This window comes from Erinaceus europaeus, chromosome 8 (assembly GCF_950295315.1).
Source record: "Erinaceus europaeus chromosome 8, mEriEur2.1, whole genome shotgun sequence".
Classification (NCBI taxonomy): domain Eukaryota; kingdom Metazoa; phylum Chordata; class Mammalia; order Eulipotyphla; family Erinaceidae; genus Erinaceus; species Erinaceus europaeus.
Window position 1 is genome coordinate 122627183 of NC_080169.1, and position 68102 is coordinate 122695284.

Here is a 68102-nt window from a genome sequence, read left to right on the forward strand (position 1 = left end):
ACTAATAATTTATAAAAGGATAGGGGAGTGCCAAGTGGTGGTGTACCTGGTTTAGCATACATGTTACAATATACAAGGACCTGGGTTCGAGCCCCCAGTCCCCACCAGCAAGGGGAAAGTTTCACAAGTGGTGAAGCAGGGCTGCAGGTGTCTCTCTGTCTCTCCTCCTCTCTATTCCCCCCTCCCCTCTCGATTTCTGGCTGTCTCTATCCAATAAATAAATAAAGATATTTTTTAATTCTAATTCTTAAAAAAAGGATAAGGTTTTCCCTGAGAGATAGCTCACTGGGTAGTGCAGCCACCCAGCCGTGCACACCACCTAGGCTGCAGCCCAGCACCACATGGCAGGCAGGTACCATGGCTGAGGGGATCTCACTCTCTCCTCCTGTGTCTCGGTCCCTCTGGATGAAGGGCTGGTCCAGGAGCAATTCAGTCCAGCTCCACAAAACAATACAACTGTCTTATTACTCATAAAAAGGAGCAGGGTTCTGGAGTAGGGCACCAAAGTAAAAACCCTGGGGTGAGAGTGAGGGTGGATATTCGGCTTCCTGGGGCGGCGGGGGGTTGGGGGGGTGGGATGGGACACAGTCTTTTGGTGGTGGGAATGGTGTTCATGTACACTCCTATTAATTTTTAGTCATATAAATCACTATTTAATTAATATGAAAAGGGAAAAATTGATTGTATGTCTCAGACTTTTTTTGTTTTTTTTTATAAAATTTTTTATTTACTGATTCCCTTTTGTTGCCCTTGTTGTTTTATTGTTGTAGTTATTATTATTGTTCTCATTGTTGTTGGATAGGACAGAGAGAAATGGGGAGAAGAGGGGAAGACAGAGAGGGGGTGAGAAAGACAGACAGTGAGAAAGACAGACACCTGCAGACCTGTGAAGCAACTCCCCTGCAGGTGGGGAGCCGGGGGCTCGAACCGGGATCCTTACACAGGTCCTTGCGTTTTGTGCCACGTGCACTTAACCCACTGTGCTAACTCCCTGTCTCAAACTTTTTAAAGCACAGACTGAGTCTTTTTAATACATAAGCTGAGTCTTTGATATGCTGACTCTCTCAGAAGCCTAGACCAAGGAGAACAGAAGCAACAAGTGGCACAGCTCTATACAAATAATGTCAAAGGACATAAATTATGGTGATACTGTATGTGATACAGCAAATCCTAACAAAGGGATTTTTCAAAGTTAACCCAGTTACCAAATAATGTGATGATAACAATAACTATCTATTGTCTTCTTGAACCCTAAGACAGCAGGAACCTCACATTTCTACTATAGAGCCTATATTTCCCCCAGTCCTGGAAACTTAGGGTGGGGCGCACTTTCCCGCATGCTTCTCTCAATTCATATCAAATAATATTGCAGAGACTTCAGGTGTGGACAACCCATCTGCACTATTCCAGCCTTTAGGTCCATGATTGTTCAACAATTTGTTTGGCTTTGTATGTTAACCCTCTTTTCAGCCACCAGGTCCCAGATGCCAGCATGATGCCAGCCAGACTTCCCTGGACAGACAACCCCACCAATATGTCCTGGAGCTCTGCTTTCCCAGAGCCCTGCCCCACTAGGGAAAGAGAGAGACAGGCTGGGAGTATGGATCCACCTGCCAATGTCCATGTTCAGTGGGGAAGCAATTACAGAAGCCAGACCTTCCACCTTCTGCATCCCACAATGACCCTGAGTCCATACTCCCGGAGGGATAAAGAATAGGGAAGCGCACCAAAGTCAAAGACTCTGGAGTGGGTGTGGTGGGGAGAATACAGGTCCAAGAAGGATGACAGAGAACCTAGTGGGGGTTGTATTGTTATATGGAAAACTGGGAAATGCTATGCATGTACAAACTGTTGTATTTACTGTTGAATGTAAAACATTAACTCCCCAATAAAGAAATTTAAAAAAAAAAATAAAAGAATAGGAAAGCTGTCAGGGGAGGGGAGGGGATAATGAGTTCTGGTGGTGGGAATTTTGTGGAGTTGTACCCCTCTTATCCTGTGGTTTTGTTAGTCTCCTTTTTTAAAATAAATAAAAAATAAACTAATAAAAGGAGCAGCGTTGAGGAGGAGTGTGCTGAGCTGAGAACAGGACAGGGCACCTCATCTCTGCCCCTCTGGAGGTTAAGGTCCCCAGGGAGCCTCCTCAAAGGAAAATAAAAGGGAGAGCGGGGACCCACTGGGGGGAGAGGGGCAGGGACCCCAGGTGCCCAGAAAGGAGGATTCCCTGTTTCCTGGGGGGAAGGGGCCTTTGAGGGCGCCACCTTCTGGTCACATGGAGCACAGCACTGTCTCCGGCAAGCAGCCTCAGGGTTGGGCTGCGGGTGACCAGGTTCCCCCCAAGAACCCCGGGGGACAGAGGACAGTGCTTCCCAGCCAGTCAGTCGCCCCTGAGCACAGCTGTGGGGTGTCCCTGCTGGAACACTCAGTGCTCAGCACCCTGCTCCCTCCCCCCCCAGGTAACTGGGCCAGCCTGAGGGATTCTGGAGAAGGGGGACCACTGGATAGCCTTGGCCTGCATCCTCCTTTTCCCTCTCCTCCTCCTTCTTTCTTTATATATTGGATAGAAACAGTCAGGAATTGAGAGGGAAGGGGGAGACAGAGAGACACTTGAAGCACTGCTCTGCCACTCCAAAGCTTTCCCCCTGAAGGTGGGGGCCGGGGGCTCAAACCTGGGTCCTTGAGCACTGTAGCAGGCGCGCTTAACCAGCTGTGCCACCACCCAGTCCCTCCACCTTCCTCTCCGTAAGATCTATTCACTCCTTTGTGAGAGAGAGAGAGAGAGAGAGAGAGAGAGAGTGAGAGCATCACTCTAGCACATGTAACGCTGGGGCTAGAACTCACGACCTCCTGCTGAGGCTCCAGCGCTTTCCCGGCTGTGCCCCTCCCTTCCTTCTATGTGGGGGCCCCTGGTGGCTGAGATGGGGCCCCAGGCCCAACATTCAGGAGAGCTCAGCCTGCCCCCTCAAAGCTCCTGGCTTTCGCTCCTGGTCCCAGGAGAGAAGGGGCCTGTCAGCACGCAGCAGAGGAGACACTGACCCGGCCCAGTGCAGAGGCTCCAGAGCTCTGGAGGGTGGGGACAGCCAGAGAGACAGGCCTGGACCGAGGCCCCGGACACTGCCTGCAGACACAGGGGTGGGTGCACTCTCACATGTGTGCAATGACACACGCACTCACACCAGCCTCTACATACACACACACACACACACACACACACACACACGGCACAGAATCTGCCCTGGGCATAGTGTCTAAATCTCACAGGTGGCCTGGGGATGCCCAGTTCCCTTCAGGAAGTAACACACACTCCAGGGCTCCCAGCAGCCATAGTCACTCAGGAAGGGCAGTGTGAGGATCCCCGGGCCTCTCATGTGGGAACTTTTTTTTACATATATACATAATTTTTATTTATGAAAAGGAAATACTGACAAAAACCATAGGATAAGAGGGGTACAACACCACACAATTCCCACCACCAGAACTCCGTATCCCATCCCCTCCCCTGACAGCTTTCCTATTCTCTATCCCTCTGGGAGTATGGACCCAGGGTCATTGTGGGATGCAGAAGGTGGAAGGTCTGGCTGCTGTAACTGCTTCCCCGCTGAACATGGGTGTTGACAGGTGGATCCATACTCCCAGCCTGTCTCTCTCTTTTCCTAGTGGGGCAGGGCTCTGGGGAAGCGGAGCTCCAGGACACATTGGTGGGGTTGTCTGTCCAGGAAAGTCTGGTTGGCATCATGGTAACATCTGGAACCTGGTGGCTGAAAGAAGAGTTAACATATAAGCCCAAACAAGTTGTTGACTAGTCATGAACCTAAAGGCTGGAATAGTGCAGATGAAGAGTTGGGGGGGGGTCTCCGTTTTGTACTGTGTGACCTTCTTATAAGTCTGAGGGTACTGGGCACAGTTCACCACCCGTATCCACATCACAGGCCACCCACACCCAAACCATCACCCTAACCAGTACTCAGACCTCCAACCGCCGACGACACCAACACCCAGCCACACCTGCCCACCCACATCAACTCCCACACCCCCAGTGTCTGGGGGCCTCAGCAAAGGCGCCCCTGTTCCTCTGAGGGTGAGTGGTCACAGTCATCGCAGGAACCCCTCCGGGTCTCAGGGGCCGGGGCCACCAGCACCCCACCCAGCCACCGTGGGTCTCTGGTGTCTGCACACCCACCCCAGCACCCTGGACTAAGGGCCGCCTCCTTAGCTCTCTGCTGTCCCCGTGTGGCTTCCCCGAGAAGGGCGGCGGCTTGGAGAGCCCCATTCGGACCCGGGACAGTCTGGGCCCGAGCCCCCAACCCCGGCCGCCCCAAGCCACCACCCCCAGCCCACTGCCCCACCCCGCCGGCCCGAGTCCCATCCTGGGGACGCCCCCACCCCGCCCTGCCCGGCCCGGCCCGGCCTTGCCCGCCCCAGGAAGGAAGCGGCTCGTAGGGACTGGTGGAGCGCTTGCAGACACACACCCGCCGCCCGCCCCGGGACCAGGCTGGGCAGCTCACCGGCTCCGCTCAGCGCCTGGGGGGGGGGGGGTCGCCGCGGCGGGGTCCCCCATGGGCTCCAATGGCCTGGAAGTGCATTGTAGACTCCTGGGCCAGCGGAATACCCAGGCATTCCTGGGGCGAGCACAGGTCTTGCCAGGTTCATGGCCCAAGTTCAAACCCCCTGGGAGACTCTTAAGTCACCGGGGGAAGCTCTGGTGCTGTGTTGTGTGTGAGTGTGTGTGTGTGTGTGTGTGTGTGTGTGTGTGTGTGTGTGTGTGTGTGTGTGTGTGAGTGTGTGTGTGTGTATGTGTGTGTGTGTGTGTGTGAGTGTGTGTGTGTGAGTGTGTGTATGTGTGTGTGTGAGTGTGTGTGTGTGAGTGTGTGTGTGTGAGTGTGTGTGAGTGTGTGTGAGTGTGTGTGTGTGTGTGTGTGAGTGTGTGTGAGTGTGTGTGTGAGTGTGTGTGTGAGTGTGTGTGTGAGTGTGTGTGAGTGTGTGTGTGAGTGTGTGAGAGTGTGTGTGTGAGTGTGTGTGAGTGTGAGTGTGTGTGTGTGAGTGTGTGTGTGTGAGTGTGTGTGTGTGTGAGTGTGTGTGTGTGAGTGTGTGTGTGTGTGAGTGTGTGTGTGAGTGTGTGTGAGTGTGTGTGTGTGAGTGTGTGTGTGAGTGTGTGTGTGAGTGTGTGTGTGAGTGTGTGTGACTGTGTGTGTGACTGTGTGTGTGAGTGTGTGAGTATGTGTGAGTGTGTGTGTGTGTGAGTGTGTGTGTGAGTGTGTGTGTGTGTGTGTGTGTGAGTGTGTGTGTGTGTGAGTGAGTGTGTGAGTGTGTGAGTGTGTGTGTGAGTGTGTGTGTGTGTGTGTGAGTGTGTGTATGTGAGTGTGTGTGAGTGTGTGTGTGTGTGTGAGTGTGTGTGTGTGAGTGTGTGTGAGTGTGTGTGTGTGTGAGTGTGTGTGTGTGTGAGTGTGTGTGAGTGTGTGTGTATGTGTGTGTGGTGTGTGCATGTGTGTGTGTGTATGGTGTGTGTGTGGTGTATGTGTGTGTGGTGTGTGTATGTGTGTGTGGTGTGTGAGTGTATGTGTGTGTGGTGTGTGTGTGTGGTGTGTGTGTATGTGTGGTGTGTGTGTGGTGTATGTGTGTGTGTGGTGTGTGTGTGTATGTGTGGTGTGTGTGTGTGGTGTGTGTGTGTGTGAGTGTATGTGTGTGGTGTGTGTGTGTGGTGTGTGTGTGGTGTGTGTGTATGTGTGGTGTGTGTGTGGTGTGTGTGTGAGTGTATGTGTGTGTACGTGTGTACGTGTGTGTGTGTGTGTGTGTGTGTGTGTGTGTGTGTGTGGCTGGAAACATCCGTCTGGAGCCAGGACTCCTGTGCAAGAATAAGATGGGATTTTAGTTCCCAGGTCTGAGGAGTGTCTGGGAGTTGAAGGGGGCCTGGGGGAGGGGAGCACATGGCCTGCAAGCTTGACGTCGTGGGTTCGATCCCTGGACAAAAGAAAAAGAGACTAAACAAAAAAAGAGCATCATAAATGGCAGGAAAATGCGTCAGTCTCCCTATCCCTCCATTAAAGAAGACGTCTTAACGACCTGCTGGTCTGATTTAAGTCCTTTCTGTGCTGTGGAATGTCAGGTCTTGAACATTTGGGGTCTTAGGGTTCTCCACCACACACCCCTTGCCTGGGATTACTATTTTTTGCCTCCAGGGTTATTGCTGGGCTCGGTGCCTGCACCATGAATCCGCTGCTCCTGGAGGCCATTTTTCCCCCTTTTGTTGCCCTTGTTGTTGTAGCCTTGTTGTGGTTATTATTGTTGTTGATGTCATTCGTCGTTGGATAGGACAGAGAGAAATGGAGAGAGGAGGGGAAGACAGAGGGGGAGAGAAAGATAGACACCTGCAGACCTGCTTCACCGCCTGTGAAGCGACTCCCCTGCAGGTGGGGAGCCGGGGTTCGAACCGGGATCCTTATGCAGGTCCTTGTGCTTGGCGCCACATGCATTTAACCCGCTGCGCTACTGCCCGACCCCTGAGATTACAATTTAAAACGAAATCTCTGGAACCAAGAGAGATCACCTAGTAGAGGTCATACCTTGCCAAGCTGAAGGCCCTGGGTTCGAACCCCCAGGAAGGCCCCACATAGGAGCACCACGGGTAGGCAGGAGACCTCTGAGGACAGCCTTGGGGGCTGACCCTGGGGATGGGGGAGGGGCACAGCCTGCCGGGGTAATCACAAGCTGGATGGCACTGCCATCGGACCAGCTGTGCCAAGTCCTTGGTGGCAGCCAGGAAGCGGGCAGCTCCCTGCATCAAGGCCACTGGCGGTCAGCCAAGGCCACAGGTCCCTGGGAGCTCCCGGCCTCCCTCACCCAGGGAGAGGCAGGCTTCCTCACTTATGTCCCAAGGCCCCCTCTGTGGGGAGCAGGCTTGCTGGGGACACCTGGGGCTGCAGACACCTCAGACCCCAGGGTGCCCCCAGCCTCCTCCTTCCCTCTCTCTTTCCCTGCCAGCCACACCCACTTCCTTCTCCTGCCTCCCTGCAGCCTCCCTCCTGGGCTTCCAGATCCTTCCTGGAGGGTGGGCTTCCCCACGCACAACCTCACCCCCAGCTCCAGGGACACTGGGAGAAGGGAAGCTCCCACCTCCGGCGTCTTCTGTCCCCCACTCTGGTTTTTCTCTTCTCTTTCTCCACTCTCCTCCCTGCCCAAACCAAATGCAGACTCAAAGATGGGCATTGCTCAGCTGGTAGAGTGCATGCCTCGCCCTGCTTGGGGCCCTGGGTTCAAGGCCCAGGACTACATGGAGTCCCATGGTGGAGTGGTGCTGAGGGCTCTCTCTCTTTCTCCCCCACCATCTCCCTTTCTCCCTCTTTTTAAAAAAAATTCTTTATTGGGGAATTAATGTTTTACATTTGACTGTAAATATAATAGTTTGTACATGCATAACATTTCCCAGTTTTCCATATAACAATACAACCCCCACTAGGTCGTCTGAATCTTTCTTGGACCTATATTCCCCCCCCCCCAGAGACTTTTACTTTGGTACAATACGCCAACTCCAGTTCAGGTTTTACTTGTGTTTCCTCTTCTGATCTTGTTTTTCTACTTCTGCCTGAGAGTGAGATCATCCCATATTCATCCTTCTGTTTCTGACTTATTTCACTCAACATTTTTTCAAGGTCCATCCAAGATCAGCTGAAAATGGTGAAGTCACCATTTTTAATAGCTGAGTAGTATTCCATTGTGTATATAAACCACAGCTTGCTCGGCCACTCATCTGTTGTTGGACACCTGGGTTGCTTCCAGGTTTTGGCTATTACAAATTGTGCTGCCAAGAACACATGTGCACACAGATCTTTTTGGATGGGTGTGTTGGGGTCCTTAGGATCTATACCCAGGAGAGGAATTGCAGGGTCATAGGGTAGGTCCATTTCTAGCCTTCTGAGAGTTCTCCAGACTGTTCTCCACAGAGGTTGGACCCATTGACATTCCCACCAGCAGTGTAGGAGGGTTCCTTTGACCCCACACCCTCTCCAGCATTTGCTGCTGTTACCTTTTCTGATGTGTGACTTTCTCACAGGAGTGAAGTGGTATCTCGTTGTTGTCTTTATTTGCATTTCTCTGACAATCAGAGACTTGGAGCATTTTTCATACTCCCTCTTTTTCTCTCCCTAAATACATAATGAAAAACTTGGGAAGATGTGGACTTGTCCCTCTTGAGAAAATGAACATCATACAACAACATTATAAAACAACATTCTTTTTTAATATTAATTTATTTATTTTGGACAGAGACTGACAGAAATTGAAACAGGAAGGGGAGATACAGAGGGAGAGAGACACTCGCAGTTCCATTCAACATTCATGAAGCTTCTCCACCCTGTAGGTGGGGACACGGGACTTGAACCCCAGGTCCTTTTGCACTGTAATGTGTGCATTCAACCAGCTGGGTCACCCGACCTCTAAACAACATTTTCTCTATTAAAAACATTTCCGGGGCTGGGGAGACAGCATGATGGTGATGCAAACAGACTCTCCTGCCTGAGGCTCTGAGGTCCCAGGTTCAGCCCCCAGCACCACCATCAACCAGAGCTGAGCAGGGCTCTGGGACAAATAAATAAACAAATGCATTTCTGAAACAATAAAGAATGCAGGGGGCCAAGCATAACTCACCCGGAGCCCGCCCGCCCCCAGCTGAGCCCGGGCACCACACGGGCGTGCCAGACTTCTAGATCCTTCCAGCTCTGCTTCCCTGAGCCACGGCCAGCCTGTGGGTGCTCCTCCTGAGACTCCCATTTTAGGCCTCCCAGCCCACTAAGCCTTTGGCCCCCAGGTGCTGGGAGCTGCTGCCCTGGGCAGCTAGCTTTGTGACTGCGACTTCTTTCCACATGAACTTGGCCCACTTCTGTTCTTGGGGTCCTGTGGGGCAGAGTCTCTTCACTTGGCAGAGGAGGGTGGCCCAGGGGTCAGCTGAGGTTGGGCAGAAATAAAGGGTCAAGGTTGGAGGTTCTTGCTGGCCACAAGTACAGTGCTGGCAGGGGCCGTGTGTGTGTGTGTGTGTGTGTGTGTGTGTGTGTATGTGCGTTCTCTGTAGGGGAAAAGCTGGGCCAGTGCAGACCTTGGCCTTGGTTGCCCGTGGCTGCACTGCTGCAGACATCCACTCTTCTTGGTGGCCAACAGCAGGCAGGGAGCTCCAGACGGGGCTGGAGGCAGCGGTCACCCCCATCCTGATGTCACCTGGCCTGGTAACCTGCACACAGCTGCTCTCAAACGGGGGGCGGGGGGAGATTCTGAGCTCCATGATGTGGAGGCTCAGGATGGGGTTGCTGCTGGTGCTGACCAGACCCCACCCTGGGGACAGGCAGGAAACAGGTGTCACTCTACCATCCATATCCACCTGGTCCCCTTCATCTGTATTTTTAATTTATTTTTCCTTTTGTGGTCACTGGGGCTTCATTGCTCCAGGATGAGACAGAGACAGAGAGACAGAGAGAGAGAGAGAGAGACGCCACAGCATTGAAGCTTCCTCTGATGAGGCTGAGACTGAGCTTGAACCTGGCTGGTGCACATGGCAAAGTTTCTCATATCCAAGTGAGCTATTTTGCTGACCCTGTTTTAACTTTTGTATTTTTTTTTAAAGATTAAAAATTTAAAAAATATATTTATTTTCCCTGTTGTTGCTCTTGTTGTTTTTATTATTGTTGTAGTTATTATTGTTGTTGTTATTGATGTCGTCGTTGTTGGATAGGACAGAGAGAAATGGACAGACGAGGGGAAGACAGAGAGGGGGAGAGAAAGACAGACACCTGCAGACCTGCTTCACTGCCTGTGAAGTGACTCCCTTGCAGGTGGGGAGCCGGGGTCTCGAACCAGGATCCTTATGCTGGTCCTTGTGCCATGTGCGCTTAACCTGCTGTGCTAACTTCTGCATTTGTTGCCGGGGAGTGAACTTGGGTCTAGTGCACGCAAGACACTGCTAGATGGTCTCCTGGGCCCAAGTTGATCATTCTCCATCTATTTCAATTGCTTTCTAGAAGGTTGGAGAGACAGCATCATAGTTTTGCAAAACTTTCCTGTCTGAGGCTCTGAGGTCCCAGGTTCAATCCCCAGCACCACTATCAGCCAAAGCTGAGCCGGACTCTGGTCTTTCTCTCTGTAGCTCTCTCATTAAAGTAAAATAAACTATATATATATATATATATGAGACAGAGAGAAGCTGAAAAGGGAGGGGAGACACAGAGACAAAGACAGAGACACTTGCAGTCCTGCTTCACCACTCTTGTGAAGCCTCCCCCCCGCTAATGGGCACTGGGGGCTTGAATCCAGGTCCTTGCGTACTATAATGCACACTGTAATGACTTTTGTAGAGGGAATGATGTCCTTATAAGTCTTATTGTCTCAGGGATATAGTTTCACATCTTCGTGTGTTTTTATTCTTGAGAGAGAGGGAGGGGGAGAGGGGGGAGGGGAAGAGGGAGAGGGAGGGGAGAGAGAGGGACTGGGAGGGAGGGGGAGGGGGGAGAGAGAGGGAGGGGGGAGAGGGGGAGAGAGAGGGAGAGGGAGGAGAAAGACCTCAGCATCACTCCGCCATGCGTGCGCGGAGTTCCTTGTGATGCTGTTCATGGCAGGGCTTGAACCCAGGGCCCCAAGCAGGGCGAGGCATGCACTCTACCAGCTGAGCAATGCCCATCTTTGAGTCTGCATTTGGTTTGGGCAGGGAGGAGAGTGGAGAAAGAGAAGAGAAAAACCAGAGTGGGGGACAGAAGACGCCGGAGGTGGGAGCTTCCCTTCTCCCAGTGTCCCTGGAGCTGGGGGTGAGGTTGTGCGTGGGGAAGCCCACCCTCCAGGAAGGATCTGGAAGCCCAGGAGGGAGGCTGCAGGGAGGCAGGAGAAGGAAGTGGGTGTGGCTGGCAGGGAAAGAGAGAGGGAAGGAGGAGGCTGGGGGCACCCTGGGGTCTGAGGTGTCTGCAGCCCCAGGTGTCCCCAGCAAGCCTGCTCCCCACAGAGGGGGCCCTTGAGGGAGGCCGGGAGCTTCCTTGGCTGACCGTGGGTGGACTCACTGCCCCCGGCTCCGCACCTGCAGCTGGACCTGGGCCTCCAGGATGAGGGGTAAGGGGGGTCCTCAGCAGAGGGCAGAGGTGACTGGAGGCAGGAAAGCTGGGGGAAGGGGGGCAGGGGTTGCTGAGGAAGCTCGTTCCATGGAGTGTGTGAGCCAGGCTTTTGAGAAGTGAGGGCTGAGAGCACTGCTGGAGTGGCCTTGGATGGGCTGGAGGAGCCATAGACTGTGGTAAAAGCTGATTCTGAGATGGGGCTCTGATGGGGGGCAGGAGGGACCTCCACTGCCTGGGGTCCCCTTGTCCTTGGGCTTGGCTCAGGCTGGTGGGACAGCTCACTGGGGAGGCACCACTCATGTTGGAGCCCAGCCCCATGGCCCTGCAGTCAACTTTGGCGCCGTGGTGTCTTTCTCTCTCTGTCTCTCCCTCCCTCCATCTCATTCCCTCTGTATCGCTCTGTCTCTTTCACTCTCCGTGTCTCTCTCTTTCTCTCCCTCTGTCTCTCTTCTTGCATATCTCCCTCTATCTCTCTCTGTCTCTGTATCCATCTGAAAAAGTCATCCCAGAGCAGTGAAGTCCCAACAATGACACCAAAAACAGGCGTCATTCTGGGAGGCAGGAGGCAGGAGATGTGTTCCCCCTGGGATGTGGGGAGGGGGCAGAGTGCAGGACTTTCCAGCCTGTGCTCCTGAGTTCAAGCCCCAGCATCACTGTATGTGCCAGACTGCTGTTCTGGTCCTCTCTCTTTGATAAATCTTTGAGGCTACGGAACTAGCATCATCCTGCCTGGGGCTCAGAGGTCCCACGTTCAATCCCCAGCACCACCATAAGCCAGAACTGAGCAGGTTCTGGTAAAAATAAAAATCTCTAAACAAATAAAAAATATTTGTCTATACTAGTTTTGGTTTTTTGTTTATTTTTTCCTGATCATGAAATCTGATATGCAGGTGGGTCAAAGTTATTATCTGGGGAGATGATGTCATGGCTGGAAAAAGGACCAGAAAGCTGGGTCAAGGAAGAGAGTAGTTCCCAAATATGGGAAAGGTGTACACAGGCCCTTTGGAATCTAACTAAAATAGGCCTACTAGCTCTCTACAAAACAGAGACCCATCCCCCAACTCTTCATCTGCACTATTCCAGCCTTTTGGTTCATGGTTAGTCAACAACTTGTTTGGCTTTGTATGTTAACTCTCTTTTTAGCCACCAGGTTCCAGATGCCAGCATGATGCCAACCAGACTTCCCTGGACAGACAACCCCACCAATGTGTCTGATTCCCCAGAGCCCTGCCCCACTAGAGAAAGAGAGAGACAGGCTGGGAGTATGGATCCACCTGTCAACACCCATGTTCAGCGGGGAAGCAATGACAGAAGCCAGACCTTCCACCTTCTGCCTCCCACAGTGACCCTGGGTCCATACTCCCAGAGGGATAAAGACTAGGAAAGCTATCAGGGGAGGGGATGGGATACAGAGTTCTGGTGGTGGGAATTATGTGGAGTTGTACCCCTCTTATCCTATGGTTTTGACAGTTTCCTTTTTATAATAAAATAAAATAAAAGATTTGTCAGCTCCAGCCATAAAGGGTGAGAGCCTTTGAGGGAAGGAGGGGTTCCCTCGATCCCGCCCCCAGTTGGCTGGAAGGAAGAACCCGGCTGGTTGGGTCTGAAGTCTGCACTTAGCAGGGGCCTGGAGTCTCTTGTCTCTCCCTGTGTCTCTGTCTCTCTCTGTCTCTCTTCCCGATTTGCCAGGCCTCGCCCGCCTCCCTCCCGTCCAGCTGACCCTTCCCTCTTGGTGTGACCCCAGAGCTGGCAACTCAGCCCCTTCCTTCCGGCCGATCTGCCAGCCCACCCCATCTTCTCCTTCTGCAATTTCCTCTTTCTTTCTTTCTTTCTTTCTTTCTTTCTTTCTTTCTTTCTTTCTTTCTTTCTTTCTTTCTTCCTTCTTCTTCCTTCCTTCCTTCCTTCCTTCCTTCCTTCCTTCCTTCCTTCCTTTCTTTCTTTCTTTCTTTCTTTCTTTCTTTTCTGCTTTTCGCTTTTCGAAGATGTCCAGCCAACACAAATCAGCCTGTTTGTTTGTCTGCCTGTCTGCCACTCCCAGTCTCTCTGTCCACCCCTCCGTCAACGTCCGTCTCTTTCTCGGGGTCTCTGCCTTCTCCAGCCCCTGAGGCTGACCTGCACAGAACCTGAATCCAGCTTCCAGCTCCCAGCCTCTCGGAGGCCCCGGCGGGCCCGGACTACAATTCCCAGCATGCATTTCTGCCCGTGGCGCTTGCAGAGTGCCCGCGTGCGCCTCTGGCATTCTGGGGGTTGTAGTTCCCCATCCGCAAGGCCTCCCCCGTGGGTCAGGGCCCGGCGCTGACCGGCTGCCCCCCCATCCCCACCCCACCCCCACACACAGGGAAGTGTGCGTCACTGGAGCACAGGGTGGGGGTGGAGGCCCTGGACGCCAGCTTCCTGAGCTTTTGTGTCCCCCCTTGAGTCACGGGGGGGCGGGGGTTCCAGGAAATTGGTTCTAGGCCCAAGGACAAAGGGTCACCGCATCCCCGCTGGGCCCGTGTCCCCAAGAACTCCAGAAAGGAGATGGGAGAGTGTTGAGGGAAAAGGGGGACAGATGCTAGCCCCCATTCTGAGTCCGTCCTGCCAATCATGATTATTCAGGTAAATTAAACTTTATTGAAAACAAAACATGCTAGAGAGAGAGAGAGAGAGAGAGAGAGAGAAGGGGACTCACTTAACACACGGTCATCCCGGGAAAGAGAGAGTGAGCCCCAAAGGTTCACCCCTTTAAAGCCAAAGGCCACACCTACACCTGCACCCACTCCCATTTCTGGGTGGTCCTTCTCTCTCTCTCAAGAAGAGGACTCCTGGGCAGGGGTAGATAGCATAATGGTTATGCAAAGAGACTTTCATGCCTGAGGCTCTAAAGTCCCAGGTTCAATCCCCTGTACCAGCAGTGCTCTGGTTAAAAAAAATAATAATGTACAAACTATTGTACTTAATGTTGAATGTAAAACATAATTCCCTAATAGAGAAATAAATTTTTTTTTAATTTTAAAAAAAGAGACTCTCCTGGGGTGGCCCCAAAGGCTCTGTGGTCATGGAGACTCCCCTGACCCTGATGTTGTACTCTTCATCTTGGGAGGGGGGTCCCCATCTGATGCCACAGGAGGGACTTTCTGCCCCTCTCGGTCCCCCCACCTGCCACTCCTCCCCAGCTCCAGCCAGACACCTGGGTTCCCACTTATCAGCCCAAGCCCTCAGAGCGGAACCCGGGCGTCCGGCCACCCCCACCCTCTGGGCCTGCGGGCGTGGAGTCCAGGCCTCCCAGCCGCCTGGCCAGCCTGGTTCCTGTCCCATTGTGTGTGGACACGGGGCGGGGCAAGGACGGAGCCCCCTCCCACCACCCTCTCCTCTTCCAAGCAAAAGGCTCTGCGGGCCTCCAGCCACCCAGATCGGCCAGGCCAGCCATGGGTAACCTCAAGAGCGTGGGCCAGGAGCCCGGGCCCCCCTGTGGCCTGGGCCTAGGGCTGTGTGGCAAGAAGGACCCTGCCACCCCCACATCCGAGCCCAGCCAGGCCCCCTTGCCAGCACCGCCGCCTGCGCCCAACCACAGGTGAGGCCCCCAGAGGGGGTGCAGCAGGTAACACAGGGCCGGACCTGGGCCCCGAGGGCACGAAGGCTCCGGCAGAGGGACTGGATGGACATGGTGGCCCTGAGGACAGCTCGGCAGAAACGGGTCCAGGCCAGTAGGTCACAGGTAGAAGTCCAGTCAGGGTGCCCGCTCCCCAGGCCTTGGCCCTTCAGGGCCCCCAAGGCTGAGCTGCTGCTCACCTTTTTTTTTTTTTTTTTAATATTTTTATTTACTTCTTTTTGGACAGAGACTAAGAGAGGAGGGGGAGATAGAGAGGGAAAGAGACAGAGAGACACCTGCAGCCCTGCTTCACCACTCATGAAGCTTTCCCCCTGCAGGTGAGGACCGGGGGCTTGAACCTGAGTCCTTACATACTTGTGGTGTGTGTGGTGGACCAGATGCACCACCACCTGGGCCCTGATCACCTTCTCTCTGAGCCTCCGTGGATATCCAACAGTTCTCTCGGGACCAAACGGGGCTCTTTTCTTTCTTTTAAGATATTTTATTTATTTTTTGTGAGCGAGGTGAGGAGAGAAGGAGGGAGAGACCAGACCCCTGCTCAGCTCTTGCTGATGGCGGTGCTGGGAACTGAACCTGGGGACTTGCAGTTTCAGGCATGAGTCTTTTGCACAACCGTGAGGTTGTCTTCCCCAGCCCCACGAGTCTGGTTCTGGCTCACTGGTACCTTCAGTAGATAGCAGAAAGTTGAGGAGCTACAGAGGGCAGAGAGAGGGTCCCTGGGTGGGAAGCAGAGAAAGCAAGGTGGCTGCCCCTTTCCTTGTGGCATCAACCCCCAAAATAGACCCCTGGGCCCCAGCCCCTAGAAGAGGTCTGGAAGGGGGCCGGGTCCGAAGGGTCCTGGCCGCGTGGTAGCCCCACTGGGCAGGGCTGAGAGCCCACAGAGCCGGCCTGTGTCCCTCCCTTCCTCCATTGAGGCGGCTCTGGGAGGAAGTGATAAGACTCTGAGGCTTCCCTTAGCCCCACAGCCAGACCAGCAGGGGAGGGAAATCTGGGCACAGGACTCCTTGCTGGGGTTCCCTTCCTCAGCCACCCGGGGACCCAGGGACCCCATGTCCAGAGGAAACCAGTTCCCTGGGACTGAGATGGGGCCGGGAAGATTCAGCGTGGGGGAAGCCTGGGGCTGAAGGGTCCATCCTGGGTGGAGGTGGGTTCCCAGCCCTGCTCAGCCTCTCATCTGAAAACGGGATGCACGTCTGCCTCCTCCCAAGGGGGTCACGAGGGAACTTGAGAGATGGAGAGGCAGGCAGGGGCAGGGCTGGGCAGCCCCTGAGTTTGGAGGGGTCTTTGGGGTGCAGGCAGAAAGCAGCACCCCCCAGCCCTGACTCCCCACAGCCCCCCACTCACCCGCTCCCCTGAGGGGCCCAAGTTCCCGCGGGTGAAGAACTGGGAGGTAGGGAGCATCTCGTACGACACCCTAAGCGCCCAGTCCCAGCAGGTAAGGCCTGCCCCTCCTCCCACTTTGTGGCCATGTCCGGGTCCCCACCCAACTAACCCCTCACCTCCAAGGAGTGGTGAGACTGGGCAGAGCAGAAGGGCTGAGGGACACGTGGAGCTTAGGTGACCCAGCTCCAGGTCCTGCCCTCCCCCAGCCTCACCCCCACCCCCACCCCACCCAGTGCAGAACACACACCGCCCTGACCCTTCTTCTCATGACTCCCCATCCCAAACCCTGGCCTGGTCCCCACCTTCCTCTGCCACTGCCCGCGATCCCCTCCTCCTATGCAGGATGGCCCCTGCACCCCAAAACGCTGTCTGGGCTCCCTGGTATTCCCGCGGAAGGTGCAGAGCCGGCCCTCGCAGCCTCCGCCCCCCGAGCAGCTGCTGAGCCAAGCACGGGACTTCATCAACCAATACTACAACTCCATCAAGAGGTCAGCCCCCCCCCCCAAGACCCCCGGGACCTTCCCGGAGCACTGGCTGCCTTCCCGGGAAACTCTCTCACCCTGTCTGCCCCCGGGTCTCCCCAGGAGCGGCTCCCAGGCCCACCAGCAGCGACTGCGGGAGGTGGAAGCAGAAGTGGTGGCCGGGGGCACCTACCAGCTGCGGGAGAGTGAGCTGGTGTTCGGGGCCAAGCAGGCCTGGCGCAACGCCCCCCGCTGTGTGGGCCGAATCCAGTGGGGGAAGCTGCAGGTGGGCCAGCTGGAGAGACCCCCCCCCCCCCGCCGCCCTTGCCCTTGCCCTGATGGAGGCCAGCCAAGGGTGCCCGACGAGGCTCCCTCCCCATCCCCCAGAAGGTGGGGGAGCACCCAGCACCCCAAGCAGATGTGACCTTCTGAACGAGGCTTCTGCCCGTCCCCCCTGCCCAGCCCAGGCCCCTAACCCCATGACTCTGAGCCCATTACTGGAAGGGCCTGGGGTAGAGCACACACACATCACCATGCGCAAGGACCCGGGTTCAAGCCCCTGTCCCACCGGCGCCTACCTACAGGAGGGGTGCTTCATGAGGCGTGTGTCTTTGTCTCCTTCCCTATCTCCCTTTCCCCTTTTGATTTCTTTCTGACTTATCAAATGAAATTTAAAAAGATAGAAAGAGAGAGAACGGAAAGGAAATAATGGTCACCGAGAGTGGTAGATTCATCATGCAGACACTGAGCCCCAGTGATAAAGTTGGTAGCAAAAAGAAAGTGAGGAAGGGAGGGAAGGAGGGAGGGGAAAAAAAAACAAAGGAAAGAATGAAAGGAGAGGGCAGGGTAGACAGCATAATGGTTATGCAAAGAGACTCTCATGCCTGAGACTCCGAAGTCCCAGGTTCAATCCTCTACACCACCATAAGCCAGAGCTGAGCAGTGCTTTGGTGTCCTAAAAAAAAAAAAGAAAGAAAGAAAGAAAGAGAGAGAGAGAGAAAGGAAAGAAACAGAAAGCAAAGAGAGGAGGCCAAGTGGTAGCGCAGTGGGTTAAGCGCAGGTGGCGCAAAGCACAAGGACCAGTGTAAGGATCCTGGTTCAAGCCCCCGGCTCCCCACCTGCAGGGGAGTCGCTTCACAGGCGGTGAAGCAGGGCTGCAGGTGTCTGTCTTTCTCTCCCCCTCTCTGTCTTCCCCTCCTCTCTGCATTTCTCTCTGTCCTATCCAACAACAGCAGTAACAACAAGGGCAGCAAAAGGGAAAAAATGGCCTCCATTTTTAGTGCAGACACTGAGGCCCAGTGATAACCCTAGAGGCAAAATGAAAAAGAAAGAAAGGAAGGAAGGAAGGAAGGAAGGAAGGAAGGAAGGAAGGAAGCCAGGCCCCTCAGAGTTCCTGACCTCAGCCTCCTTCTCTGTAACTGAGCACCAAAGGGCTGGCATCCCCAAAGGTCCCTGAGTCACCCAGGACCTCTCCCCAGCATGTTCTCCTCCAACTCGGTGCCCCCCCACACACACACTGTCCCTTAGAGCCAACTCCCCCTTCCCACAAGGTCCCTCCCCCACCAGGGTGGCAGTGGCTGGGTCCTTCCTTTGCGCAGATGCAGATGTCTTGTGCCCCTTACTTGACATCTGCCATTCTTGCCAGTGTGCCCCAGCCCACAGGGCAGTGCTTCGGTTCAGAGTGGGGGAGAAGTACCCCACCAACATAGAGGACACCCCCAGTCTCCTGAGACAGCAGACTGGGGCTGCTTCTTGCCCTGCCATCACCTCCCGGGGCTGGTTCTCAAGCCCCCGCCTTCCTTGTCCCCTGGTCCCTTGTCCCCTTGCCCCCTGCCCTCTGACCCCTGGCCCCCTGTGCCCCATCCCTGTTCCCCCTCCCCCGTGGCTGGCTCAGGTGTTTGATGCCCGGGACTGCAGCTCTGCCCAGGAGATGTTCACCTACATCTGCAACCACATCAAATATGCCACCAACCGGGGCAACCTCCGGTGAGTGTCACCCCCACCCTAGCACCTCCTCCGGCTCCCAGCCAGGCCGGGGCACTGACCCTTGCCCCCTGTCCCTGGACCCTGTCACCATACCCCCTCTGTCCCCCAGCTCGGCCATCACCGTGTTCCCCCAGCGCTGCCCTGGCCGTGGGGACTTCCGTATCTGGAACAGCCAGCTGGTGCGCTATGCGGGCTACCGGCAGTCAGACGGCTCAGTGCGAGGGGACCCTGCCAACGTGGAGATCACCGAGGTGGGCCTGGGGAGGACCCCGGGGGTCTGGCGGGGAGGCTGGCTCTGCACCCACTGCACTGGGGCCCTCACCCAGCCCGCCTCACCCAGATTTCCTGGCCTCAGCCCTGCCCCTGCACCCCACCTGATCTCAGGGGTCCCACAAAGAAGGGTCCGGGATGCGGGGAGAGGGACCCTCAATGCGACAGAGGCGGGGAGCCGCCAGGGGAGGGGGGCACCGGCTAGGTCCCCCAGTAGCACCCTGCTACCCTCCCACAGCTATGCATCCAGCACGGCTGGACCCCAGGGAACGGCCGCTTCGACGTGCTGCCCCTACTGCTGCAGGCCCCCGACGAGTCCCCGGAGCTTTTCGCCCTGCCCCCAGAGCTGGTCCTCGAGGTGCCCCTGGAGCACCCCACGTGAGCCTGGAGGAGCAAACCGCGGCGGGCGGGCCGGTGACGGGGGGCCTGCCTGGAGGAGGGGGCCTGACTGCCGCCCGCCCGCCCGCCCGCAGGCTGGAGTGGTTCGCGGAGCTGGGCCTCCGCTGGTACGCGCTCCCCGCCGTGTCCAACATGCTGCTGGAGATCGGGGGCCTGGAGTTCCCCGCTGCCCCCTTCAACGGCTGGTACATGAGCACCGAGATCGGTACCCGCAACCTGTGCGACCCGCACCGCTACAACATCCTGGAGGTGGGCGGGGCCGGGGGCGGGGGCTTCTGGGACTGAGAGAGTGAGACAGAGAGAGAGAGTGAGACAGAGAGGGAGAGAGTGAGACAGAGAGAGAGAGAGTGAGACAGAGAGAGAGGGAGAGAGTGAGACAGAGAGAGAGAGGGAGAGAGTCAGAGAGAGAGAGAGAGTGAGACAGAGAGAGAGAGGGAGAGAGAGAGTGAGTCAGAGAGAGAGAGTGAGACAGAGAGAGAGGGAGAGAGTCAGAGAGAGAGAGAGAGTGAGACAGAGAGAGAGAGTGAGACAGAGAGGGAGAGAGAGACACAGAGAGAGAGTGAGACAGAGAAAGAGACAGAGAGAGAGAGGGAGACAGAGAGAGAGACAGAGAGAGGGAGAGAGAGAGGGAGAGAGAGAGACACAGAGATAGAGTGAGACAGAGAAAGAGACAGAGATAGACAGAGAGAGACAGAGATAGACAGAGAGAGACAGAGAGAGGGAGACAGAGAGAGAGAGTGAGACAGAGAGAGAGAGAGTGAGACAGAGAGAGAGGGAGAGAGTGAGACAGAGAGAGAGGGAGAGAGTGAGACACAGAGAGAGAGTGAGACAGAGAAAGAGACAGAGAGAGAGAGGGAGACAGAGAGAGAGACAGAGAGAGAGAGGGAGACAGAGAGAGAGACAGAGAGAGGGAGAGAGAGAGGGAGAGAGTGAGACACAGAGATAGAGTGAGACAGAGAAAGAGACAGAGATAGACAGAGAGAGACAGAGATAGACAGAGAGAGACAGAGAGAGACAGAGAGAGGGAGACAGAGAGAGAGTGAGACAGAGAGAGAGAGTGAGACAGAGAGAGAGGGAGACAGAGAGAGAGGGAGAGAGGGAGACACAGAGAGAGACAGAGAGAGAGACAGAGTGAGTCAGAGAGAGAGAGGGAGAGAGTGAGACACAGAGAGAAACAGAGAGAGAGGGAGAGAGACCCAGAGAGAGAGAGAGTGAGACAGAGAGGGAGAGAGAGAGGGAGAGAGTGAGACACAGAGAGAGAGTGAGACAGAGAAAGAGACAGAGATAGACAAAGAGAGACAGAGATAGACAGAGAGAGACAGAGATAGACAGAGAGAGACAGAGAGAGAGACAGAGAGAGGGAGACAGAGAGGGAGAGAGGGCACTTCTGCAGGTGCCCGTGTATTGATGACATGTGTATGTGTGTTCCAGCATGTGCTTATCTGTCTCGCCTGTGTTCACAGATGTGTGTGCAGCTGTGGCTATGGCTTCTTCCTGGTGATGGCATCTGTATTTTTCATCCAATTCTTTATCTTTTTATATTTATTTTTTAAAGGCTTCTTTTTATATTTATTTATTGATTTTCCCTTTTGTTGCCCTTGTTTTTCATTGTTGATGTAGTTATTATTGATGTTATTGATGTCATTGTTGTCGGATAGGACAGAGAGAAATGGAGAGAGGAGGGGAAGACAGAGAGGGGGAGAGAAAGATAGACACCTGCAGACCTGCTTCACCACCTGTGAAACGACTCCCCTGCAGGTGGGGAGCCAGGGGCTTGAACCAGGATCCTCACGCTGGTCCTTGTGCTTTGCGCCACCTGCACTTAACCCGTTGTGCTACCGCCTGACTCTCTATTTTTTTTTTGTATGTGATTGATAATAGGCTACCAGGTCGTAAGATGACAGGGTCTAGTTCCACACCATGCCCACCACCACAATTCTCTGTCCCCACCCAACCACCTCCCAAAGATCACTAACTACCAAAGTTCTAACAAGTCTTACAGTGTGCTTGCTTCTTTTTGTTGTTGTTGTTCGTATTTGTTTGTTTGTTTTGTTTTGCAAGCTCACGTGTTTTGGTTCTCTAGATTCCACATCCGAGTGAACCCATCTGGCAGTTGTCTTTCTTCTCTTGACTTTTTTTCACGAAGCATCATCACCTCCAGTTCCATCCATTTTGTCCCAAAGGACATAATCTCATCTTTTTATGGCAGAGTAGTATTCCATAGAGAATATATCCCATAACTTCTTTATCCAGTCATCTGTGGATGGGCATGTAGGCTACATCCACTCTTTGGCTGTTGTGAATAATGCAGCTGTGAACACAGGCCTGCATGTGTCTCTTCTACTTAGTGTTTGCAACTCTCCCTTTTTAAAAAAAAAAAAAAAAAAAGTTTATTCATGTTTTGGATAGAAAAAGAAGCCGAGGGGAGTCGGGCAGTAGCGCAGCAGGTTAAGTGCACATGGAGCAAAGTGCAAGGACTGGTGTAAGGATCCCGGTTCGATCCCGGTTCGAGCCCCCGGCTTCCCATCTGCAGGGAAGTCGCTTCACAGGCGGTGAAGCAGGTCTGCAGGTGTCTGTCTTTCTCTCCCCCTCTCTGTCTTCCCCTCCTCTCTCCATTTCTCTCTGTCCTGTCTAACAACGACAACATCAATATCAATAATAACTACAACAACAATGAAAAACAACAAGGACAACAAAAGAGAAAATAAAAAAAAACTAGGGCAACAAAAGGGAATAAATAAATAAATATTTTTTAAAAAGAAAGAAAAAAAAAAAGCCGAGATTAAAGAGGCAGACACTCGTCTAGCTTCTTTCTACAGGTGGGGGCCAGGGACTTGAACCCTGGTCCTTGCGCGTGGCAATGTGTGTGCCACCACCGGGCCTCTCCCTTTCATCCAACCCTCAAAGCCGACCTCACCCCCAGGAGGCTGGGCAGAGACAGCCCAGAGCATCTGCCGCCTCTGCAGGCCCCCCACCCCCAGGAGCTCCCCCCGCCCCAGATGCAGCCGCTCAGTGCCCTACTCCCCTTTCCAGGACGTGGCCGTGTGCATGGACCTGGACACCAGGACCACCTCGTCCCTCTGGAAGGACAAGGCCGCGGTTGAGATCAACCTGGCGGTGCTGCACAGCTACCAGGTGTGGGTGGGCAGGGGGCTCCCGGGCGCAGGGCGGGGCTCCGGGCGGGGCCACAAGGGCGGGGCTCCGGTAGGAGGCGGGGCGGGGCTGTGAGAGGGGCGTGGCTGTGGGCGTGGCTGCTCTAGGAGGCGGGGCGCGGAGCTGTGAGAGGGGCGGGGCCTGTGTTGTGGGCGGGGCGTTGGGTTTGAGTGGGGAGGGCCGTGGGGTGGCCCCTGTGGGCGCAGGTGGCCTGGATTGACAGGGATGCAGGGGCAGCTCCAGGGTCACTGGCCTCGCTGGCTGGTCCAGGAGCAGCCTCAGGGGCCCCGCGTGTGCGCTCGCTGACGGAATCTGGGAAGCGCTGCTGAGTTCTGTGGTCGTGGGAGCCCCTGGATTCCAGAAACTCATCTCAGGAGAGAAAGCAGATCGGGCTGGGGGGTCTTTCAGCTCAAGAGCTTGCGGAAACCTTTCTCACTCTCTTTCTTTTTTTTGAGGGGACATTATTTTCCTATTTTATTTTATTTTATTTTAATCTTTATTTGCTGGATAGAGACGAGACAGTCAGAAATTGAGAGGGAACGGGGCGTTAGAGAGGGCGAGAGACAGAGAGACGCTTGCAGCCCTGCTTCACCACTTGTGAAGCTTCCCCCCTGCAGGTGGGGGCCGGGGGCTTGAACCTGGGTCCTCCTGCACTGTAACATGTGCGCTCAACCACGTGTGCCACTACCTGACCCCTTCTTTTCCTTTCTTTTTCCCTCATTTTTTTCTCTTTTATTTAGTATTTATCAGTTTACTTTGGATAGAGACAGAGAAATTGGGCAGGGAGGGGGATAGAGAGAGTGAGGGAGAGGCACCCGCAGCGCGATTACATGCTCACAAAGCTGCCCCCGCAGGTGGGGCCTGGGGGCTGGAACCTGGGTCCTTGTGTACAGTGACATGAGCACTCTATGAGGGGCACCCCTCCCGGCCCCCCCCTTTTTAAATATTTATTCCCTTTTGTTGCCCTTGTTGTTTTATTGTTGTAGTTATCATTGTTGTCGTCGTTGTTGGATAGGCCAGAGAGAAATGGAGAGAGGAGGGGAAGACAGAGAGGGGGAGAGAAAGACAGACACCTGCAGACCTGCTTCACTACCTGTGAAGTGACTCCCCTGCAGGTGGGGAGCCGGGGGCTCGAACTGGGATCCTTATGCCCGGTCCTTGCACTTTGCGCTGCGTGCGCCTAACCCTCTGCGCTACCGCCCGACTCCCCCGGCCCCCCTTTCTCTAGGAGCAGTCTGCCACATCTCCCCAACATCTGTGTCAGCACACCCTCCCAGCCAGGGCCCTGGGCCCCCGCCCCCAGGATCCCCCACCCTTGGCCCCCACCTGAGCCAGGCACAGCCTACACACTGTGAGGGGAGCAGAGGTCAGAGTAGGGCAGATAAGGGGGGGCTGCAGGCCGGCAGTGTCTAAGCCACCCCTCTCCAGCTGGCCAAAGTGACCATCGTGGACCACCACGCCGCCACCGCCTCGTTCATGAAGCACCTGGAGAATGAGCAGAAGGCCAGGGGGGGCTGCCCTGCTGACTGGGCCTGGATCGTGCCCCCCATCTCAGGCAGCCTGACCCCCGTCTTCCACCAGGAGATGGTCAACTACTTCCTGTCCCCAGCCTTCCACTACCAGGTGCCACCCCACCCATTCTAAACCCCCCTCCCCACCCACTCTAACTCAGCCCCCACCCCCCACCACAACTTTTCACCCCCCCCCCACATACGCAGTCGGACCCCTGGAAGGGAGGCTCAGCCAAGGGCGCTGGCATCACCAGGAAGAAGACCTTCAAGGAAGTGGCCAAGTAGGTGTCCCGGGAGCCCACCCGCACCCAGGCACCCCTGTGGGCAGGCCCTGACTCTGTGCCCGCCCGCACCCCTCACCACCCACCCCCCGCAGTGCGGTGAAGATCTCCGCCTCGCTCATGGGCACCGTCATGGCCAAGCGTGTGAAGGCCACCATCCTCTACGGCTCGGAGACCGGCCGCGCCCAGAGCTACGCACAGCAGCTCGGGAGGCTCTTCCGCAAGGCCTTCGACCCCCGGGTAGGGCTGAGCCCCGAGGGCAGGGCTGGGGCTGGGGGGGGCAAGGCCCGGGGACACCTGTCCTCACCCCCTACTGCATGCAGGTCCTGTGCATGGATGAGTACGACGTGGTGTCCCTGGAGCATGAGACGCTGGTGCTGGTGGTGACCAGCACTTTTGGCAACGGGGACCCCCCGGAGAATGGCGAGGTGAGGCTGGGGGAGGAAAGGGCCCCGGGCAGACCCGGGGGTCTCTGGTGGTGATAATGGAGAGGCTGTGGGGCCCCAGACCCAGCACTGGCACAGCACTGGCACCAGCCAGGCCGCAGTGCCATGCCCAGAGCTGCCCCCCACACCCGGCAGCCTGACCGTGGCCCCAGGTCAGTCTGGCACTTGTGCTCATGTGCAGGGGGGAGGGCACTTCTTAGGTGCTTGAGGTGAGGAAAGCAAGGGCCACCCCCTCACACCCTGTCAGCCCCCTTTTCTCCTGCTTCTATTCATGTCTTTCTTTCTTTCTTTCTTTCTTTCTTTCTTTCTTTCTTTCTTCCTTTCTTCTTGTTAACGGTTGGTTACCAGATTGTAAGATTGCAATGTATAGCTCCACACCCACCACTAAAGTATTAATCTGTTTACTCCTTTATCTTACTGCCCCCAGGGCAGGGTTATGGAGGGGGCTCGGGCTGGCCCTACAAATCCACTGCTCTTGGTGGTCACCCCACCACCACCACCACCACCACCACCACCTTTTTTTCTTCTTTTTTTCAATAGTGCTGAGAGAAATTGAGAGGGAAAGAGGAGACAGAGAGGGGAAAAGAAAAAGAGACACATGCAGACCTTCTGCACCACTCATGAAGCATGCCCCCGGCAGGTGGCAGGGTCGAGCCTGGGGCCTTGCACACAGTAACGTACACTCAGCCCCGTGTGCCACTGCCCGCCCCACCCCCTTCTTTCAACACCTGGAGGACAGACAGAGTGCCCTGCACAGGAACCGCCCTTCTGAACCGCCGCCTCCCCAGCTGTTCTCAGTACACCCTGCGCACCACCACACGGCTGCTCCAGGCCGAGTGTTTCAGACAGAAAGTCAGACGGTGGTCTGGGAGGGGACGCAGTGGGTGATAAAGCACTGGACTCTCAAGCAGGAGGTCCTGAGCTCGATCCCCACAGCACATGTACTAGAGTGACGCTCTCCTTTCTCTCTCCTTCAGTTTCTCTCACCAGGAAATAAAATCAAGAGGGGGGGGGGAGGAAGAGACAGAGAGAGATACCACAGCAGCCAAGCTTTAGTACAGGGGGCTGGGCCCAGACCTGGGTCCTGTGTGCTATCCAAGTGACTGTCTTGCCAGCGTGGCCCACTCCAAACTGTTTTCCTTTTAAAGTTTGTTTCTTTTAGGGGTTGGGCGGTGGCGCACCTGGTTGAGCGCACATGTTACAGTGCGCAAGGACCTGGGTTCAAGCCCCCAGTCCCCACCTGCACGGGGAAAGCTCTGAGAGTGGTGAAGCGGGGCGCAGGTCTCCATATATGTCGCCTTCTTCTCTTGATTTATGGCTCTCTCTATCCAAAAAACAGAGTAAACATTTTATTTTAATTTTATTTTCCCTTTTGTTACCCTTGTTGTTTTTATTGTTGTTGTAGCTATTGCTGTTATTGATGTCGTCGTTGTTGGACAGGACAGAGAGAAATGGAGAGAGGAGGGGAGACAGAGAGGGGGAGAGAAAGACAGACACCTGCAGACCTGCTTCACCGCCTGGGAAGCGACTCCCCTGCAGGTGGGGAGCCGGTGCTGGAACCAGGATCCTTCCCGCGGGCCCTTGAGCTTCTCACCACGTGCGCTTAACCCGCTGCGCTGCCACCCAGCTCCCCTTTTTTTTTTAACTGTCACTAATTTTTTTTAAATTTATTTCTTTATTGGGGAATTAATGTTTTACATTCAACAGTAAATACAATAGTTTGTACATGCATAACATTCCCCAGTTTCCCATTTAACAATACAACCCCCACTATGTCATTTATCATCCTTCATGGACCTGTATTCTCCCCACCCACCCAGCCCAGAGTCTTTTACTTGGGTGCAATATGCCAATTCCATTTCAGGTTCTACTTGTGTTTTCTTTTCTGATCTTGTTTTTCAACTTCTGCCTGAGAGAGAGATCATCCCATATTCATCCTTCTGTTTCTGACTTATTTCACTCAACATGATTTTTTCAAGGTCCATCCAAGATGAAAACGGTGAAGTCACCATTTTTTACAGCTGAGTAGTATTCCATTGTGTATATAGACCACAACTTGCTCAGCCACTCATCTGTTGTTGGACACCTGGGTTGCTTCCAGGTTTTGGCTATTACAAATTGTGCTGCCAAGAACATATGTGTACACAGATCTTTTTGGATGGCTGTGTTGGATTCCTTAGGATCTATCCCCAGGAGAGGAATTGTAGGATCATAGGGTAGGTCCATTTCTAGCCTTCTGAGAGTTCTCCAGACTGTTCTCAACAGAGGTTGGATCAATTTACATTCCCACCAGCAGTCAGGAGGGTTCCTTTGACCCCACACCCTCTCCAGCATTTGCTGCTGTTACCTTTTCTGATGTGTGACATTCTCACAGGAGTGAAGTGATATCTCATTGTTGTCTTTATTTGCATTTCTCTGACAATCAGAGACTTGGAGCATTTTTTCATGTGTTTCTTGGCCTTTTGGATCTCTTCTGTGGTGAATATTCTGTCCAAGTCCTCCCCTCATTTTTGGATGGGGTTATTTGTTGTCTTGTTGTTGAGTTTGGCAAGCTCTTTATATATGTTGGTTATTAAACTCTTTTTTTTCTTTTTTTAATTTTATTTATTTATTCCCTTTTGTTGCCCTTGTTGTTTTATTGTTGTAGTTATTATTGTTGTTGTCGTTGTTGGATAGGACAGAGAGAAATGGAGAGAGGAGGGGAAGACAGAGAGGAGGAGAGAAAGATAGACACCTGCAGACCTGCTTCACCGCCTGTGAAGCGACTCCCCTACAGGGTTCGAACCGGGATTCTTATGCCGGTCCTTGTGCTTTGCGCCACCTGCGCTTAACCCGCTGTGCTACAGCCCGACTCCCGGTGATTAAACTCTTATCTGATGTATGGCATGTAAAGATCTTCTCCCATTCTGTGAGGGGTCTCGTGGTTTGGGTAGTGGTTTCTTTTGCTGTGAAGAAGCTTTTTAATTTGATGTAGTCCCATAGGTTTATACTTGCCTTAGTCTTCTTTGTAATTGGATTCGTTTCATTGAAAATGTCTTTAAAATGTATGCAGAAAAGAGTTCTGCCAATATTTTCCTCTAAGTATCTGATAGTTTGTGGTCTAACATCCAAGTTCTTGATCCACTTGGACTTTACTTTTGTATCTGGTGAAATACAGTGATTCAGTTTCATTCTTCTGCATGTTTCAACCCATTGTTCCCAACACCATTTGTTGAAGAGACTCTGCTTTCCCCATGTAATAGTCTGGGCCCCTTTGTCAAAGATTAGATGTCCATAGGTGTGGGGCCTCCCATTTTTTTATTAGTGGTTTAGTGCTGGCTTATGATTACAGGGGCGTAAATCTACACTACCCACACACCCTAATGATAACCACCATAGTTCCCACAAAATCTGAGAGGCAGGCTGCCTATTTTCTTTTTATTTTTATTTTCTTCCTCTCTTGCCTTCTTTCTTTTCATCCCCTGGATTCCAGAAGTTACGGGGTATATGCTGAGCAGGATAATGTTCTACGTGGTAAGGGAGAGAAGGACTGGGCTCACACCAAAGCACCACTCCCCCACCCACAGACTTCCACACACTACCATCCATGGCACTTGCTGGGATCGAACCCAGGGCCTCACTGTGGCAAGGCACACTGGCTGAGCCACCTGCTGGCCTCTTCCTTTTCTTCTTCACAGGAGAGAGCTGTTCAAATGGTGAGAGAGAACTGGTCATTTCTGCACAGACCTTAAAACAAACAGGAGGGCCAACACAAATCCCCTCTTTACCATATTCTTTCAGCTTTCCTGGCTAGCCCCTCCCCCCCCAGATCATGAGGGAGGGGGACACTCACCTGGTCAGCATCTAGGCAGTAAGGCTGGCTTAGCACCAGGGAGGGATATCATCAGTCATCAGGGGATGTCATCAGGGGATGTCATCAGGGGATTCTGGAGCCCCTGCTGTTCATCCAGCTGTTTACAGAAAAACAGAATCATGTACTGTTATTTTTAAATATTTGTATTTATTTTTCCTCTTTTTGTCCTTGTTTTTATTGTTGTTGTAGTTATTATTGTTGTTGATGTCATCGTTGTTGGATAGGACAGAGAGAAATGGAGAGAGGAGGGGAAGACAGAGAGGAGGAGAGAGACAGACACCTGCAGACCTGCTTCACTGCTTGTGAAGTGACTCCCCTGCAGGTGGGGAGCCAGGGGCTCGAACCAGTTCCTTACGCCAGTCCTTGTGCTTTGCGCCACGTGCATTATTTATTTTTTACCAGAGCACTGCTCAACTCTGGCTTATGGTGGTGTGGGGTAATTGAACCTGGGACTTCAAAGCCTCAGGCATGAGACTCTCTCTTTGCAGAACCATTATACTATCTACCTCCGCGCTGTTATTTTCTTTTTAGCATAAAAATATGTTTCCACCGCCAGGGTTACCGCTGACACCATGTGTCTGCACAATTCCTCTGTTCCTAGCGAACATTTATTTTTCTCTCTTCTTCAGATAGAGCATGGGAGACGGGGGGGGGGAGAGGAGACACGACAGCTCTGCTCCACCACTCATGAAGCCTCCCCCATGTGGGTGCTCCCAGGTGGTGGCCAGGGGCTCAGACCTGGGCCCTCGCGGAAGGTGACATGTGCCCTCAATCAGATGAGCTGTCACCCAACCCCCATCGCGTCACTATTTCCGACCCTGTGACCCAGATCACAGCAGAGACGTCCCCAGGCCAGCCCTGCCCGTTTCCCTGCTGACAACAGCAACCTGGTTCTGACCTGTCACCAGAACCCAGTCCTGCTCATTCTAGAAGGTTCTTTTTTTTAAAAAAAAAAAGTTTATTTATTCCCTTTTGTTGCCCTTGTTGTTTTATTATTGTTGTTGATGTCGTTGTTGTTGGATAGGACAGAGAGAAATGGAGAGAGGAGGGGAAGACAGAGAGGGGGAGAGAAAGACAGACACCTGCAGACCTGCTTCACTGCCTGTGAAGTGACTCCCCTGCAGGTGGGAGCCGGGGGGTTTGAACCGGCATCCTTAGGCCAGTCCTTGCACTTTGTGCCACGTGCGCTTAACCCACTGCACTACCGCCCGACTCCCTCTAGAAGGTTCTGTGTGTGGCTCGTGGCCGGAGTGGACACACTTGGGCTGCGTCATGGATATTCCTGGGCGAGGCTTTGCAGGCTGGTGTTTGCATTTCTCTTGGCTCAACGCCTGGAACAACAATGTCTGGGTCACCAGGCAGACAGGCGTTTTGTTTGGCAGCTGCCAGACAGACAGGCTCCCGGAGGGGGTGATGTGTGGGTCTTCACCTCAAGTGCTTAAAGTCGGGGTGAGCTTGGGCGTGGGCTCCTCAGAAAGTGGGGCCTTGTCCCTAAGGGCACAGCAGCAAGCTGTGCACACAATCCAGTGGGCAGGGAGGCAGACTGGAGACACCCACGGGGACATCCTGATAGGGGATTAGGATGTGGGACAGCGTGGCGTGGGCCTCGGGGGGAGCAGACAGACCGGGAGATCCAGGTCTTAGGACTGACACTGTGTGAAGGTCAGGCAGGGTAGCCCCGGGGCCTTTCTTGGTGTCAGAGGACATGTCCCGGGCCTCAGGTGACCAGGGTTCTCTGAGCAGCCTCCCAGGTCCCTGCAATATTTGTTTATTACTAACAGTGGGTTACAAGATTATGGGATGACGGAGTATAGTTCCACACCACAGCCGCCACCAAATTCTGCGTCCCTCCCACAGATAGCCCCCATTGTTCTCTCAAGAGTTCACTCTTGTGTCTGGTGAAAGGCAGTGGTTCAGTTTCATTCTCCTGCACATTTCAACTCAATTTTCCCAACACCACTTGCTGAAGAGACTCTCCTGTCTCATTTAACAGTTTGGGTTCCCTTGTCAGAAACAAGATGTGCACAGGTGTGGAGGCCTCACAAGTCTTAGACAGTCTACGGGGGCCGGGCGGTAGCGCAGCGAGTTAAGCGCATGTGGCACAAAGCGCAGGGACGGGCGTAAGGATCCCGTTTTGAGCCCCCGGCTCCCCACCTGCAGGGGAGTCGCTTCACAAGTGGTGAGCAGGTCTGCAGGTGTCTGTCTTTCTCTCCCCCTCTCTGTCTTCCCCATCTCTCTCCATTTCTCTCTGTCCTATCCAACAACAATGACAACAATAACAATAATAACAACAATAAGCAACAAAGGCAACAAGTGGGAAAAAATAGCCTCCAGGAGCAGTGGGTTCGTAGTGCAGGCACTGAGTCCCAGCAATAACCCTGGAGGCAAAAAAAAAAAAAAGTCTCTCTGAGTAAAAACAAATAACTAGGCTCCAGGAGAGGGGTCAGCAAGGAGCGATGAGGGATCGCTGTGTGTGAGCCTCTGGGTTCGGGTCCCAGCACCACAAGGAAGCAGCATGGGCAGCACCAAGGGAAGGCCATAGGTGGTGGAGTGGCACTATGGGGTCTCCTCTCTCCCTTCCAAATGCAGACTGAAAATCGTGCTGGGGAAGTGGGGAAGGGCACCCAGTAAAGTGTTGCAGAAAAACAAGAAGGAACTAACCACAACCCTTTGGTTCAGCAAAAAGCCCAGCCGCCACTCTGAGCAGCTCCCACTTGCGAGAGAAAGTTTATTCTCAAGGTTTATTCTTGCTCAGGGCCTAGACAGAACTCCAGCTCCACAGTTTAGGACCCCAAGGAAAGGAACAGCTCTGATAGGGGCTGCAGGCTGAGGGCCAGACCGTGGTTACAGACGCCAAACACAGCAAGTTAGGGGCCGAGGTTCTCTCTCCCACCCGCAGCCCCAGGGCTGGGGCTGGTTACTGGGTTCCTGCCGTCTTGTCTCGTCTCCTCCTGCACAGGTGGGTCTAGGCGGGGGTGAGGTTCACTGCAGGGACTTGAAGGAGGTGGAGGTCCTAGAAGGCATTCGGTGGCTGTCTTTTCCTGATTTGCTCTTCCCTATCAATAGTGCACATTTTGCCATGCTTAGGGACCTGGGTTCAAGCCCCCATCCCCATATGGGAGCACCGTGCAAAGGGCAAGTTTTACAAGTGGTGGAGCAGTGCTGTGGCGTCTCTCCCAGTCTCGCACTCCCCATCTATGGGACGGGGGTGGACGGCCTTTGGGAGCAGTGGTTCAAAGCCACAGAGAAGTGCTGGGAATAAAAAAAAAAGGGGGTGCAAGAGGCAGCTTAGCAGTGTCACCTCTTGGTGACCTTTAAAATAATCAGTTATCGGTGGGGAAAGACGTCACTCTTCTGAAATCCTCAGAACTGACGACCACACTGGGGGGGGGGGGGGGACCAGCTAACGCAGCGGGGGGCTGTCCGCCTTTCCTGGGTTTGGGGTGCAGTTCCGCTCTGACCCTCCGCCTGCCCCCCACACCCCCAGAGCTTTGCAGCAGCGCTGATGGAGATGTCAGGCCCCTACAACAGCTCCCCCCGGCCGGAGCAGCACAAGTGAGTGTGTGGGGGGGGTGCACAGAGACACCCCTTGGTGGGGAACCCGCCAGTGCAGCCTCTGGATGCAGCTTCTCCTGTCTGTGGCCCTGTCACCCCGCCCCCCATCCCCAGGGAGCCTGCAGAGAAGGGGAGCCCCAGGGACCCTCTCCCTGCCCCCCACACCCGGCTCCGCCCCTGCACACCCACACCCGGCCCCTGGAGGCCCCCAGCATGTCCTTGTCTTTTCCTCTGCCGCCAGGAGCTACAAGATTCGCTTCAACAGCATCTCCTGCTCAGACCAGCTGGTGTCCACCTGGCGCAAGCGGCGCAAGGAGTCCAGCAACACGGACAGTGCGGGGGCTCTGGGCACCCTCAGGTGTGGGCAGGGGGCTCTGGGCACCCTCAGGTGTGGGCGGGGGGCTCTGGGCACCCTCAGGTGAGGGTGGGGGGCTCTGGGCACCCTCAGGTGTGGGCAGGAGGCTCTGGGCACCCTCAGGTGAGGGGAGGGGGCTCTGGGCACCCTCAGGTGTGGGCAGGGGGCTCTAGACACCCTCAGGTGTGGGCAGGGGGCTCTACGCACCCTCAGGTGAGGGCAGGGGGCTCTGGGTACCCTCAGGTGAGGGCGGGGGGCTCTGGGCACCCTCAGGTGTGGGCAGGGGGCTCTGGGCACCCTCAGGTGTAGGCAGGGGTCTCTGGGCACCCTCAGGTGAGGATGGGGGGCTCTAGGCACCCTCAGGTGAGGGCAAGGGGCTCTGGGCACCCTCAGGTGTGAGTGGGGGGCTCTGGGCACCCTCAGGTGTGGGCAGGGGGCTCTGGGCACCCTCAGGTGAGGGCAAGGGGCTCTGGGCACCCTCAGGTGTGGGCAGGGGACTCTGGGCACCCTCAGGTGTGGACAGGAGGCTCTACGCACCCTCAGGTGTGGGCAGGGGGCTCTAGGCACCCTCAGGTGTGGGCAGGGGGCTCTGGGCACCTTCAGGTGTGGGCATTGGGCTCTGGGCACCCTCAGGTGAGGGCGGAGGCTCTGGGCACCCTCAGGTGTGAGCGGGGGCTCTGGGCACCCTCAGATGTGAGCAGGGGGCTCTGGGCACCCTCAGGTGTGGGCCAGGGGCTCTGGGCACCCTAAGGTGAGGGCCGGGGGCTCTGGGCACCCTCAGGTGAGGGCGAGGGACTCTGGGCACCGTCAGGTGTTGGCAGGGGGCTCTGGGCACCCTCAGGTGTGAGTGGGGGACTCTGGGCACCCTCAGGTGTGGGCAGGGGGCTCTGGGAACCCTCAGGTGTGGGCAGGGGGCTCTGGGCACCCTCAGGTGTGGGCAGGGGGTTCTGGGCACCCTCAGGTATGGGCAGGGGGCTCTAGGCACCCTCTGGTGTGGCAGGGGGCTCTGGGCACCCTCAGGTGAGGGTGAGGGGTTCTGGGCACCCTCAGGTGTGGGCGGGGGGCTCTGTGCACCCTCAGGTGAGGGCAGGGGCTCTGGAGACCCTCAGGTGAGGGCGGGGGCTCTGGGGACCCTCAGGTGTGAGCAGGGGGATCTGGGCACCCTCAGGTGTGGGCAGGGGGCTCTAGGCACCCTCAGGTGAGGGCGGGGGCTCTGGACACCCTCAGGTGTGAGCAGGGGGCTCTGGGCACCCTCGGGTGTGGGCAGGGGGCTCTAGGCACCCTCAGGTGAGGGTGGGGGCTCTGGGCACCCTCAGGTGCAGGTGTAGGTGGGGTCAGGCCCGTCAGTCCCAGGGATGTCCCCCTGCAGGTTCTGTGTGTTCGGGCTGGGCTCCCGGGCATACCCCCACTTCTGCGCCTTCGCCTGCGCGGTGGACACACGGCTGGAGGAGCTGGGCGGCGAGCGGCTGCTGCCCCTGGGCCAGGGCGACGAGCTGTGCGGCCAGGAGGAGGCCTTCCGCGGCTGGGCCCAGGCCGCCTTCCAGGTCAGCCTCGGGGATGCCCCCGCCGGCCCCGACTCCACTCGGCCCTGGGACCCTGCCCAGCCCCTCTGAAACACACACCCAGCGGACCCCAGCCCCTCTGGCGAGCCCTGTGTGGTGGGCAGCAGATGGCCCCCAGCAGTGGACGCACAGAAGGGGGTGCGGGTGGGAGGAGGGGAGCGGGCTGAAGCACGCAGGAAGCACAGAAAGTCACACCGGCTGGGAGAGGCAGGGAGCCCTGGGTGAGGGGCCGGGGCGGCGGGTGTGGGTGCAGTTTCTCAGCCTGGCCTCTTCTTCCTGGTCTGGGGCCTGTACCGGGCTGGGGGGGACCTTCTCCCCCTCCTAGCACTGATTTGAGGTAGCACCACCCTCCCCAGTAGGTTCCCAGGTTCAAATTCAGGTCTGGACTCTGCAGGAGACTTTAGGGATGGAGAAGGAAGGGGGGGTTCTCCAGAGGAGGGGAGGGGGGACCCCTCGCCCACCAGCTGGACCACACCCAGCCCCAGGGGCTCGTCAGAGAGGTGGCAGGGGAGGGGGTAGGAAGGAAGGGGAGGAAGGAAGGAAGAGATAGGAGGCTGGACACACAAAAGAAAGATTAGCAAGCCCCGCTGACAGGGGCTGGGGTGGAGGGCAGGGTGGCCGCTGACAGGGGCTGGGGTGGAGGGCAGGGTGGCCGCTGACAGGGGCTGGGGTGGAGGGCAGGGTGGCCGAGCCCAGAGCCTGTATGGGGGGGGTGGAGTACTGCACCCCAGGACAGCAGGAAAGCCAGAGACCCCTCCCCCAGCAGCCAAGAGGCCCCCCCAAGCCCCAGCCCTGCAGGGCCTCACACAGCCTTCTCTGAGTCAGTACTCGAACCCACTGAGGCGACGGAAAGGAGGTGCAGGGAGGGTCGGGTGAGACGTCTGCATTTTAATTTTAAAAAATAATAAAAGACTAACTAGCCAGAGAGAGAGAGAGAGGAGGAGCAGCTCACTGGCCTAAGCAGTCCTGGGCTCAGGCTCAGGCCTCACTGTCACAAGGCCTGCACTCCTCTGCTACACCACCCCAGCCAAGGTGTGTGTGTGTGTGTGTGTGTGTGTGTGTGTGTGTGTGTGTGTGTGTGTGTGTGTGTTTTGTCTTGTTTTTTGCCGGGAATGGAGATTCCACGGAGCCACCACCAACCCCCGGGCTTCCATTCTCTGAGAGTCCAAAGCTTTACCCAGTGCGCCCCCCGCAGGGCTGAAGCTTATTCTCTCTCTCTCTTAGTTTATTCTCTTTGTTTCAGAGAGCTTAGGAGAGGGGGAGAGGCAGAGCCTGGCCCCACTGTCCCTGCTGCTGTGGTGTGGTGCTGGGAACTGAAGCCAGGGCCCCGCAGATGAGAGGCGGGCACTCCAGGGTAGACTGCTTGGCTCACTGCCACCATGTGCCCAGCACTGTGTCATCTGGAACATGAGAGGGACACTGAGCTTAGTACTCACAGGCGGGAGATGAAGAGGCCAGGAAACAGGGCTGGGTGGTAGCATCCCCGGTTAAGCACACACATTACCATGCACAAGGGCCCAGGGTTCAAGCTCTGTTCCCCACCTGCAGGAGGGTGAGGGGAGAAGCTTCACACCCCGTGAAGCGGGGCTGCAGGTGTCTCTCTTTCTCTGTCCCTCTATATCCACCCCCCCCCCGCTTTCAACTTCTTTTTCTTTTAAAATTTTATTTATTTCATTAACAATAAAGGTAGGAACAGAGAAAGAACCAGACATCACTCTGGTACATGTGCTGCTGGAAACTGAACTTGGGACGCCATGCTTGAGAGTCCAGTGCTTTATCCATGGCAACACTTCCCGAGCCACTCCTCTCTCAGTTTCTCTGTCCTATCAAAATAGAAAAAAAAAGGGCAGGGGTAGATAGCACAAAGAGACTCTCATGCCTGAGGCTCCAATGTCCCAGGTTCAATCCTCTGCACCACCATAAACCAGAGCTGAGCAGGGCTCTGGAATCACGCACACACAGACACACTGAGAACACATGGCCATAGGAGTGCTGGATTCACAGTTGGCACAAAGTCTCAGTTCCAGCCTTGGTGGCAGTATAAATAAATAAACAAACAAACAGAGGGAAACAACCTGTCCCACGGCCGAGGGGGGGCTGTCCTGCCCGCACACCGGCCTCATCGCCGCCCCTGCCCCAGGCCTCCTGCGAGACCTTCTGCGTGGGGGAGGACGCCAAGGCAGCCGCCAGGGACATCTTCAGCCCCAAGCGGAGCTGGAAACGCCAGAGGTACCGGCTGAGCACCCAGGCTGAGAGCCTCCAGCTGCTGCCAGGTGTGGCCCTCGCGGCTCCCGGGAGGCGGGGGCGGCGCTGGGGTGCCCCGGCTCAGCCCTGGTTCATTCATTCCCCTGCCCCCCCCCCCGCCCCCAGGCCTGGTGCACGTGCACCGACGGAAGATGTTCCAGGCTTCCGCGCTGTCGGTGGAGAATCTGCAGAGCAGCAAGTCCACGTGAGCCCCCGCCCTCCCCCGCCCCCACCTCGCCCTCGCCCTCCCCCTAACCGCCCTCTCCCCCCACAGCCGGGCCACCATCCTGGTTCGCCTGGACACCGGGGGCCAGGAGGGGCTGCAGTACCAGCCGGGAGACCACATCGGCATCTGCCCGCCCAACCGGCCCGGCCTGGTGGAGGCGCTGCTGAGCCGCGTAGAGGACCCGCCGCCCCTGGGGGAGCCCATGGCCGTGGAGCAGCTGGAGAAGGGCAGCCCGGGTGAGGACGGGGGGGGGGGGGGTTGTGCGGGGCCCTCCCGGGGGAGGGGGGCCTGAGGGATGCCCCCCCAACCCCAGCTTGGACAGGGATGCTGCCTCCTGCCAGGGGGCTCATGGCTCCAAGAACCTGAGCCTGGGCAGCCCCATCTGGCCCTGCCCCGGAGATGCTGCCCAAGCCTGTCCCTGCCCGCATGCCCCCCCCCACTCCTTGTTCCCCTAACCTCCGTGCCCCTGGCCTCCGGAACCCCAGCACACCCACCCACCCCAGCTGCCATCTGGAGCACCAGTGCCTGGGAGTCCAGAGGCCCCCAGCCCGATCCAGCCAAGCCCCCCCCCAACACACACACATACACGCACACACGCACCCCACACACACCCCACCGCTGGCCAGGGTCCGTCCAGTGTAGACGCGGCCTCTAGCTCAGAGCCCCCCTGTCCCCGCCCCCAGGTGGTCCTCCCCCCAGCTGGGTGCGGGATCCCCGGCTGCCCCCTTGCACGCTGCGCCAGGCCCTCACCTTCTTCCTGGACATCACCTCCCCGCCCGGGCCGCGCCTGCTGCGGCTGCTCAGCACGTTGGCCGAGGAGCCCGGGGAGCAGCAGGAGCTGGAGGCGCTCAGCCAGGTGAGCGGGGGCCGGTCCGGGGCGGGGCCCGAGACCTGCGGGGCGGGATGGGGGGGGGCTCTATGGGCGAGGGGCGGGGGCTGCCAGCCAGGAGGCGTCCGCGAGAGCTAGAGGGGGGCGCCGGACTGGGGCGGAGGGGGAGGTTAGACCCCAGGAAGCCCCAGCGGCTTGAGGACTTCAGCCAGTGGGCCGGGCCGAGCGCCGTGAGGGCGGGGCCTGCAGACCCCGAGGTCCGTCCCGGAGGTCAGTGGGGGCCGCGGGGCTGGAGGCGGGGTAGGTGGAGCTCCGAGCAGCAGGAGCTGGCGGCGCTCAGCCAGGTGGGCGGGGCGGGCCCCGGAGACCTGTTGGGGGGCCGCGCTGGGACGTCAGCCTGTGCCACCCCCAGGACCCCCGGCGCTACGAGGAGTGGAAGTGGTTCCGGTGCCCGACGCTGCTGGAGGTGCTGGAGCAGTTCCCGTCGGTGGCGCTGCCCGCCGCCCTGCTGCTCACGCAGCTGCCCCTGCTGCAGCCCCGCTACTACTCCGTCAGCTCGGCGCCCAGCGCACACCCCGGCGAGATCCACCTCACCGTGGCGGTGCTGGCCTACAGGACGCAGGGTGAGGCGGGGCGGGGCCAGGTGGAGCCGGGCGGGGCCATACGGGGCGGGGCCATACGGGGCGGAGCCAGACAAGGGAGCAGACGGGGCGGGGCCATACGGGGCGGAGCCAGACAAGGGAGCAGACGGGGCGGGGCCAGACGGGGCGGAGCCAGACAAGGGAGCGGACGGGGCGGGGCCAGGCGGGGCGGGGCCAGGCGGAGAGGGGCGGAGCCAGGCGGAGAGGGGCGGGGCCAGGAGGGGCGAGGCGGGTTGGGCACAGGACAGACCCCTCACCCCCATCTCCCGCAGACGGCCTGGGACCCCTGCACTACGGCGTGTGCTCCACCTGGCTGAGCCAGCTCAAGGCCGGGGACCAGGTGCCCTGCTTCATCCGGGGGTGAGTGAGCGGGTGGCGGAGGCCGGGAGTGGCCCGTTGGGTGGGGGCGCAGGCACCCCAAGGGCAATGCGGTAGTGCGTCTCCCTGTCCCTTGTGCTAGGGGGCCGGGCGGGGGGGCGAGCACAAATGGTTCTGCAAAGAGACTCTCATGCCATAGGCTCCAAAGCCCTGGGTTCAATCCCCCGCATCACCGGGAGCCAGAGCTGAGCAGAATTCGGGTAGAATCAACAAATAAACACAGGCGGGACGGCAGCGCACATAGTCCTAGGCACAAGAATGGTGCCAGGACCCAAGTTTGAGCCCCCAGTCCCCACCTGCAGGGGAGAAACTTCACAAGTGGTGAAGCAGGTCTGCGGGTGTCTGTCTCTCTCCCTTTCTACTTCCACCTCCCCTTTTGATTTCTCTCTGTCCTGTCAAATAAAATGGAGAAGAAAAAGGTAGAATAAAATGGCCACCAAGTGCAGTGGATTCCCAGTGCTGGTACCCAGCCCCAGAGATGACACTGGAGGCAAATAAATGAGATTTTAGAAAGTTTAAAAAAAAAAAAAAAAAAAAACAGGTGGTGGCGCAGCTGGTTGAGCGCACGCATTACAGTGCGCAAGGACCTGGATTCAAGTCCCTGGTCCCCACCTGCAGAGGGAGAGCTCTGCCAGTGGCGTGTCATGTTGCAGGTGTCTCTTTGCCTCTCTCCTTCTCTGTCACCTTGTTCTCTCTTGATTTATGGCTGTCTCTATCAAACAAAATAAAGATAATAGTAATTTTAAAAAAGAAAGTTAAAAATGATCTAGGGGCCAGGTGGTGGCGCACCTGGTTGAGCGCACATGTTGCCGTGCACAAGGACCCGGGTTCGAATCCCCAGTCCCCACCTGCAGGGGGAATGCTTTGCAAGTGGTGAAGCAGTGTTGCAGGTGTCTGTTTCTCGCTCTTTAATCACCCTTCCCATTCAATGTTGGCTCTCTATCCAATAAATAAAATGAAGATAATTTTAAAAATTTTAAAAACAGGGAGTCGGGCGGTAGCGCAGCAGGTTAAGTGCACATGGCACAAAGCCACAAGGACCGGCAAGGATCCCGGTTCGAGCCCCCGGCTCCCCACCTGCAGGGGGAGTCGCTTCCCAGGCGGTGAAGCAGGTCTGCAGGTGTCTTTCTTTCTCTCCCCCCTCTCTGTCTTCCCCCCCTCTCTCCATTTCTCTCTGTCCTATCCAACAACAATGACATCAATAATAACTACAACCACAACAACAACAAAACAAGGACAACAAAAAGAATAAATAAATAAATAAAATTTAAAAAAAAAAATGAATATCTAAAATAAACTAAATATCTAAAATAAAATAAATATCTAAAATAAAGGGGCCAGCAGATGGCTCACCTAGTAGAGTACACTCCCCACCACACACAAGGCCCTGGGTTCAAGCCCAGGCACACACGGGAGCTACCTTGGACAGCAGAGGAGGGGGCTCCAGGGGGGCAGTGCTGTGGTGTCTCTTCTCTCGCCTCTCTTACTGTCAGAAATGCAGAACAGTGGGCCAGGGAGGCGACTCACTCAGTGACCACACACAGGCATGGCATGGACCAGGGTTCATTCCCGGAGTCTCACTGAAAAACAGAGATAGCCTGTCTGTCTGTTCAGCAGGGGTGAAGAAAGTGCCACATGGGTGTCTGGGGGCAGATGGAAGGCTCAGTGGGCATCAGCTTTGTTGGGAGGTGTCAGGGAGCAGAGGGGGACCTCCCTAATGGTAAGGACAGGGTGCCCTCTGCACTTGGGGCCTTGCTGTGATCAGACATCACTCTGGCCTGGACACTGACACCCGGGACAGGCTGTGAGGAGGCCCTGGGGACACATTGCTGTGGACAGTGTCCTACTCAGAGCTGGCCTCCCACAGCCAGGAGCCATCGTCACAGGTGAGACTGCAATTCCAGGGCACCAGCTAGGCCTGGGGACCCAAACTCCCCCTCCCAGGGCTGCTCTAACCCACCACACCCTGCAGCCAACTGCTGGCCAAATGCCCGAGATTAAATGGCCAGGCTGAGAAAGAGCTCAGCAGCAGCACACAGGGTTTGTAAGAGAGAAGCCCCTGGTTCAATCCCCAGCAGCGCTGGTAGCCGGGGCTGAGCCCTGGTCAAAATAAGTGGACAGTCAGTGAGCCCACCACATGCCCTAGGGCCCCCTGTCCCTTAGCAGCTAAACTGAGGCGGCAGAACATTCTTCCACTCCTGTCTCAGCCCTGTTTCCTTCCACAGAGTCTCCAGAAACTACCGGCCTTGAGCGTCTCTCTCCCTGCAAGCAGGGCTCTTTTATTTATTATTTATTATTTAATTTATTATTTATTTATTTATTATAAATAAATATTTGTTTGTTTATTATTTATCTATTATTTTATTTATTATTAAGTAGTTACCACACTTTTCTTTTTTTAACATTTATTTATTCCCTTTTGTTGCCCTTGTTGTTTTACTGTTGTAGTTATTATTGTTGTCATTGCTGGATAGGACAGAGAGAAATGGAGAGAGGAGGGGAAGACAGAGGGGGAGAGGGGGAGAGAGAAAGACAGACACCTGCAGACCTGCTTCACCACCTGTGAAGCGACTTCCCTGCAGGTGGGGAGCCGGGGGCTCGAACCAGGATCCTTGCGCCAGTCCTTGCGCTTGGCATCACCTGCGCTTAACCCGCTGTGCTACTGCCCAGCTCCCGTTACTATAGTTTCTAAAGATGCATTTATCTGAGAGTGAGAGGGAACCAAGTATCTTGACACCTGTGATGCTGGGGCTGTAACTCAAGGCCTCAGGCTTGCAAGTTCAGTGATGTGTCCACTGCGCCACCTCCCATGGCCCCTCATTATAATTATATTTTTTAGGTGGTGCCTGGGATTGAACCAAAGACCTCATGCACATGAAGGGGCCAACCCTGACAGTTGGCCCAATTTTTCATTTTCTTCACTATTTTTCATTTTCTGGAGAGAGCGGGGGAGTGGAGAAAGGGAGACACACAGAGAGCACTGCCCCCCCATGCATGGCGCGCATATGGGGCTGAGAGGAGAGCCAGGCCTCGCACATGGTAGATCTGGGTGTGTCCCTCCTGGTAGACATGTGCTGGCTCCCAGTCATCATATTCCAGTGGGAGAGCAGAGCTCCTCTCTGTCATGAGCTGCCAGTGACTGAGCCCAGAGCCTGCGGCATGCAAAGCACAACGTCTCCCTGAGAGCCAACTCCCCCACCTGAGCAGAATTGTTTTAATAAACACAGGCTCTTGGGGGGTCAGGCGGTGGTGCACCTGGTTAAGTGCCCAATCACCATGCACAAGGACCCAGGTTCAAGTTCCTGGTCACCACCTGCAGGGGAAAGCTCAGCAGTGTTGGAGCAAAGCTGCAGGTGTCTCTCCTCTACTCTGTCTCTGTCCCCTACTTCCCTCTCAATGTCTATGTGTCCTGGCTAATAAAAATAGAGAGAGAGTCAACGCCCATGTTCAGCGGGGAAGCAATTACAGAAGCCAGACCTTCTACCTTCTGCAACCCTCAATGACCCTGGGTCCATGCTCCCAGAGGGATAGAGAATGGGAAAGCTATCAGGGGAGGGGGTGGGATATGGAGATTGGGTGGTGGGAAAAAAAAAAAATAGAGAAAAAAGAAAAGAGGGGGGCAGGCAGTAGAACACCTGGCTGAGCGCATGTCACAACACACAAGGACCCAGGTTGAAGCCTCCCTTTCCCCACCTGCAGGGGGGAAGCAAGTGGTGAAGCAGGGCTGCAGGTGTCTGTCTGCCTCTCCCCTCTCTATCTCCCCCTTTCCTCTCGATTTCTCTGTCGCTATTCAATAATATGTAAAGATAATAAATGAAATAGAAAAAAGAAAAAGAAAAAAAAAAAGGAAAATGGCCATCGGAAGCGACGGCACTGAACCCCAGCGATAAATAATAAAACCAGGCCCTCGTGTGAGGCGCACACTGCCAGCAGCGCTTGGCAAGCATTAACCCCCTTCCCGCCGAGTCGCTCTTCTCCCTCGACCCCGGGGGTGCTGGGTCGGCAAAGGGGTTGCTGACCCGAGTCTCTTGGCTAGGGCCCCCTCCTTCCGGCTGCCCCCTGACACCAGCTTGCCCTGCATCCTGGTGGGCCCGGGCACGGGCATTGCTCCCTTCCGGGGGTTCTGGCAGGAGCGTCTGCACGACATTGACAGCAAAGGTGAGACCAGGGGTCCCTGGAGAGGGGGGGAGGGGGCGGGCACAGAGGTGGGAGGGTGCTGCCTCAACGAGGACAGAATGGGGGGGGGGGCTCGCTGGGGAGAGGGCAGGGACTGTGTCCCACCCGGCTCCACCCCGTGCATCAGCCTTGGCTGAGAGGAAGCGGGGTGTGGCAGATGCGGGGTCTGAACGGGGGTGGGTGCGTGGCTGGACAGGATGGGGCTCCGTGCTGGCAGGTGGGTGAGGGGAGGGGGTCCTAGGGCTGCGCTCCCTCCGCCATGAGCGCCCCCCCCCGCCCGGCTGTGCTTGCAGGGCTGCAGCCCGCCCCCATGACCCTGGTGTTCGGCTGCCGCTGCTCTCAGCTCGACCACCTCTACCGCGACGAGGTGCAGGAGGCCCAGCGGCGCGGCGCGTTTGGCCGCGTCCTCACCGCCTTCTCCCGGGAGCCCGACAGCCCTAAGGTGCGCGCCCGGGGCACCTGGACACACCTGGCTCCACCCGGTTCTCTAGACTCCGCCTCCCAGGCCGGGGTCACCTGGCTCCCGCTCTAGTCCCCCCTCCGCGCCAGGCCCCCTGGGCCACACCTGGTCACACCCGCACCCCCCCTCGCGCCCCCGCAGACCTACGTGCAGGACATCCTGCGGACCGAGCTGGCCGCCGAGGTGCACCGCGTGCTGTGCCTGGAGCGAGGTCACATGTTCGTCTGCGGCGACGTCACCATGGCGACCAGCGTCCTGCAGACGGTGCAGCGCATCCTGGCGACAGAGGGCGACATGGAGCTGGACGAGGCCGGTGACGTCATCGGCGTGCTGCGGGTGCGGCGGGGCGGGGCCGCTGGGGGCGGGGTCTGGGTGGGCGGGGTGATGTGGTGGGCGGGGCCCAGATGGATCACGCGGGAGAGTGGGCGGGTCTCGGGGCGGTGCCAGCTCAGGGCGAGGTCTCCTGGCGATGGGCGTGGCCACTAGTGGGCGTGGCCCCTGCGGACATTGTGCTGTGTGCATCGGGCCGGTTGACAGTGGCCGGCGGGGCGGGGCGGGGCGGAGGAGGAGGGCTTGGCCGGCCCCCGGGCCCGAACCTGCCCGCTCGTGCAGGCCGCCTCGGTTTCCGATGCACCCGCCTCTCCCCGTAGGATCAGCAACGCTACCACGAGGACATTTTCGGGCTCACGCTGCGCACCCAGGAGGTGACCAGTCGCATTCGCACCCAGAGCTTCTCCCTGCAGGAACGGCGGCTGCGGGGCGCGGTGCCCTGGGCCTTCGACCCGCCCGGCCCCGACACCCCCGGGCCCTGAGCACCTCCTGCCGTCTGCCCCCTCCTCGGCCTTCCAACCCCCCCCCCCCAATGCCTCGGGAGGAGGCACGACCCTCTGCGGGGCTGCCTCTCCACCCGGACCTTCCAGCAGCCTCGTTCCAGGACTCACTGCCCCCCTCCCCTGTTCTGGGGTGAACCTCAAGACTCCCCTTTGCCCCGCTCTCCAGAGTATCTTAGCCCCAAACCTAATCTTTCCACCGTTTCAAGTATTTATTAAAGATTCGACATGAGGCTTGTCCAGATGTTAAGAGCTACCAAGACTCCAACCTGCCCCCCCCCAGCCCTGTGGACTAGTCAGGATGACAGCTTTTTCTTGACTCATGCACACGTGGTGGGGGTGGAGTTCCTGGACAGGGCATGTTGTTGACTCCGGGTTCCAGCACCCCCAGGCCCCCGTGATGTTTCCTTGCTCTTGATTGAGAATCACATCAGCTGCCAGACTTGGGGTGTGCCAGGCCCCCAAGGTCAAAGACACAGGTCAAGTGACACAGCCTTAAGCAGCCATGACTGCTTGTTGGGAACAGGATGACCCCGCCCACTTCCTCAGACGTCAGAAGGGTGACCAAGTCCGAAACCATCTGCCCTCTCTAGTGCCTTTCCACTGCCCTGTCCCAGCACCCCTGCACGGGTCCCTTGGGAGCCTGGAGAGCCCACTCCTTTCCTGGCCTCACCAATTCCCTGGCCCTGGCCTATGTCCCCCCAAATAATAGGTTGGGGACAAGCAGTTTGGGTGTGGCCTTGCCTTGGGAAGCATCTCCTTTGAAACCTGTTTGCATGTATTTCTGGCAGCACCTATCCTCCACTTTCTCTGCTCCCCGGGGCCAGTCAGCACCGAGGCCCCCAGGCCCTGCCCAGTTAAAAGTCTCCTTGGGCCTGGGACCTGGTGGAGGGTCTCTGAAGAGGGCTCGCCTGTCCTCTGACTTCCTTTGTTTGATCTCCTGTGGCTGGAGAAACGGAGAACCTGGGGAGTGGGGAGAAGGGACACTCTGGGGAAGCAGTGGAGGTAGAGGGGGCTTCCAGAGACAGCCATCCCATCACCCACCCGGGCTTCCCACATCTGCCTGACCCTGCCCAGAGGTAAACAGTGCCTGCCTACCCTGGGGGCCCTCTCAAACAGTGCCAGGGGCCTGGCCTGGCTTCTGTGGCTCTGAGGGCTCCTGGAAGCTGCCAGGGAACAGAGGCTGCTGGGTCCTCTGCCCTTGCCACTGCTGTCTGGGGCTGGAGGCAGGGCTGGAGCCTAGGGAGAGAAGGCATCAGCTGCCAGGGCCGGGCCGAGGCCACCTGTCCCCACCGCCGCCGCCCCCATCACACTGCATGCCTCACCGTCACTGGACCAGGAAGGTTTCTCCTCGTCAGGTGAGAGGGTCTGTGAGGGGCTGGACCAGGGTCGGGACAGGGAGGCAGCAGACGCCTCCCCCCAGGGCTGCTGCTGCTGCTGATGGAGCTGAAGGAGGGAGGGAGGGAAGTGGGGTTTCCTTCTGCCTGCCCCCCCCCAGGCCAGGCCCAGCAGCCCAGCCTGTGCAGAGGGCTCTGAGGACCCTCCCTCCAGCCCAAGCTCCCTCCTCCTCTTCCTCCACACACCTGGTGCAGGTAGATGGCATGCAGGCTCATCTCAGCAGAGGCCAGCTCGGGCAGCTGGGCCAGCTTCTGGCCCCCAGTGCCGCCGGGGTACCCACAGCTAGAACAGAGGGTGCAGGGGTGGGACCTGACAGCCTTGCCATGCAGGCGGCCCTGGGTTCCATCCCTACCACCACATGGGGGCGCCATGGACAGCACGAGGTGGGGGGTGTGGATGGTGGGGTGTGCTGTTGAGTCTTTCCCAGCATACAGAAGTCAAGAAGCGGGGGGGGGGGGGGGGGGGGGGGCAGGTGGTGGTGCACCTGAACGCACACATTACCATGTGCAAGGACCCGGGTTCAAGCCCCTGCTCCCCACCGGCAGAGGGAAAGCATCATGAGTGGTGAAGCAGTGCTGCAGGTGTCTCTCTTTCTCCCTTTCTATTTCTCTTTCCCGCTTCCATCTCAGTTTCTCTCTGTCTCTATCCAAATAAGTAAAATGTTTAATAAATAAGAAGGGAAGACGGGGCTGGCGGCCAGGGGGAACAGCCCAACAGGTAGAGTGCAGGGTGCCCTGCCTGAGGCTCCCATTTCAATCCCTGGCTCTACACAAGCCAAGGCAGTGCTCTGGCTTCTCTCCCCAGCCCTCATGCACCCCCCCCCCCTTATGAGATAACGTATCTTTAAAATGGGGACTGGGTGGTGGTACACCTGATAGAGCATATAGGCTACAATGTGCAGAGAACCAGGTTCTAGCCACCAGTCCCCACGGGGGGGGGGGGGGGGGGGACTTTGAAAGCAGTGAATCAGGTGTCTCTTTCTGTCTCTCTTCCTCTCTATCTCCTCCTCCCCTTCCCTTACAGACTTCTCTGTCTCTACCCAGTTAATTAATTTGATTGTATTTTAAAAGCTGGGCCAGGGAGTCGGGCAGTAGCACAACGGATTAAGCGCATGTGGCACAAAGGGGAAGGACCAGCATAAGGATCCCGGTTCGAGCCCCCGGCTCCCCACCTGCAGGGGAGTCGCTTCACAGGCAGTGAAGCAGGTCTGCAGGTGTCTGTCTTTCTCTCCCCCTCTCTGTCTTCCCCTCCTCTCTCCATTTCTCTCTGTCTTATCTAACAACGATGACATCAGCAATAATAATAATAACTACAACAACAATAAAAACAAGGGCAACAAAAATAAAATATCAAAATAAATATTAATAAAATAAATATTTTTTTTAAAGCTGGGCCAGGGAGCTTGCTTGGTGATATCAAGACACATATACAATCATCAATTAATGGCTCAGTATTAAGGGGGACAGTGGTGCACCCAATAAAGCACTCATGTTGCCATGCGCTAGAGCCTGGGTTCAAGCGCCTGGGGGGATGGGGAAAGCTTCAAAATAAAGCAGTGTTGCAGGTGTCTCTCTTTCTCTATCTCCTCTTCCTTCTCAATCTATCTCTATCCAGAAAAGGAGAAGGGGGGAGGAACAAGAGAAGGAGGAGGAAGGAAAAAAGGAGAAGAAAATAAGAAAAGCCTGGAACAGGACGACCTACTAGGGGTTGAACTGTTATGTGGAAAACTGGGAAATGGTACGCATGTACAAACTGTTGTATTTACTGTCGACTGTAAAGCATTAATCCCCCAATAAAGAAATAAAAAGAAAAGGGGGGAAATAAGATAGCCCCATCTGTACCCAAAAATATTGATGATAATAAGAATGATAATAAGGTGGTAGTGGTAATAGCCCCCCTCACACACTCAGCAGGGAGAATCATGCCCCTGCTCCCCAGCACCTCACCTCGGGTCCTGGGCGATTCGGGAAATGGAGGCCAGGAGGCTGGCCGTGGCTGCAGCCGGGCAGGGGGTGGTGGGGCTCAGGTCCCTTGGGGGCAGGAGTGGGTGCACCAGGAGGTTGGCCAGGAAGGCCTCAGGCTGGGAGCAAGAGAAGAGGGGATGGGGAGAGAGCACAGCGGAGGGAGGAGGCCCCAGAGGAGCAGAGCAAGGAAGGACCCCCGGGGGTGAGGGGACTCACCAACGGGGAGGAAGAGTCACTCAGCACCCCGGGCGTGGGGGGGCTGCGGACCGAGGTGGCACCCCAAGCGGCGGCATCCTGCTGCAGGCGACCCCGGAGGTGGCCCAGGAACTTGGAGCTGTGCCCCGGGGGGCGCCACTGGGGGTGGGCCAGGGAGAACCGCATCAGGGAGAGCTCTGTCTTGCCGTCCTCTGCACGCTGGGCCAGCGAGGCCTCTGTCTGTCCGGCCGACAGCCACTGGAAGCAGAGACAGACAGACAGTTCTGAGGCTGTGGGGCGGAGGAAGGGGGGTGGAGGGGGCAGGAAACATTGGCCCCACTCTCCAGGAGAGCCTGGAGGGGCCTCACTCAGGGTTGCCCCAAAACTCAACAGCAGGGTGGCACCTGCCAACAGACCAGCATTGGTGTGGGTGTGGGCTCCCTGCTTGGCCACTTGGGGCGCCAGGAACTGTCTAATGGCCCCAGCCAGGAAGGCTGTCCTTTCTCCAGCCCCTCTTCAGAGCGTTCTTGGACCCCCACCCAAGTGGCCTTCCCCCTCAAAAATGTTATTAACATGAGAGGGGGGGTCAAGAGTGAGAGCAGCACTCCAGCACACGTGATGCCAAAGTGGTCAAAGTCTGGGCTTCATGCTTTTAAACACAGAGTCTTACACTGTGCCACCCCCTAAGCTGCCCTATTCATTTACTTATTTCGCGTGAGAGTCGCACTGGGATGGGGAGGTGACTCACCTGGAAGGACACACACGTTAGCATGTGTAAGGACCCGGGTTCCAGGGCCTCCCCAAACCCAAGGGAGCACCTCACAGAGGCAACTTTACAAGTGACAGAGAGGAGCTGCGCTGTTTCTCCTCTCTCTCTCTCTCTGCCTCTCTCACTTTCCCTCTACCCCTCACCCTCTATCCAAAACAAGTAAATAAAGAAATGGCCACAGGAGCAGTAAAGTCGTGCAGGCACTAGGCCCCAGAAATAACCCGAGTGGCAAAGTCAGGGGTTGAACCTGGGACCTCGGGTTTGCAAAGCACACGCCCCCCAGCCCTGCACGCTGCACCCTTCAGTGCACAGGTGAGCACCCTGGGGTGACCTTGGAGGGGGGCTGGCGCGGCCCCGGGAGGACCTCACCTGAGGGTGGCCGTGGCGCTTCACGTCCATCAGGGCGAAAGAACAAATGTCGCCCACGCCGGCCACGTCCACCGTGAAGTGATGGAAAAAGTCGATGAACTCCAGGGCGCGCGGGCGGAACCAGAAGAAGAGGAAGAGCGGGGTGAGCAGCGGCGACAGGAGCTCCTCCAGCAGGGACACCTGCGACCCAGGAGGTTGAGCCGGGGCCGAGGGGGTCCGAGCCCCAGCGGCCCCCAGCCCTGCAGCGCCCGCAGCCCGAGCCCCCCATCGCCCCCGCCCCGCGGCGCCCGGGCTCACCGCGCGGTACTGCAGCAGGCGCGCCATCTGGCGGTAGGCAGCGGCCTCGCTGGCCGGGCCCGGCTCCTCGGGCAGGTAGTGCATGTGCGCCAGCGCCGCCTGCAACAGCGCCTGCGCAGACCGGCCCTGGCTCTGCTCGTCCGGCATGAAGGACCTGGGGAGCGGGCCGCGAGGGGCGCTGGAGGATGCACCGAGGGAGGCGGGCAGGGGGCTGCGGAGCCCCAGATCCGAGACACGCCCCCGTGCCGGCCCTGTCCCCGCCCCGTGCCCCGGGCTGCCTGGTCAATGTGGTCGTCCCGCCCCAGGTGGGACGTGGCCCCCAACCCAGGCCGTGACTCCCAGTGCGGACACAGTCCTCCCCGTCTCCGACTCCACCACCACCCCGCCCTGGCATCTGGCCACAGGGGTCACTCAGTCCCAGGTGAAGACATGCCTCCCGCCCCTACCTGGCCAGCGTGGCCAGGGCTGGCAAGCAAAGCCATGTCTCCCCCACCCTGTCCTTGCTCCCGCACCCCCCACGACCCTACCTGACCGGCGTGGCCGTGATCCCCAGGTAGAACCATGTCCCCTTGTCGTCCCCACCCCCAGCCCTCACCTGGCCACCAGGACTCGCAGGTGGAGCCAATCTGACCTCCACGTGTGCCCATATCCCCCTCCCCCTGCGCCCTCACCTGCACGTTCCCCACCCCACCCGTGCCCTCACCTGGCCGCCGTGATCGTGACCCCCAGGTGAAGCCACGCCCCCACCCCACCCGCCCTCCCCTGGCCGCCGTGATCGTGATCCCCAGGTGGAGCCACGCCCCCACCCCACCTGCGCCCTCCCCTGGCCACCGTGATCGTGACCCCCAGGTGGAGCCGCGCCCCCACCCCACCTGCGCCCTCACCTGGCCACCGTGATCGTGACCCCCAGGTGGAGCCGCGCCCCCACCCCACCTGCGCCCTCACCTGGCCACCGTGATCGTGACCCCCAGGTGGAGCCGCGCCCCCACCCCACCTGCGCCCTCACCTGGCCACCGTGATCGTGACCCCCAGGTGGAGCCGCGCCCCCACCCCACCCGCCCTCACCTGGCCACCGTGACCGTGACCCCCAGCGTCGTCATGGCCGCCAGCACATGCTCCACGGCCAGCACGTCCTCGTCGTAGACGGTGAGCGCCAGCAGCACGGCGAGGAGCGCGCCCGCGAAGAAGACGAGCTGGCGGGCCAGCAGCGCGCGCAGGGGCGCGGGGGGCGCGGCGGCGCGCAGGAAGGCGGCGGCCGGCCGGTAGGCGCGGGCCAGGCGCGCGCGCAGCTCGTGCGGCAGCTCGTTGAAGTGGCGCAGCTGCAGGCGGGCCAGGCGGGACCAGCGGCGGGTGCCCAGCGCGTCGGGGCGGCGGCGCAGCGGCTCCACCTGGCTGTAGAAGGCGAGCAGCAGCTGCCAGGCCAGCACCAGCGGACTGAGCGCCAGGTTGGCGGCCGCCAGCAGCGCCACTGTGCGCCGCCACCGCGCCGCCAGCGCGCCCCGCAGCTCGCCGCGCTTGTAGGCGTCGGGCAGCTCCCAGCCGCCGCGGAAGAGCGAGAAGGGGCCGCGGAACAGCAGCAGCTCCACGTTGAGCGCCAGCCCGCGGCTCAGGAAGGCCACGCAGCCGGGCCCCGCGCCGGGCAGCAGCCCCTTGTTGGCCAGCGCCACCTGGTAGTTGGTGAAGCGCAGGATGCGGTGGTGCACGTCCAGCTCGGTCAGCGGCCGCGGCTGCACGCACAGGCCCCCGCTCCGCTGCAGCGCCAGCAGGCGCGCCTGCACCTCGGCCCAGGGCACCGAGCTGAGCTCCTCCTGGGGGGGGGGGGGGGCAGAGAGGATGGGAGGATGAGAGCCAGGGACCAGAGCCCCCCCACACCAGAGCACCCCGCCACAGGACCAGAGCACCCGCCACAGGACCAGAGCAAAGTCCCTGGACCAGAGCGCACCCTCCCACCAAAGCGACCCCGGGGATCAGAGCCCACACACACACACCAGAAGGACGCTCCCAGGACCAGAGTCCCCCCTACCCCGGGACCAGAGCCCCCACCCCCTAACCAAGCACCCACACACACACACACAACAGAGCGACCCAATGGATCAGAGCCCCCCACACACACACACCTTGGGAACAGAGCAAATCCCCTCACGGGATCAGAGCGACGCCTCCAGGAACCAGAGCCCCCCCCATCCCAGAACCAGAGTCCTCATCCCCCCACCAAGGCACCCGCTAGGGACCAGAGCGCGCCCCGCCTCCATGGAACCAGAGCGTCCCCCCCCCACACACACACACACAGGGTGCCCTCCCCCAACAGAACTCCCACCACCAGAGCACCCTTCTGGACCAGAGCGACCCCGAGGTCAGAGCGCCCACCCCCCAGGATCAGAGCACCCCAAGGACCTGAGCACACCCGCACACACACCAGCAGAGCGCTTCCTCCAGGGGGAAGCCGTGCCCGTGCTTTCTGCCCCTCCTCCACATCCCCACCCCCACCTTGAAACCGATCCAAGGGGGCCGGTGGTGCCACACACATCACCAGGCTCAAGAACACAGGTTCGAGCCTCCCCTCCCCGCCAGCAAGGGGGGACTCTTCACTAGAGGTGAAGCAGGTCTGCAGGTGTCTGCCTGCCTCCCTCTGTAGCTCCCCCTCCTCTCTCAATTGCTGTCTGTCCTATCTAATAAAAGACGGGTGGGAGAGGGAAAAGTGGCCACCAGGAGCAGTGGATTTGTAGTGAAGGCATCCAGCCCCAGCAATAACCCTGGTGGCAATAAAGAGAGAAGGGGGAGTCGGGAGGTAGTACAGCAGGTTAAGCGCACCTGGCGCAAAGCACAAGGACCTGCATAAGAATCCTGGTTCGAGCCCCAGGCTCCCCACCTGTAGGGGAGTCCTTCATAGGCGGTGAAGCAGGTCTGCAGGTGTCTCTCTTTCTCTCTCCCTGTCTGTCTTCCTCTCCTCTCTCCATTTTTCTCTGTCCTATCTAACAACAATGACATCAATAACAACAATATAACTACAACAATAAAAAATGGCAACTAAAGGGAAAATAAAATTCAAAAAAAAAAGGAAAGAAAGGTGGGGCAAGCGGTGGCACATCTGGTTGACTACACACATGTTATAATGTGCAAGGACCCAGGTTCAAGTCCCTGGTCCCCACCTGCAGGGGTGAAAGCTTCATAAGTGGTGAAACAGGGGGCCAGCCAGTAGCTCAGTGCATTAAGTGCACATAGCAAGAAGCGCACAGACTGGCATCAGGATCCCGGTTCGAGCCCCCGGCTCCCCACCTGTAGGGGGGTCACTTCACAAGCGGTGAAGCAGGTCTGCAGGTGTCTGTCTTTCCCTCCCCCTCTCTGGATTTCTCTCTGTCCTGTCCAACAACAGCAGCAATAATAACGGAGGCAACAGAATAGGAAAAAATGGCCTCCAGGATCAGTGGATTCGTAGCGCAGACACAGAACCCCAGAGATAAACCTAGAGGCAAAAAAGGGAGTGAAGCAGGGCTGCAGGTGTCCTTCTTTTCTTATCTCCCCCTTCCCTCTGATTTATCTGACTCTATCCAATAAATAAATAAATACTGTTTATTTTTCTTACCAGAGCACTGCTCAGCTCTGGTTTATGGTGGTTAGGTGGATTGAACCCGGGACTCTGGAGCCTCAGGTATGAAAGACTCTTTGCATAACAAGTATGCTATCTACTCCCACCCTAAAAACAAATTTTTGTAACTTAAAAATAAAGGGGATGGGGATCGATAGCATACTGTTTATGCAAACAGACTCTCATAACTGAGGTTCCGTCATGTCCCAGGTTCAATCCCCCACACCACCATAAACCAGAGCCATGCAGTGCTCTGGTAAAAGTAAATAAATAAATATAAAGGAAGGGAGAAGTAACACGACCCACACAGGGCTCCTGCCACTCACCCACCCCACCCCCTCCTGCCCAAGGGGGCATGAGTCATGAGCTTGCCAGCTTAACACCTCAGGAGTTAAATGCTGCTTCAGGTATTTCAGCTTGGCGCTGAGCCCAGATCCTCCCCACTTCCTGCCTCAGCTCAGGGGACAGTGCTCCTGCCCCATGCCTGCCTCCCAGGGCACAGAAGCCACCTCTGTCTCTACCTGGCCAGGCTCCGTCACGCTCTCCCCAAACTGACCCCGTGAGGTTTCCCTGACTGGGGGCTCCCCTTCCCCTGGAAGGGAGTCGGGGGGCAGAGGGATCAGTCACCTCTTGACTAGGTACTGGCCTCTGCCACCCTGGCCAGCAGCCAGGCATCAAGTCTGGTGCTCTGCTACTCAAAGAACTTTCTAGAAGTTCTCTCTGGGCTGAGCAGAAGGCAGTGGACTTGGTGGGGGAGGGGGTGAGGGAAGCTAGCGGCAGAAGGTCTAGAGCTGAGCCCCTCGAAAAGAATTCAGGAGTGAGGCCAGGAGCTTTGGACAGAATAGGAGGACCAGGGACAGTGAAGGGGACCCACAGTGGCCTTCAACGGGGGAGATGAGAAGGGGGGGTCACCTGGCCAGGCCACAACTGTGGACCCATCTCTGCTCTTCCCTTAATTCCCCCTTGCTCTGGGTCTAGTCAGCCCCAGCAGGGCAGTGAGCTGGCTTTACCAGTGCTGCCAGTCAGGCCCGGGAGATAGCTCAGTGGGTAGAGAGCATACCTTGTCTGTGTGTGGCCCTGGGTTCAATCCCCAGCCAGCCATAATGAGGCAGAATGGTGCTCTGTCCCTCTCTCAATATAAAAAGCAATTAACGTGAAAGACGAGTGGTGGGGAAGCAGAAAATTCAACGGCTCACCCTCTTGGGCACATGTTTTGCCATTCACGACACCCAGGTTCAAACCCCAACACCACACAGAAGGTGTTAAGGCACCAGCGGAAGCTCCACTGCCTTTCCCTCCCTCTCTGTCTCTCTCTCCCTTCTCTCTACACGAAAAAATCCACTGCAGGGGTCCAGGTGGCAGTGCAGCCAGTTAATCACACATAGTACTAACTAAGCACGAGGACCAGTATTTGAACCCCCGCTCCCTTCCTCCAGGGGGATCTCTTCACAAGTGGCAAAACATGTCTGCAGGTGTCTATCTTTATCTCTCCCCCTCTGACTTCCCCTCCTCTCTCAATTTCTCTTTGTCCCATCCAATAAAATGAAAAAAAAAAAAAAAAATGGCCACCAGGAGCAGTGGGTTCATAGTGCAGCCACTGAGCCCCAGTGATAACCCCGGAGACAGAAAAAAAAGTCCCATGCATTCTTAAATCTCACATGCACAAGAGCCCAGCAGTGCATAATAATAATAATATCAGCAACTATGGTAACCTATCTGCTAACATCCCCCAAAGCCTCGGGCAGGTGCCAATTGGACTTTACCCTCTGTCCACCTGGCTGCCCCTCTGTCCTACCCACCTCCCTGTGGTACCCTCCACTGGGACACACAGGCCCCCAGCTCACCGATGAGATGTGCAGGGCCTCCTTGTAAAACACCCGGATGTCCCAGAAGCTGAAGACACTGCAGATGGAGCGGAGCAGCTGGAACAGCCAGAAGGCAGCAGCCAAGACCAGCAACAGCACCAGCAGGGGGGTGGAGCGGATCCTGGAGGTGGGGGAGGTAGGAGTGAGAAAGAGCAGTGCTGATGGGGGGGGGGGGGGGCGGACTCGGGGAGCCAGAGAAGGTCATGGACGTGACCCTGAGAGGCCAGCAGTTCTCAAAGTATGGGCCCTTGGGGGGCCTCCAGGACTGTCCTGCAGGTCCACAAGATCAGAATTCTCTTTTCTGGGAGGCCAGCCAGTGGCGCACCTGGTTGAGCGCACAGGCTATCTACCATAAGCAAGGATCTGGGTTCCAGCCTCTGCCCCCAGCCTGCAGGGGGAAGCTCAGGGGCAGTGAAGCAGGGCTGCACGTGTCTCTCTGTCTCTCTCCCTATCTCCCCCACCTCCACCCCCAGCCAATTTCTCTCTGTCTCTATTCACAATCATTTTAAAAATAAAGAATTTGGGACTGGGCAGTAGCGCAGCAGGTTAAGCACACATGGTGTGAAGTACACTGACCGGCATGAGGATACCAGTTTGAACCACCAGCTCCCCACCTGCAAGGGGGTTCACTTCACAAGCGGTGAAGCAGGTCTGCAGGTGTCTGTCTTTCTCTCCCCCTCTCTGTCTTCCCCTCCGCTCTTGATTTCTCTTTGTCCTATCCAACAACAGCAATGGCAACAATAACAATAATAACAACAACAAAGGCAACAAAAATGGGGAAAATGGTCTCCAGGAGCAGTGGATTCATAGCGCAGGCACCGAGCCCCAGTGGTAACCCTGGAGGCAAAAATAAAATAAAATAAAATAAAATTCTTGGGCAGAGGGTAGACAGCATAATGGTTATGCAAAGAGACTCTCACACCTGAGGCTTCAAAGTCCCAGGTTCAGTCCCCCTGCAGCACCATCAGCCAGAGCTGAGCAGGGCTCTGGTAAAAATAAATAGAATTTTTTTTTCTGTTTCCATTGCTGGGGCTTCTTTCCTCTGCACTTGCAGGATTCTACCACTCCCAGCAGACCACTTCTCGCTCACACACACACAGAGGGTGAGAGACAGAGAGGAGAGACATCACAGCCTTGTTGTGAAGCTTCCCATGCAGGCCCTGCTGTGTGTTGGCCAGGGGCTCAAACCCAGTCTTCACACATACCTGCACTCTACCTGGTGAGCTGCCTCCCAGCCTAACAGTCAAGATCCCTCTCATCCTGGGAATATTCCAGAAGGCTGCCAAGAATCATGTTACCCACTGATGGACTCTGGGCCTGTGCATTTGGGGTAGTTCTAAAGCTGTGGTTCTTCCTCTCTAATGAGGTCCCTAGAGATGGATGTGATGTTCAGGCTCACACCTGACTGTGAGGCCCTGGGTTCGATCCCCAGCACCACATCAGAGCACCAGGAACAACACTGGGGGAAGCTCCGTGGATGCAGGTAAAGTGTTTCGGTGTCTCTCTTCTCACAATCTGACTCACACACACACACACACACACACACTCTCAAAGTATATAGAATAAAAAATATATTAAATTGGGAGTCGGGCCATAGCACAGCAGGTTAAGTGCACGTGGTGCAAAGCACCAAGGACCAGCAGGCGTAAGGATCCCAGTTCGGGCTCCCGGCTCCCCACCTGCAGGGGAGTCATTTCACAGGTGGTGAAGCAGGTCTGCAGGTGTCTGTCTTTCTCTCCCCCTCTCTGTCTTCCCCTCCTCTATCCATCTCTCTCTGTCCTATCCAACAACAACGACATCAATAATTACAACAATAATAATCTCAACAATAAAACAAGGACAACAACAGGGAATAGCTAAATAAATGTTAATATATATAATTAGGGGTGGGGCTGTGTGGTGGCACACCTAATTGAGTGCATGTATTACAATGAGCAAGGACCCTGGTTCAAGCCCCCAGTCCCGACCTGCAGAGGGAAAGCTTTGTGAGCGGTGAAGCAGGGCTGTAGGTGTCCCTCTCTCTCTCTCTCTCTCACCCCCTTCCCTCTTGATTTCTGGCTGTTCATATCCAATAAATAAAGATAATTAAATTTTTTGTAAGTAGGGGCCAGAGGGTAGAGCACCAGGTAAATAGAACACAAGCCTGCCCTGTCTCAGGCCCTGAGTCTGAGCCCCAGCACCGCAGGGGAGCACCATGGATGGTACTGGGGAAGGAAGCTCCATGAATGCCAGGACAGGGCTGAGGCTCTCCTCTCTCTTTGTGTCTGTATTCCTTCCCACTAAAAAAAAGTCTGGCAGGTGCCAGAGCACTGGACTTGTAGGAATGGAGGCCCAGAGTTGAATCCCTGGTGCTATTCACTGGGGAGATGGTCTCTGTGCACCCCTCCTGAGTGAGTAAAACAAGAGAAAGGAAATGGGCCAGGGAGGCCACCTTGCAATACAGTGTCTGCCTCGGGCCACCCCGTCCTTTCCTGGTGCCACGTAAACAGGATGATTGTCTCGGTAAAAATAAACACATGCAGGGGGCCCGGAGAAGGCTCACTCATTGGGGCACATAGTCACCAGGTGAGAGAACCAGGAACCATGATTCCAAGTGTCACATGGGAGCATCTTGGACCGAGGAAGCTTTATCAAAAGCAGGGCAGTGCCATGGTCTCTCTCTCTCTCTCTCTTTTCGACCTCTCACTATCTTTTCTTTTCCCCAGAGCCCTGCTCAGCTCTGGCTTATGGTGCTGTTGGGGACTGAACCTGACTGTGGAGCTTCAGGCTCATAGAGTCTCTTTGCATAAGTATTCTGCTATCTCCCCCACCCTCTACCCTCTATCTACAAACAAAAACCGAACCAAAAACAAAAGAGAAAAAAAAAATTCTGCTGAGTGGTGGAATCATTGCAGGCTCAGGAGAATCCCTGGCAGTAGAAAGTAAATAGATGGGGGCCAGGCAGTGTCGCACCTGGTTAAGCACACACATTACAGTGCATGGGACCGAGGTTCAAGCTCCTGGTCCCCACCTGCAGGGCTGCAAGTGTCTGTTTCTCTCCCTCTCTGTCGCTCCTCTCTCAGTTTTTCTCTGTCTCTATCCAATAATAAATAAATAAAATTTAAAGAAAATAAAAAGTAAACTACATTTTAAATAAGGAAAAGTGGCCTAGGAGATGGCACAGTGGGTAAAGCACTGGACTCTCAAACAGGAGGTCCTGAGTTCAGTCCCCAGCAACACACGTACCAGAGTGATGTCTGGTCCTTTCTCTCTCTCCTATCTTTCTCATAAATAAATCTTAAAAGAAAAGAAAGAAAGTAAATAGATGAAGGGCTGGAGAGACAGCATAATGTTTCTACAAAAAGACTCTCCTGCCTATAACAACAATAAAAACTACAACAATAAAACAAAGGCAACAAAAGGGAACAAAGAAATATTTTATTTTTTTTCGTCCCAGGTTCGAACCCCAGCACCACCATCAGCCAGAGCTGAGCGATTCTGTGGTCTCACTCTCTATATACCTTTATCTTATCAAAATAAATAAGAAAAAAAATTTAAGTAAATAAATGAATCAAACAAGCATACTTGGGTGTTCTCCTCTCTTTCAAGCATTTGAAGGGTGTCCTGAGACCCAGCCCCGAGGGAAGCCCTGGACTCCTGCTCCCCGGCCACTCCCCTGGGTGCTGGGCCGCTGTCACTCACCGCTGGGCACACTGGGTCCAGGGCAAGATGGCATCCGACAGGGTGACTTTGTGGTGGAGGCCCGTACTGTTGGCGAAGAGGACGGTATAGTCCACGCAGCAGAGGAGGAAGGTGGTGAAGGTGACGATGAAGACGAATTGTCTGAGGTGCAGGGAGGCAGAGGGGTCAGGCCTGAGGGTCCCAGTCAGTCTCGGGGCCGGCACCCCCCAGCCCCACCCTGCCAAGCCCCACTGCTCAGGAGTGTCCTGGAGGACTGGGGGCTGCACGAAGCAGCAGCAGGGCAGGCCCCCAGACAGGAGCAGTTTGTGCTACTGGCCCCAACAGCCTACCCCAGCTGGAAGAAGTCCTCCAGCAGAATGCAGGCGAAGCCGTTCCTCTGGTGGTAGCTGTAGATGTGGGGAGGTCAAGGAACAGTGGACACAGGACGACTGCTCCCCCCAGGCCCCTCCAGAAAGTCCCCCACCCGCCGCAGAGTGGGGGCAGCCCTGGAGACCCCACAGCCTGGTTCAAAGGATATCTTGGTGAAGAAGCTGTCCAGGTTCTGGATGTGGTGCCAGGAGCCTGGGCAGGGCAGGGAGCTGGGGCTCAGATGAGGACTGAGGGGGGCTCCCCACACCCAGCCTTGGGAGACCCATGGCTCCTCCCCCAGGGTCCTCCCCCCAACCCAGCACTCACAGGCCCCAGGCCCTCACCCCTTCCCCAGCCCAACAGTCACCCCCTTCAGTCCCCCCCCCCCAGTACCTATAACCCCTCAGACCCTCACCTAACCCAGGACCCATAATCCCCCAGGACCTCACCCCCCCCAACCTGGCACCCACAACCCCAGGCCCTCAACACCCCCCCCAGCCTGGCACCCACAACCCCAGGCCCTCACCCCTTCCCCCAGCCCGGTACTCATAACCTCCCAGGCCCTAACACCCCCACCCCCTGCCCAGCACCCACACTCACCTCGGAGTTCTTCAGGCACGTGCAACAGAGGCTGCTGCTCCTCCCCATGCAGGGGGGAGTCCTGCGACCCCTCAGCCTCGGGGTCACAATCCCCCAGTCGCTCATAGTCCTGCTCAGGGATCAGGGGGCCTATCCGCAAACCAGGGGGGTCCTGGGGGCATCGGCGTGAGGGGGAGGGTGTCGCCGAGGCCAAGGGTCCAGCGGAGGGGGGCCCCCAGGTGGGAGGCAAAGACAGGGGTGTCCTGGTGGGCCTCACCTGCATTGGGGGGGTGGCTGGGGAAGGCAAGGCGCAGAGGCGAGGCTGAGAAGCCCCTGGGGACTGCCCCGCCGGGAAGGGGGGGGCTGGGATCCCCAGAGTGGGAAGTAAAGGAGGGACGCTTCTGGTGTGAGGGGCAGGGGACAGAGAGAAGATGGAGAGCCTCCCTCCCCCCGGTCCTCGGCCCGGAGGAGGGGGGAGAGGAGGCAGGGGCATGGGGAGCAGGGGCACTGAGGCAGAGCCCGGGTCTCCCCACCGCCCCAGCTGCCCCCGGCTCCCCCCCCAGCCTATTCGCCTCACCATCAGGCCACTGGCTTCTCCCCGGCCGCGTCCACAGAGCTCTGGGCTGCCACCGGCAGGGATGTCCACCTGACAGTGACAACAACAGCACCGTGACTCAGGCTGGGCAGGCCTCAGGCGTCTGGCCTCCTCACCTGGGTCACCTGTCCCACCATTCACACCTCCTCCAGGGCAACCTGGAGCCACGCCTGTCAGGGCCGCCTCCCCTGGGGCCAGGCGGAGCCTCCTTCCTCTGTGTGTGTGTGTGTGTGTGTGTGTGTCCGTGTCGACATCACCAAAGATGTGGGTCCTCGCAAAGGCTTCTGGGGTGTTGAGGCCGAGATGTCAAGTGTGCTCCTGAAAATGTCACTCCCCACTTTGTACACACATGTAGGTAAGGTGATTGGCACAGAAGAGCTTTAAAGCCCAAAGCAAAGCGAAGCAAGCACAAACACAAAGAAAAGGGTAATGGTTATGTCAAAAGACTTTCAAGTCTTGGGTTCCAAAGCTGCATGTTCAATCCCCTGCACCACCATAAGCCAGAGCTGAGCTGTGCTCTGGGAGAAGAGAGGGGAAGGGAGGGAGGGGAGGGGTTGATGTTCTAAATGTCTGGCAGAGGAGGAGTGTTGATTTGTTGCTTGGTTTGAGGGAAAGCTGAGGAGAGGAAGGGGCAGAGAGGCAGGCCTCAGAAGGGAGGAGTGACTTGCAAGGCTTCCGGCAGAACAGTGCATCTCCTTATAAATGCCATCGTGATTTATTTCTTTGTTCCCTTGCCCCCTGAGCTCTCCTCCCCCACCCCAAGTCCTGATCCAGTTTCTGGGAGGCTCTGAGAAGCACCACGCTGGAGCAGACAGAGGGGGCAGCTGCGGGGGCACTCGGGCTGAGAACCTGGGTGCCCAGGGCAGAGCTGAGGAAGTTGAGTCCCTGTTGCCATCTCAACCAGGAGGGAGAGGAGGCGGTGGCCCAGGCAGCTGGCCTGGCAGCTTGTTGAACGCCATTCTTCATGCCCTGAATCATGCCAGTTTCCAACTCAAGCCCATTCCCGAGGTGCTGACTCAGTCCTCCCAGGTGTCAGGGTCTCAGGAGGTGCGGCCCCAGGGTTCACAGAGGCCAAGGCAAGGAGCAGGGAGCAGGCTGTCGCCACACTGTTCACTGGGATGTGGACGTAACTGTGGGATTGCCCACTCTCTCTGAGCCCAGGGGAACACATTTTCTCCTTCCGTGCCTCCTTCTTGGAAGGGGACTGGCAGAATTTGACTCTGCACTACGCAAACTGGATTCAGTCCTTGTAGTAGATCTGGAAATCTCTCTTTTTTTTTTTTAACTTTTTAAAAAATATTTATTTTATTTATTTATTCCATTTTGTTGCCCTTGTTTTACTGTTGTAGTTATTGTTGTTTTGTTGTTGTTGATATCATCGTTGTTGGATAGGACAGAGAGAAATGGAGAGAGGAGGGGAAGACAGAGAGGGGGAGAGAAAGACAGACACCTGCAGACCTGCTTCACTGCCTGTGAAGCGACTCCCCTGCAGGTGGGGAGCCGGGGGCTCGAGTCAGGATCCTTATGCCAGTCCATTAACGCTTTGTGCCATGTGTGCTTAACCCGCTGCACTACCACCCGACTCCTGGAATTCTCTCCCTCTCTCTCTCTCTCTCTCTCTCTCTATATATATATATATATATTTTTTTTTTTTTTTTTTTTTTTTTACCAGAGCATTGTTCAGCTTTAGCTTATGGTGGTGCAGGGGCTTGAACCTGGGACTTTGGAGCGTCAGGCATGAGAGTCTGTTGCATAAGCATTATGCTATCTACCCTCCACCCTAAAATGTTTTATTTATTAGAAAGATAGGAGGAGGGGGTTGGGTGGTAGCACAGCGGATTAAGCACATGTGGTGCAAAATGCAAGGACCAGGTGTAAGGATCTCAGTTCCAGCCTCTGGCTCCCCACCTGCAGGGGAGTCGCTTCACAGGCGGTGAAGCTGGTCTGCAGGTGTCTGTCTTTCTCTCCCCCTCTCTGTCTTCCCCTCCTCTCTCCATTTCTCTCTGTCCTATGTAACAACGACAACATCAATAACAACAATAATCACTATAACAACAATAAAAAAGACAACAAGGGCAACAAAAGGGAAAATAAATTAATTAAATTAAAAAAAAAAGAAAGATAGGAGGAGAGAGAGAAAGAACCAGATATTACTCTGGTACATGTGCTGCCAGTGACTGAACTCAAGACCTCATGCTTGAAAGTCCAATGCTTTATCCACTGCGCCACCCCTCGGGCCACCAGCCCTTGTATTAGTGGCATCTCAGTGGCCAGGATGGAATCTCACTCACATTGCGAGAGGGGGGGTTTTCTAAGAGATTCCTGTGATTTTCAGACATCCGCCAAGATGGGCTACCAGGGTGCTCTGGGGAGCCCCTCCCCACCATAGTCTACCTGTCCCCACAGATCTGAGCCCAACCTCAGATTAACTCCCTCCCCTCCGGCACCTTTTCCTACCTAGTTCCACCCCTGACTCATTGACGGAAAGCCCCCAGCTCAAGTCAACGCATGTGTAAAGCACACTGTCACAACCCAGTATAGGAGGCAGTCGAGCAAACTAACAAGGAGACCTCGACAGCCTGGACTGGGCAGAGAGGCAGAAGCCTCGACATCATCTGGAAGGTGTCTGTGGAAGAGACGGATCTGAGGATCTTCACACCGACGGTCCCAGCAGGGAAATGGGGTTAGGAGCCCCCCACACGCACCCTGCATGTAGTTGCCTCACTGGGGGCGTGGGCTAGGTGGCAAGGCTTGTGCACCTGTTCCCCAGTTTCCCTTTGTCCCCTCAGGTTCTGGACCCGGAGCTGGAGCTTGACGCTCTCTGGGAAGTCAGGGGAGGCCTGCAGCAGCACTTGAAGCCAAAGGAGGCCGGCTGCCTTGTGCCAGCCACACTCCGTCACACGGGCTGTTGCACAAAGGGGCCTCTAGGCTTTACTGCCCTTTGCCCCTGCAGTCAGAGGCCAGAGTTCATGACTGAAAGCAACCTCCTTCTGTGCAGGTGGAAGTGGAGGAGGATGCGAAGGCCAGGAGCGGTCAGGGTGAGCTCAGAGAGCCCCAAATCTTTCCATTTACAAGACCATGGTTCCACAATTTCCTTCTAGCACAAAGCCCACACTGAGTCTTGAATATCTTTTTTTTTTTTTTTTTTTGGCCTCCAGGGTTATCGCTGGGGCTCAGTGCCTGCACTATGAATGCACTGCTCCTGGAGGCTATTTTTTTCCATTTTTGTTGCCCTTGTATAAGTATTATTGTTATTGTTGTTATTGCTATTGTTGGATAGGACAGAGAGATCGAGAGAGGAGGGGGAAGACAGAGAGGGAGAGAGAAAGACAGACACCTGGGGGCCAGGTGCTGGTGCACCTGGTTGAGTGCACATGCTACAATGTGCAAGGACCCAGCTTTGAGTCCTCTGTCCCCACCGGCAGGGGCAAAGATTTACGAATGGTGAAGCAGCACTGCAGGTGTCTCTCTGTCTCTCTATCCCTCCTTTCTTCTCGATTTCTGGCTGTCTCTATCCAATAAATAAATAAAGATAATAATATAAAAAAACTAAAAAAAAAATAGACACCTGCAGGGATCAGGCGGGAGCGCAGCGGGTTAAGTGCACGTGGCATGAAGCGCAAGGACCCATGTGAGGATCCCGGTTCGAGCCCCCGGCTCCCCACCTGCAGGGGAGTCGCTTCCCAGGCGGTGAAGCAGGTCTGCAGGTGTCTGTCTTTCTCTCCCCCTCTCTGCCTTCCCCTCCTCTCTCCATTTCTCTCTGTCCTATCCAATGATATCAATAACAACAATAGTAACTACAATAATAAAAAAAAAAAGGGCAACAAAAGGGAAAATAAATAAATATTAAAAAATTAAAAATAAAAAAATAAAGGGTAGACACTTGCAGATCTTCTCACTGCTTCTCCGCTTGCAAAGTGTCACTCCCCCCCCCCCCGCCACAGGTGGGGAGCCGGGGGCTCAAACTGGGATCCTTGTGCTTTGCGCCATGTGCACTTAACCGGTTGCGCCACCGCTGGGCCCCCTCGATTATTCTTTATAAAATCTTTATTTTGAAAAGAGACAGAGAAATTGAGGCGGAAGGGAGAGAGAGGCCTTTAGCACTGCTTTACTGCTGGTGGGGACTGGGGGCATCAATCAGGGTCCACTGCCAGCCCCCTCCCCATATTCTTTATTGTTTCAGGCCTGAGGGATTAGAGTCTGGGGACTGTCCTCTGTCCTTTGTGTCCCCCACTCAACTTCAACATATTCACTGCCGGGGTTAAATCCAACCCAATTCATCCACCTCTGTTCACTTCCTCACCCACCTCACTCACCCCCAGGACCACATCAGACAGTCCAAACCTAGTCTTTGCGTATGTATGTGTGTGTGGCGGGGAGGGGGGGGGGATTTCTTCGGATGGATCCAGGGATCTCGTTGTCAGTGGTTCTCTTATTTATAAGATCAAAAATATCCACAAGACCATAGGATAACAGGGGTACAATTCCACACAGTTCCCACCACAGAGCTCCCTGTCCCATCCCCTCCATTGGAAGCTTCCTTATTTTTTATCCCTCTGGGAGTCTGGACCCAAATTCTCTATGGGGAGCAGAAGGTGGGAGTTGTGGCTTCTGTCATTGCTTCTCCGCTGGACATGGGTGTTGGCAGGTGGACCCACACCCCCAGCCTGTGTCTGTCTGTCCCTCGTGGGGCAGGGCTCTGGGGAGGGGAGGCTCCAGGACACACGGGTGAGGGCGTCTGCCCAGGGTGGTCAGGGTGGCGTGATGCCAGCCAGTATCTGTGACTTGGTGTCTCTCTCTCTCTCTCTCTCTCTCTCTTTTTCTTTGCCTCCAGGGTTATCACTGGGGCTCGGTGCCTGCACTATGAACCCACTGCTCCAGGAGGCCATTTTTCCCATTTTGTTGTCCTTGTTGTTGTTGTTGTTGTTATTGTTGTTGAATAGGACAGAGAGAAATCAAGAGAGAGGGGGGAAATGACAGACACCTGCAGACCTGCTTCACTGCCTGCGAGGCAATCCCTCTGAAGGTGGAGAGCTGGGGGCTCGAACCAGGAACCTTACGCAGGTCCTTGTGCTGAGCTACCACCCAGTCCCCCCTTTTTCTTAAAATTTTTAAAAATTATCTTAACTTATTGGATAGAGACAGCCAGAAATCGAGAAGGAAGGGGGTGATAGGGAGGAGACAGACAGAGAGACACCTGCAGCCCTGCTTCACACTCGCTAAGCTTTCCCTCTGCAGGTGGGGATGGGTGCTCGAACCCGGGTCCTTGACCGTTGTAACATGTCCTATTAGCCAGGTGCGCCACGGCCCGGTCCCTCCCCCCTTTTTTCTGTTTTTTTTTTTTTTTTTGTATGTGTGTTTTTTTCTTTTTTCTTTCTTTATTTCCTTTTGTTGCCCTTTTTTGTTTGTTTGTTTTTCTTAATTGGGGAATTAGTGTTTTACATTTAACAGTAAGTACAATAGTTTGTACATGCATAACATTCCTCAGTTTCCCATATAACAATACAGCCCCCACTAGGTCCTCTGAATCCTTCTTGCACCTGTATTCTCCCCACCCACCCACCCCAGAGTCTTTTACTTGGGTGCGATATGTCTGTACTTTTTAAAAAATATTTTATTTGTTTTATTTTTGAGAGAGAGGCAGAGAAAGACCATCTTCTTCTTCTAGCGTTTGCCCTTCTTCCGTAGCCAGTCAACAGCGTCAGGTTGAGCCTGATGTCAAGTTTCGAGACCTCCTTTGAATCTGGAGAGGTGGCAGTCGTTGACTATGTGGGTCATAGTCTGTCTGGAGCCGCAGGGGCAGTTCGGGTCGTCTCTGGCTCCCCAGCGATGGAACATAGCGGCGCACCGACCATGGCCTGTTCGATAGCGATTGAGGAGGGCCCGATCATAACGTGCTAGGTCAAAGCCGGGTTGACGTTTGCAGGGGTCTGTGATGAGGTGTTTGTTCTTTACCTCAGCTGACTGCCAGCTCTGTTTCCAAGAGACTGGAACAGAGAAGTTCAGTGAAGGCGTAGGGGACCAGATTGGGTGACGAGACATCAAGCGTTGGACAGGGTGGGCGAAGATATCCGCGTATATTGGCAGGTCCGGTCGAGCGTAGACGTGGGAAATGAACTTAGATGATGCCACATCCCGACGAATATCTGGCGGGGCGATGTTGCTAAGAACTGGCAGCCATGGAACCGGGGTGGAACGGATGGTTCCAGAAATTATCCTCATGGAGGAATATAATTTGGAATCGACCAAGTGGACATGGGGGCTACGGAACCCTCCTGGGGCACAGTATTCTGCAGTGGAATAGCATCATGCCAGAGAGGATGATCGTAGTGTGGAAGCGCTCGCGCCCCATGAGGAGCTGGCCAGTCCTGCAATGATGTTATTCCTCGCGCCCACCTTTGCTGCAGTTTTTATGAGATGTTCGTGAAATGACCATAACACTGTACAGCTCTGGCTTCCTATGGTGCGGAGGGGACTGAACCTGGGACTTGGGAGCCTGAGGCATGAAAGTCTCTTTGCATAACCATTATGCTATCTACCCCCAGCTCCCTCCCCCCCTTTTTTTTTTTCTGCACCAAGGTTCAGCTCCGCTGATGGTGGTGCAGGGGATTGAACCTGGGGCGTGAAGCCTCAGGCAGGAGAGGCCGGAACACCCAGCTTTCGCAGCCTAACTGCTCAAAGGCCGGAGGTTAGCGCGTTTCCATGGAGACCCGCAGCCCCGGAGCCCTTGCTCCGCCCCGGAGGCGTGAACGTCGGCAGATCCTCCAATCACAGTTCCGAAGGGAAGGTCTACACGGAACCCTCCATTCGCAGCTTGACCCGAGATAGACGTGTTTCTCCACCAATCAGCGCTGATGCGCGTAGGGGCTGCCGGGATGGGGGCCGGAGCCAACATGGAGTTCTCAATGGGATCGCTGTGAAACTGTCGTTGCCAGCTGCCTCTGTTCTCCCGCACCATCATGTTGGTGCACTTATTTCGAGTGGGGATTCGGGGAGGCCCGGTCCCTGGCGGGACCCGACTCCCCCTCCACTTCCAGACTTTCTCGGCCGTCAGGTAAAAGGGGACAAAGCTGGAAGAGGGGGGATCCCTAGGCCGGCCGGCCGGGCGCGGGGGCCGCCGGGAGATGCAGTCCCAGGCTTCGCGCGAGGCCTGATGGGAGTTGTAGGCAGACCCGCCCTGGGGTGGAATGTCACTCCTTGGGGACTGGCCTCAATTATTTACAGCGCCCGTCCAGGTGCTTCTTGGTCTTTGACCCCATGGGTGCGGACTCCTCGCCAGGGGGCGCTAGGCTGCACAGATGGAGGTCATATTCGAATTGATCTCCCCAAATTTTGTACCGAAATTAACAGTGATATTTATTTAGCCTTTATGAAATAGGTGGTGCATTTGAAGCAAGCTGCCTAGGGCCTGGAAGATAGACCCCCCCGCTCCCAGGGCCGGGGTTCGAGCCTCGGCACCACATGGGAGTGCCACAGCTGGGAGGAAGCCCGGTGCCATGGTATCTCTCTCTCGGAAATTAGAGAATAAAAAAATTGACCAAGGATCCCGTGGTGCTGGGGACACCAGCACATTGGTTCTGCAAGAGGACTTTCCTGTTTCATGCTTGAGGTTCCAGGGATCCAGGTTCAGCCCCCAGCACCACCATAAGCCAGAGCTGAGCAAGTCTTTGGGAAACAAATAAATAAAATAGGGTCTCTGCGGTGGCGCACCTGGTTAAGTGCTCACATTACAGTGCACAGGGGCCCAGGTTCAAGCCCCGTGGTCCCCACCTGCAGGGGGGGGGGCGCTTTACAAGTGGTGAAGCAGGACTGCAGGTGTCTTTCCCTCTCTTCCTTTTTTCTCTCTCTCTTTTAAATATTATTTATTTATTAATGAGAAAGAGGAGTAGAAAGAACCAGACATCACTCCTGGTACATGTGGTGCCGGGGATTGAACTCATGACCTCATGCTTGAGTCAATGCTTTACCCACCGCACCACCTCCCAGACCACTCCCCTTCCTTCTCTGTTGCTCTGTCTCTATCCAAAATGAATCCACAACAAACATTTAAGAAATGAATAAAATTGGGCCCAGGAGCTAGTGCAAAGTGGATAGGGCGCTGGACTCTCAAATGTGAGGTTTCACGTTCAACCCAGCATCCCATGTGCCAGGGTAATGCTCTGGTTCTTTTTCTTTCTCATTGACAAATAAACAAAGAAAATAAGCACATCGGGTTAAGCACACATAGTACGAAGCAAGAACCCATCCAGGGATCCCGGTTAGAGCACCCACTCCCCCCCACCTACAGGGTGAAGCGGTGAAGCAGTGAAGCAGGTCTGCAGGTGTCTGTCTTTCTCTCTCCCTCTCTATCTTCCCCTCTCTCAATTTTTTTTTTAATATTTTCCCTTTTGTTGCCCTTGTTGTTTTTTATTGTTGTTGTAGTTATTGTTGTTATTGATGTCGTTATTGTTAGATAGAGAGAAATGGAGAGAGATGGGGAAGACAGAGGGGGAGAGAAAGATAGACACCTGCAGACCTGCTTCACTGCCTGTGAAGCGAATCCCCTGCAGGTGGGGAGCCGGGGGCTCGAACCAGGATCCTTACCCTTTGGGCCACCTGCGCTTAACCCACTGCGCTACCGCCCGACTCCCCTCCCTCTCAATTTCTCTCTGTCTTATCCAACAACTACAACAGCAATAATGACAACAATGAAAAGAAATGGCTGCCGGACGTGGTGGATTCACAGTGCAGGCACCGAGCCCCAGTGACAGCAATGGAGGCAAAAAAAATCGGGGCCAGGTGGTGGCG

The 68102-nt window shown here is 56.2% G+C and overlaps 3 protein-coding genes and 1 long non-coding RNA gene across 6 annotated transcripts in view; 2 read left to right on the forward strand and 2 right to left on the reverse strand.

The window, feature by feature from the left end:
- The first annotated feature begins 14441 nt into the window (after positions 1-14441).
- NOS3 (nitric oxide synthase 3) lies at positions 14442-43901 on the forward strand. Its single transcript, XM_060196811.1, has 26 exons — positions 14442-14631; positions 16003-16105; positions 16396-16541; positions 16638-16800; positions 18409-18500; positions 18610-18751; positions 19009-19148; positions 19244-19418; positions 22203-22304; positions 23751-23945; positions 24041-24114; positions 24210-24354; positions 24438-24542; positions 31901-31968; positions 32210-32326; positions 33693-33867; positions 36026-36158; positions 36256-36334; positions 36404-36591; positions 37039-37211; positions 37597-37807; positions 38098-38185; positions 42240-42361; positions 42673-42821; positions 42981-43175; positions 43490-43901. The coding sequence occupies exons 1-26, from the start codon at positions 14486-14488 to the stop codon at positions 43649-43651; spliced, it is 3588 nt and encodes a 1195-aa protein (XP_060052794.1). The 5' UTR covers positions 14442-14485; the 3' UTR covers positions 43652-43901.
- LOC132539959 (uncharacterized) lies at positions 35529-43123 on the reverse strand. The gene is made up of 2 exons (XR_009551261.1): positions 42987-43123; positions 35529-35708 (listed from the first exon to the last, which is right to left on the reverse strand). It is a non-coding gene; the product is annotated as an uncharacterized LOC132539959 (long non-coding RNA).
- On the reverse strand, positions 43869-59382 carry ATG9B (autophagy related 9B). Of its 3 annotated transcripts, none has more exons than XM_060196814.1 (14): positions 58742-59382; positions 58309-58354; positions 58123-58185; positions 57794-57934; positions 54092-54233; positions 49727-50469; positions 48662-48815; positions 48365-48544; positions 47248-47484; positions 47014-47147; positions 45253-45349; positions 44995-45115; positions 44768-44908; positions 43869-44632 (listed from the first exon to the last, which is right to left on the reverse strand). In XM_060196814.1, exons 1-13 carry the CDS (start codon positions 59298-59300, stop codon positions 44781-44783), a joined length of 2745 nt encoding a protein of 914 aa, XP_060052797.1. In that variant the 5' UTR covers positions 59301-59382; the 3' UTR covers positions 43869-44632; positions 44768-44780. The 3 variants fall into 3 exon arrangements, with proteins under 3 accessions (XP_060052797.1, XP_060052798.1, XP_060052796.1); XM_060196815.1 differs by having other exon boundaries at positions 43869-44908; positions 58742-58892; positions 59298-59315; XM_060196813.1 differs by having other exon boundaries at positions 43869-44908.
- Positions 59383-66167: 6785 nt separating this feature from the next.
- ABCB8 (ATP binding cassette subfamily B member 8) overlaps positions 66168-68102 on the forward strand; it is a 27408-nt gene continuing 25473 nt past the window's right edge. Inside the window, exon 1 of the mRNA XM_007536635.3 lies at positions 66168-66369. Within this exon, the coding sequence (XP_007536697.1) occupies positions 66275-66369 (95 nt within the window). The 5' untranslated portion in view covers positions 66168-66274. The remainder of the gene's footprint in view (positions 66370-68102) is intronic.

What these genes read in the sequence shown, in the direction of transcription:
- NOS3 (XM_060196811.1), top strand. Translation starts at nt 14,486, where the DNA reads ATGGGTAACCTCAAGAGCGTGGGCCAGGAGCCCGGGCCCCCCTGTGGC. An exon ending in CCCCAGCCTTCCACTACCAG is followed by an intron (nt 23,946 to 24,040) that starts GTGCCACCCCAC and finishes CCACATACGCAG; the next exon opens with TCGGACCCCTGGAAGGGAGG. An exon ending in ACGTCATCGGCGTGCTGCGG is followed by an intron (nt 43,176 to 43,489) that starts GTGCGGCGGGGC and finishes CTCTCCCCGTAG; the next exon opens with GATCAGCAACGCTACCACGA.
- ATG9B (XM_060196814.1), bottom strand. Translation starts at nt 59,300, where the DNA reads ATGGTGAGGCGAATAGGCTGGGGGGGGAGCCGGGGGCAGCTGGGGCGG. An exon ending in CGTGCCTGAAGAACTCCGAG is followed by an intron (nt 58,355 to 58,741) that starts GTGAGTGTGGGT and finishes TGCCCTGCCCAG; the next exon opens with GCTCCTGGCACCACATCCAG. An exon ending in AGCGCCACGGCCACCCTCAG is followed by an intron (nt 47,485 to 48,364) that starts GTGAGGTCCTCC and finishes CTCTGCTTCCAG; the next exon opens with TGGCTGTCGGCCGGACAGAC.